We start from the raw sequence: 72089 nt of genomic DNA, 5'->3' as shown, positions 1-72089 counted from the left end.
TGGGTGCCGCTTTTGCTGCCAATCTCCATTGTTGGACTTTTGCGGTTTGAAAGAAAGTTCTACTGATCGCCGGGTGATCGCCGGAAACGGGGAGTGCCTCGGCTACGGGCCAACGTAGAATCCAATTTATTTTAATGACCCGACACCGAGTCGAGTCAAGCCGAGTGATCCGATCGCCATCGCTTTACAAGACGGACACCGGTCGACACGGGCAACTTTGCGTTTCCTTTTCGTTCCAATCGAACACCTCGGGACGGGTTACGTTGTCAAATATGGAAATCTTTCCAACTTTTCGACACCCGAACCATAAGTCGACGCCGTCGCCGCATAATCAATCCCCGAATGGGGAAAGAAAACTTTTAAACCCCCCAATCGGTGGCACGGAGAGCGATGGACGCATCGTAAAGTTTTTCGCCGCAGTGAAGATTAAAACTTCCCAGTGAACAATTTTGAGTGACCGAGGTACCCCTCCGCCTGAGGAGGGGACGAGGAAGGCTGAAACGAGTGAGCTCGAACGCCCCTCTGCCTGCGGCAAAGACGAGAGGGGGTGGGCGCGACGCTCGCTGCAGTGAGCAGGCCGGCTCATGAGGGTCCGCTCGTAGGCAGCGGCGGAAAAGAGCGGAGGAAGCCACGAGAGGAGGGAGTTTCACGCGCGAGCTTGTGGGTTTGAATTACCTGGGGAGGGAAGGGCGGAAGGGCCGAGACCCGAAGCGACCGCGAGCATGTGGAAGACGAACGGACGAGGGAAAGGGAAAGGAATAGAAAAAAAGAGACAGCGAGGTCGAGCAAGCCGGCCGAAGCTGCAAGCAGTCTAAAACTGTCTGAGTCCAGGAAAGCATGCTGCCGGGACTTAGACCAATTTTGCTCTGCAAATTTACCTTGCTCTAAGTGCCATTTTCTCAATTTGTTACTCCTAAGTGTAATGTTCCAAGTGCAAGTGCATCTCGTACCATCATGTTTGATCCTGATAAAATAATACAGGTAAGTTTATTGGACAGTGTTCAGTGACAGCGAAATAATGTTCAAAAGTTTTCAGTTTGCTCGTTTCAGTGTCAACTGTGTCACAACTGTGTCTCGTCAGTTGTCTCGTCAGTTTGTGGAAAAGGTAAGAAAAAATGACAGGATTGCAATGCAAACAATCTAACAACAATTTAATTTCTTCTCTTCCTTAGAGAAATGCATCGAAGACCACGCGTGAAATAATCTACGCACAAACATAAACCCGGCTGGACCACCGACAATGTGTGTACGCGGAACAATGTGTTCGACGGATGCCACTACCGCCACCAACGCAGACCTCACACACAGCCAACGCTGCATAGCGCCAGGAATGCACGAATAGGTAGGGAAGTGAAACCGTGAAATAGACGAGTGAGCGAAAGAGACACAAAAAAAACCGAAAATAAACCGAAAACCGAAAACCGAAACCAAACCCTGCATTTTTACTTCGGGAACCGACAGGGGATACGAGAGAAAGAAAGAGGGAGAGGGCACATATGAGAGAGGGAGACGACAAGGGGCACGCTCGAGAAAAAAATCGGGTTACCAATTTCTGCCATCGGGGTTTTCGGGCCATCTCACAAGGGAGTTCTAATGGAGAAATTACATTGGTAACCCGATGGTAACCCGTCGGTAACCCGATGGTAACCGGATGGTACCTCGATTTTCCATAGTGAGAAGAGCCCCAGTGAACAATTTTGAGTGACCGAGGTACCCCTCCGCCTGAGGAGGGGACGAGGAAGGCTGAAACGAGTGAGCTCGAACGCCCCTCTGCCTGCGGCGAAGACGAGAGGGGGTGGGCGCGACGCTCGCTGCAGTGAGCAGGCCGGCTCATGAGGGTCCGCTCGTAGGCAGCGGCGGAAAAGAGTGGAGGAAACCACGAGAGGAGGGAGTTTCACGCGCGAGCTTGTGGGTTTGAATTACCTGGGGAGGGAAGGGCGGAAGGGCCGAGACCCGAAGCGACCGCGAGCATGTGGAAGACGAACGGACGAGGGAAAGGGAAAGGAATAGAAAAAAAGAGACAGCGAGGTCGAGCAAGCCGGCCGAAGCTGCAAGCAGTCTAAAACTGTCTGAGTCCAGGAAAGCATGCTGCCGGGACTTAGACCAATTTTGCTCTGCAAATTTACCTTGCTCTAAGTGCCATTTTCTCAATTTGTTATTCCTAAGTGTAATGTTCCAAGTGCAAGTGCATCTCGTACCATCATGTTTGATCCTGATAAAATTATACAGGTAAGTTTATTGGACAGTGTTCAGTGACAGCGAAATAATGTTCAAAAGTTTTCACTTTGCTCGTTTCAGTGTCAACTGTGTCACAACTGTGTCTCGTCAGTTGTCTCGTCAGTTTGTGGAAAAGGTAAGAAAAAATGACAGGATTGCAATGCAAACAATCTAACAACAATTTAATTTCTTCTCTTCCTTAGAGAAATGCATCGAAGACCACGCGTGAAATAATCTACGCACAAACATAAACCCGGCTGGACCCACCGACAATGTGTGTACGCGGAACAATGTGTTCGACGGATGCCACTACCGCCACCAACGCATACCTCACACACAGCCAACGCTGCATAGCGCCAGGAATGCACGAATAGGTAGGGAAGTGAAACCGTGAAATAGACGAGTGAGCGAAAGAGACACAAAAAAAAACGAAAATAAACCGAAAACCGAAACCGAACCCCTGTATTTTTACTTCGGGAACCGACAGGGGATACGAGAGAAAGAAAGAGGGAGAGGGCACATATGAGAGAGGGAGACGACAAGGGGCACGCTCGAGAAAAAAATCGAAAGATTAATTTCTGCCATCGAAAGATTGGGCCATCTCACAAGGGATTTAGATAGGCGATTTACATTAGTCTTTCGATAATCTTTCGATTTTCTTTCGATCATCTTTCGATAATCTTTCGATGCTCCATAGTGAGAAGAGCGTCGGTCACTCAAAATTGTTCACTGGGGCGTCGGTCACTCAAAATTGTTCACTGGGTTGCTCAGCAACTCAGCAAGACCCGGATGAAGTGCTTGTACGGATGAAGCCACGATTTGCTGACGACTTTAGCTTGAAGATTGGCTTGAGGTTTTATGTTGCAAGATAATAAGCGGAATGACGCTATGCTATGCAAAACTTATGCTCGGTTAAATATTGACTCGTTTTTGGAGTTGGTTGTGGGGTTTGAACGTTGATTTAGACATTCAGCAGCTGGTGTCGACGTATCAGGTATACTAGTATTTCTCTTTTATAGTGTTAAGTAGCGTTTGTGCCATCCGGACAGAGAGATTCAATATTTGGTTATAAAGAAGCTTCCTATAAAATTAGAACAGCGTTTGTTCTGTTACATGACAAAACTGAACGCGTTAAAATACATTATAATTTGTGTTCAAATATTGCACAAATAGTAGAAACAGTAAAGAAGTTGGCCACACAAAAGATGATGATTTGTGGCCATCAAATGTTAGTTAATAATATTCCACTTTGCTACTTCTCGGTTGACTCATTAGTACTACGTCGCACATGTAGCAGATCCGTTTCCGGGCGAAGATTTTCATTATTCAACGCCGTCGTACCGCAGCATAATGCACACTTAAAACCGGCACCAAGCTTCACGTGTAAGATTAATGGAAACCCGTTTCTCGGAACGATATGCTCCGGGAGGTGGCGTGCGAAACGTTTTGCAGTCGGATTGAGTCGAGCCGTTGCTGCAGCCGTAAGATAACGCGACGCTCGGTGGAAGAAGTACCTTTTTGGGGTGAATTATTGGACGGCACGCGATGCTCTGACGACCGAGCCGCACACGTCTCAGCCCTGCTCAGACGTAACACGGGCACGTGACTGCGAATATTTGGCGGCACCATTGCGACGCACATAATGATGCCCGATGGTGGCCATGATGGTGGCCATACCATCACGCACTACAGTTCCCAGGTCCCCGTTGGTTGGTGATAAAATAAAATAATTTAGCCTTGCTCGGCACTACGTGTCACGTCGGCGGTGGATTAAAAGCTTTAAAGTGCGGACAGTCGGCACGAAATTCAACCCTCACGAAACTACTCCCATTTGGTGCGTTCGCCTATGAGCGATTCAATTACGATCTCTCGAGGGTACCTCGAAAGTCCTCATATGTGTCTTTCGAAGTTCCAATCATTACTTCTTTCCGTCTCGCTTGTTGACAGTAAAATTAATGGGCTTCCTTTGTAATCAGCCCAGCACGAAGGGCACGATGACATTAACGAACGCCATCGGGGTTGGGTTCGATCGGCTCACACAGCCCGCCGGCATGCCCGCCGGTTCGGGATCGCTTTTCCATATCAGATTCCCTCCGTGCGGAACTCTCGCGGGATCGCTGGCGTCAATATTGGTCGCCTTTTCTGGAGTTTGAAAGTCAAAATGGCCCACCAAGCCTAGTGTGTCCAATAAGGGCGCATAATTCCACCACAAGCAAAGCCCGTATCCGTATCCGGGATCCCGAGGATTTCTGTGCCAAATCCCACCGGGAATTAATCCTTGTTTCGTCCGCCCCAAAATGGGCATCGGAAATCAGTAAGCGAAGCGAAGCGCTACAACACACGGCTCACTGTCACCCGACCGATTGCCCTGGCTGTTCCGGGAACGGGGCTTTGTTTATGTCCACACAACGCTGACACATCCCCGCAGAGAGTGGGTTGTAAAATATCTGATAAGAAAGGCTTCGCTTTTGGGGGAAAAAGTGTTCAGCGGTTAGATCCGGTTGCGCGAAATGGTTGTTTGCGCTTTTTGTGCGTGTGTTTTGATGGCTGGCGAAACGTCCCTGGAGTAATTCGGGGTCGGTTCTTCGAGAGGCTGTTAAGTAGCCGTCAGCTGCGGCGGCCGAAAAGAAGGTCGACAGGCTAATTCACAAGATTTTTTTCCTAGCGCAAGATTTATGCTTGGTGCGCCGTTGTTGTTGTTGTCGGTTCTTGCATCCCTTTTTTGTTTGAGAAATCCTTCCGATGGCTGAGTGAAGATAATGACCATTTTTGCGTGGTCGGCTCCAAAAAAAAAGATTTTCCCCTATCATCAACGATGCACCCGTAACGAAACATTTTCGAAACATTTTTTTTCGTTCCTAGCTGTTCCGTGGGTTCAGCAAAGTTTCTTTCATGTTGTTTCCTTCCTCGCACTTTTTTTGTGCTTTGCTTCCCCGGTTGATCAGTTAAGTTATGAGTTTTTGACAGCGCATGAGCTCCGAAATTTATATTGCCCCCTGGAGTGGCGCCCTCGCTTCGTTCACGGGGCGATAAAAAAGGCCAAGTGGCCACCGAGATAGATGTGTTCGAACATGCTTTATTTACTGCTTCGGTTGACCATCGAAAGTGCGGCCTTTCTTTCGTTCCAAAAAATCCCCTTTGTACATTTAATACTATATTTGTTTACTTTAGCGAAAACCCTCGGGGAAATCTGTTGTTCGATGTTGTGCCTACTTTCTCAAACCTTTTCTCCGATTGTACCATAAAAAAGGCAACTAATGACATGCTTTTTCCAATCTGTTCTCTATTGCAGAATTCGTTAGTCGGTTGAAAAAGGTAAGCAACGTTTCACCAGAGTCCCGGGAGCAGAGGGCTGCTCTGAATAATTGATCACATAAAACACATGAAAATTTATAATCAGGCCACTGTGACCATATTTCGTACCTTTAGTGACCGTCAACAGCTTCCAAAGCAAACAACTTCCTACAACATCATGGTCGTGTCGTGCTTTATGGTAGCATGAAAACATTGTCCCCTGTTCCCATTATGCGCATTCAATTTTCTTACGATCGCAACCAATATCATTAGGACCCAGCAAAGCCGTGCGTCGGTGAAGTGAATGTGTGCCAGAATGTATGCACTGTATGATGGCGAAAGCAACACAAAAACCCAAACCCATTGTTCTGCCCAGCAACATTGTTTCACACACTCGTCGGGCGAAAAGCTCTCGCGTGGGCAACAACGCCACATGATGAATCTAGACACCTCTAGGCGAGCTCGACCGAGGGTGTGAACGAAAGCATAAATTTGATAGCCAGAGCAGTCATAAAACATCATTACGACCACCTAGCGGCGTGGCCCGGTGTCGGTGGTGTCGATGGAAAATGGTGATGGTGCGTGAACGGCGTGCCAATTTTAAACTTTGAGCATAAGACGTGCGTATAAAAACTGTGACTGTGGTCCTCCGATAAACAATAGGGGCACGTCGTCGACGGAACGGCGCCACGGTCTAGAACCTCGCGTATCATATTACTTTCGGTACGGAACGGTCGCAACGTACAGTGAGCTACAAGATTGTGTCATGTTATTCTTTTTTCTATCAGAAGGTCGACAACAATCTTTTTAAAACAATGCAGCGAACAGTAACCTTGATTGTGATGCTTTTTGTTTCATTAATAAGGCCTTCTTTGAAGAGCTACCCGAAAATGTTGGTGAAGCTTAGCAGCACTACCCTTCGCAACGACTTTTTATGTAAAAACCCTTAGTCCTTAGTAGTGCTTCGCCATACGAAGGCCATCACTGGCGAATGGACCAACATGGTGGAAAGAAATCAAGATTACAATTAATGTTCCCAGACACGTATCGTGGACCGAGTATGGCGCACTTGCCGACGACAGTCGGGAGACACAGCTTTCAGCGAAGATGCTTGGTTGCTGGCCAGTTTTGTCGGTCAGTCTGGCACCGTGTGGTCTGGTGTTTGCCTTCGCGCGCCATGTTGCCAATTTAGCAAACAAAGAACCGTTTTCGCCTCCCCACGAACCAGCTGCCAGCGAATGGTTTCGCAAAAACTGTCGCTGGGGCTGCGACACGATCAGGGACAGCGTTCCCAGCAACGTGAATCAATTTTTGACATCCCGTGTGTGTATCTTTGCCGAATGTGAGAAAACACATGCCCAACAACTCCCAGTTACAGGAGCTGCATTCCAATGTGGCTTGGAGAACAGTCTTTCGTGTCTTTTTGCACTAGCTGTTCCGTTCGGTTTCCTAAATATTAATATATGGATGGAGACATGGAGAGCATCTTATGATAATGTAACAATTAGCCACGATAGCAATGATTCAAAGATTAAAAAAACAGATAAATGTGATTGTTAACCGCAGAGGATGATAATACACGCAAGGAACATACAAAAATTGATTATTAATAGAAATGAAACAAAAATTGATCAAAAGTGATTAGCGTATTGACAAAACTTCCATTAAATTTTACAGAAACTGTTTCAACGGCGAATAATTGGCAGAAATGTAATGAAGAAAGGAAAAGGACATTTTAACTGCGAGACACAAGTTCTAAGCTTGCAGACTGTAAATTCAATTCCAATTCATTTGATCACCTTTTTGCTCCGCTCAGTACCCGGTCAAAGTAATGTAATTGGCGCGACAGGGACGAAACTGGGACCCATCTCATTGGCACTCTTGGCCACTCGGGCGCTTCATTTCATTCGGCAACGAACCCTTCCGTACTGCAGTCCACTGCCAACACTCTGCCGTCTCTTCCGGATCTCCGACTTCCCGGTGTCGATGCAGTCCAAGTGATAACAATTACAATTTCACTGCCCATTAGCCTTGAAAGTTGGCCACTTTGAAGGCCAATTCGCTCCCAAGCAGCGAGCCAGTCCTGGAGAGTGGCCATGGCGTTGAATGGGCTAATAAATTACGATAACAGGAACCGGACGGGGAAGATGTACTTCGCAGCACGTCTGGGCTACGGCTTAATCGAGCCGAAGCCGGATCGGGTCGTAAAACGCAAACCACAAAACCAGATGCGGATGGATCCGGGTGTCCCGTTCCCCGCCAAGGGAATTGCTTGGGTGAAAGATGAGATGGGCCAGGATAGGGAGGATAATAAGTAATATTAAAAGGACGATACAATCATACACTTGTGCAACGCTGGGCAGCGGTGGAACTGCGTCGCCTAGCGGAGCCGGCGAGATAAATGGCCGATTTCGATTTCTAGACATAAACCATCGTCACCGTCGGGGGTAGCAAAGTTCAGGCCCGGGCCGTCATTTTGTTTTCTCCGCCCATCGGCACGGGACGCGCCAGCGAAAGACGCCAGCCGGACCGGCGACAAGCTCCCGGAGCCGGAGCTGGAGCCGGAGCTCGAGCCCATCCGGATACGGGTGACATCTTACCGAGTCGACTTCCGCCGGGGCGCAATGGGCCGGAAAGCTGAGCCACGGCAAGGCTGGGTCGGCGTGACGTGGAATCGTCGGGAAACGGATGCCTTCCCGCGCCTACTTCGCTTTCGCTGCTGCTGTCCAGCTCCAGCCCGTCGAAGCCTAGAAGCTGAGCAGAAAAGTTGTTCACCCGGTGTCCCCGGAGCCGGAAACTACAGGCGATACGGTTCGGACGTGATTTCCGCGCATAAATATGCTCCCGAACTCCTTGAACGCTTATGCTCCCTCGTGCTGTTCCTGCGCTCGGTGTATGATTTGCGGCACCAAATGGGACGGCCATTCTTTCGGACGGACCCTGTTTATCGCTCTCCTTGCACTGGCCGGCGCTTACATCCGATACTTAAGAAAATGAGTTTTGCCACCCTGGCCAGCTGGCGTCCGATGGACACTCGGCCACTGGGGATAGTGGCCGCCAGCGATCGAACCGTAGTACCCATTAACATAATCGAATGTGGATTGGCGGTTATGCTACGACGCACGTGACATGCCACTAACCTCGGTAGTTGTGGCCACTATGAGGTGTCAATGAAGTTGACGTAATTATGGGAGCGCCCCCGGAGAGGTCAAACGGCTTCCAAATGGCCATAAAGTGAGCCTAATGTCGGCCGGACACATCATAAAAAAGACCCCGTTTTGGAAGAAAAACGGTTCCGCTGCCAGGCGATAGTTTGTAGCAACGCACCGCACCCAAATATGAGGTTAATCTTCCAGATGTTTTAAAGTTTGATGAGCTTCAATGCTTGTTTTGACCTCAAAGCTTCACATAAATGGTCTGGACTGGATTGTTAATTATAATGTTTTTCTAAGGGTAAAATGCATGTTCGCTCAAGTAACGAAAGATAACGCTTGATTCATTAAACCCAGTGGAGGATACACTGAACTAAATAGACAACATTGGAGCGCCTGGTGTTGGAGTAGCTTGCGTTAGTCTTCGTGTCGTTACTTTAGATGTTGGTACTTCCATTTGTATCATCTCGAAACGTTCGTGCCATTAATTAGCTTCCATTTCGAGCAGGTTAATTTATAGTCACACTTTCACCTGGCTCGAAGGTTCTCGTAAATATTCCACGGGCTAGATTCAGAAGCGTAGACCGGGCCCATACCTTAATCTACATTTGCTGTGTGATGGTGAGCCACAGCTGGAGCTTTGTAAGTTGGCGCGAATAATAATTATTTCATACTCGTCCAACGAAAACGCACCAACCAGCACCAGCACAGCAACAGCGGCGTGAGTTTTCGCCATCAATCATCTCGTCTTGCTGCGAGTGATCCATTCTACAGAATTTGTTCAACGCAAACAAAACACACGTCTATGCTTCGAAGCATGACGGTGGCCGTGCGTCGGGCCGTGTGGCGGGTGACGTGACGTGCAGAGGCAACATAAACCCAACCATCGCCGGCTCGCACAATGCTATCGGCCAATTTCTTTCGGTGCGTAAGCCAAACCTTCGGGTGCTAATGACTCTCGGGTGCTCTCGTGAGCCAGATTCGCACGGCTTTCAAATCACTCCGGGATCCGGGTCCGCACTGCGCCACTGGTGGTGACCGAACGTCGCAGGACACTCGGGCTACCGGGGATGGAAAATGCTGGAAAATGGTAATAAATAAAGCGTGATAAGATTGATTAAAGCTGTACCGTGATTCCGTGACTCTCGCGTGCCTGGTTTCGCCCCCGGTGAGCTTCCCATTTTGATCGGAAGCGAAAACGATTCGGAAACTGTTGGAGCCAATGTGATAAAAAAGCGTTTAAGGTTTCGTTCACAAAAACGCTGAAGCATAATGACTTTCGTCCCTCGAGTGCGGAGTTACTTTCGGAGTCATGGAGAGTATATTTGATTCCGTGTTGTTTTTTTTTTCGAAGCAACACAACAACATTAGCGTCGGTAGTGTTCGGCTTTTTTCCACTTTAATCTTTGCCACACTCCACGGGTTCAAACTTTTAATCCAATTCGGTGGCTGACAAAGCCTCTCGTGGGGCGACTCGAGATTGCTTGGGACTGTTTTCCCAAGCAGTGCATATCTTATTCAAATCAGAGCCTTTCTTTGGAGGCTCGCGGAGGGCGAAATTTATGTGTGTTTGGTAGCGTTTTATATACTTTTAATTTTTCATAGTGCCGTGTTAACTCTGTCATCCCACGGTACTGTCGTGGGAATCGCCAGCAGGTCGTTTCCGGTTGCCGACAATATTTATTGCCTTTATATGTGTTTTTTATGCTTAGTTATTTTTCTTTTCAAAACTACACATGTTACCACAAAACTCAACCCATGTTGGGTGTACCCGTATTTGGGAAGACGTCGTTATAAGATAAAAACATGTGTGGTAGAAAAGTATATAAATATGAATATCAATAACATTTCACGAACATTGTACACTTTGGACTTAATAGATTATTGAAAAATATAATAACTGTTTGTGGTAGTAAATTAATAAAAACCCAAACCTTATGCCCTAGGCTTTTTTGAGCAACGATAATATGATGCTTGTTTCTTCGATACTCTGTAGAGTAATTATGATATCTTGCACGTACGATTAAGGAAGGTCGTTTCCGCACACATAACAATCCCCCGCCATATCTTATAATTCTTTCTTTAACGAGAATAGGATCAAATAGACGCCCTGCCTGATAGCCAGCATCGCGCAGCACAATCTATCGGGATGGCCCATTTCGCACTTTATCGCGATCGCCCAATATCTATAATCAGCACGTAAACATTAATGCTTCGCATCCTTCACTCCAAAATGGGCCGCTTGTGGCTGCAGTGTTGTGGGCCGAAAGAAAAAAAATGGATCAGCGAGCCCCGCAACAAGTAATTCCCATCGCGATGCCGGAGAACGTCTTCATTGTTTGTCCCAAACCGTCGGTAGCCATTTTTTCTACACCCTTTCTGCCGATCCGCTTACATAAGTAGTTTCTGGCAGCGCCTTTTTAGCCCATTAACCCGCACCGGAGTGTGCCACCCCGAGCAGGGAACATCGTTAGTTTCCTGTTCAATTTGCGGTTCTTGGGAAAATGTTTTCAACGATTCGGAAAATTTTCCCGGAAATTACTCCAACAGGACTTTCCGAAGGGAACCGTCCAGATCCTTAACATCCTTACGGTGGATTCGGTAGATTAATTATGAAAGGGAGCTAAATTCATGGCACACATTTCAAGCACGTCGAGGCCGGCCTGTCCACGGTAAAAGTCGGACTCAAGTTGGTGCGAACGATAGCATATCTGGCGTATATGTAGCTGTCGGGGTGCCATCTGTTTTCTAGCGGCCTGTCAAAAGCAGCACTGGCCTTGGCCGCGGGTAAAATCCGAACACCGAACAGGATACCGGGGAAAAAACCCGGGCTACACACGGACTGCATATCGTGTCGAGTTGCAGTTGCACATTTGTTGCAGCCACGCATCGAACGGCGGTTGCGTAGCGCATAATTTAACAACATATTCCACTGGGGACGACGGCTGTGCGACAAACAGAACCCTGGACAGTAGCTCTACGGGTGGCCAGTACTGTCCGTTTCCGCGGTGGCCGAGTTTAGTTTAAGTTTTGAGACACTTTAGTTCCTTATGAAAATGCTATATTACTGGAGCAAGACACTTCAACAAACGCTATGAACCCCTTCGGTAATAACGGCATTCTGTAATAACGCTCACCTGCATAACTAAACTCCTTGCCACTTTGATCGGTCACTTCAACGCTAAATTGTTAACCCGAACGGAAATATCTTCACCTAACACATTCTATACCCATTCCAAGCGAACATCCGTGAACCTGGCATGGCATTTATGCATTTTAGAATGTGCGCCAGCCGCTGTCCGGGGTTTGCTGATTTGTAATGTTCACAAGGAGTTAACAAACATCAAACGCGCGCGCACACACACACACACACACACACGCAGCGTGGTTGCTGGTCCGGGAAAATGTCTGTTCCATCGTGCGCACATTTCATCTAACGGCGATGCTCGAGAAATTGATTCAGCCGACGACAATGCGAGCACCGCTCGGCAGAAACTACTAACGATCGTGACGGCGAATGTGCTCTGCGAGTGGTCTAACCATACGCCCGGGGAAGGTTAACCTTAAAACCAACTTTGCGTCGCTCATCGAGGCAAGCAAGAAGCCAGCCAGTCGGCGGTGGTGAAGCAGCGCGCTCTTAATTCAAATTCTCCATTTGTCAATCCACCGGTCCGTTGCTTTGTGGAAGTTTCGTAAACCAACGAAAGCCGGCCGGCAGCATTTTCTAGTGATTCCTCGCCCGCTATTCAGCATAATTTGTTCACCGTGCGCCCTGAATGCATCATACACACACATACCGGAGGTCCGACTGGCAGCGAAACAGCTTCTGCTTTCCTAATTATGGGCATGCTTTGCTTGGGCACAACTGGCGGTTGCAGCACTGAGTGAGATATTTCGAATCATGATAAATTCTTCCGACAGCGGAACAGTGTCCCAACCCTCGGGGGCACGTTCACGCAGATATGCTGCGCTCTTATGTTCTGACTGAAAGGCAGCAGGTTTCAGAGCAGCCCAAAGAGAGCCGCATAATGATAAAGATGTTTGCAAGAATTAATTAAAAGCTAAACATGTTTACGTTCACCATGCCGAATAGGTCTGATTTTACATTTCAGTTGTACATCGTTTGTTTAATCGACTTAAATTGGTAGAACAAATTGAGTCAGGTTGTTTTCGGTTTTGGAATTACGCATGAAAGTCTAGGAGGGCCAATACGAAATGCATTCTGTTGTCACAATATTGCACTTTAGAATTGATCTAATAACAGAGTTTTCTGGTGATACATCGGAGCTCCACCGCGCCCCATTTTTTCAACCAATTCAATTTTATTTTAACTGTTTACGCACTTGGGTTGTTTTGACCCTATTTGTGTTAAATATTGCACGTACATTTGACGACCACAGCACAGATTTCTACGTGAAAATATTTTTCTTGCAAATACAATATTGAAGTAACGCCAGAAAATGAGCATTTAATGGTTTGTAAAAGCCAACAACGATCATTATTCACAAATCTGCGGCCAACGGATCTGCGTAGGAAAAGCCCGCTTTTCCACGCTAACAAACCCAATTCCATTTGGAAGCGATACACGATATCCTCCGCTTGATGATGTGTACATTTCCTTCTCCGGGCCCGCGGCGCGATGAAAAATGGCTGGCGAACCTTTGTTGACCTCGATCGTGCATGAAAGTAACAACGTGCGCCGCCGCCCCAGGGTGGTCCTTCACCACCGGAAGTGGCAACGGAAAGCGGCTTTCCACGGGGCGCCGTACAGTGGTTGTGATTTTTCCCATCGCTTATCATCGGTTCGCCTGAAGGTTGGTCGCCGTTTTCCTTTCACTTTCCTGCGCAGCCAATAGAAACCGCTCGGTGAAATGAGTCAATTCGAAAGAGCGAAAAAGTGGCAGAATTTACTCCGATTTTCCCAGACAAAGCGTGGCCGACGGACGGCATCATTCGAAGCGAAATCGGTTCAATCGGGTTGGCATCCGGCGGGGCCGACGGCACATTACGACGATGATAAAAACCTGACGTCGCCGTAGGGACGTTGCATTTTGAGCGTTGTCGTAGTGTGTGTGTGGCCTGGCCACCGGTTGCTTTAAGGCCTTTACGAACGGCCACCGCATCAGTGGCATGAAAACTTGACAAAAAAAAAGAAAACCATCATCAGAGCATCAAAGAAAGTGCCACTTCCCTGTCCGGAGCGCCGCGATTGTCAACGAACGGTTTTTCCCGCCCCCAAAGGCCAGGAAAACAGATATATTCACGAGGAAATTCGTCCACCAATGGGCCGCAGCCGGCTCGAGATGAAAGCATTAAGAATTGTACGATTTTACGGAACGACTTTGCGACGACTCTTTGCGCGCCTCGTTTCCTCGCTGACTGTGGCCCGAAGGTTGCGGTCAATTTACGGTTGTGTGCGGCCCGTCGACTCCATTTCACTTCCGGGCTGCTCGTGCTTTCACGAAAATTCACGATTTTTCGCTTTGATCTATGGCCCTGCATTTCCCATTTGGTAGCATTTCGTTTTTTTTTCTTTACCAAAGCCACGGCGGTCTGCTTCGCATGAAAGGATCCAAAGATTTTCACAGAAAAGCGCCACCCCCCAGAAAGGATGCGTTGGAAGGTGAACAGAAAATGAACAACGTCGGTGGTTTTTGGGGCTTGGGCCTTGATTGGAAAATATGAATTCCGGCTCCAGACCCGTTCAACGTTAAATATATCCAGCTAAGTCGGGTGGCGTCGAATTTTCTTTCCATCACCACGCGCCCACCACCACCACCGTGTGGGTTCTAATTCAATTCTTCCGAGAAAATTCGTGTTTAGTTCGTGCCGTTCCGCTGTTGGTTGGCGCGACCGTAGCGCGGCCGGGGCCACCTTTCCGGCGTATGTTAATTTGATGCCAACACCTTTTTCGCTGTGGGTGAAAAAGGTGGAAAACGGCACGCAAGGTTTTTATGGGCCTCCATTATTGGCCAGCTAAGGGTGCGGGTATCTGGGCCCGTGGTGGAAGAAAGGATACGGGCGCTTGGGTGCGTGAACGTGGTTGGACGTTGCATTATTGAAAGGAAAATGAAAAGCTCTAAAAAAAAGTCGCGTTTGGTGGGTGATACGTGATGTGCCGGCCATTCGGCAGAGCGGCGGCATCAATCTGCAGTAGCATTTCATTTCCCGTGGGTAGTGAATGCTGGGATGTGATTCACGTTTGAGCAAGTGGAAAGGTTCGAGAAGTGCTGAATGTGATCCTCATAATATTGGCACCCATATTTTCAATTTGAGCGTTTCATGCGGGCTGCTTGTAATAAGGTGGAAAAATGCCACATCAATATGTCAAACTTTAAATAGACTTTATTCTCACTCATAGGCTACATATAGGCTCAAAAACCAACAAAGATGTCTTGTAAAAATAGTTTTAATGCAACCTCAATTTTTACAGTTGCTTTCATACTACGGTTGGTCACAACTTGCTTAATGAAACAACATGAAAGATTCTTTGATGTCCGCGTAGCGTGAATTTGCTTGTAAGATAGTTTAATCGCTGGAATTATATACCTTTTCGCTGACACCTTTATGGCCGGATACGTTTGATTTTGGGGCCGATTTAAGCGTCTGTTTATTGATTTACTCTAGGATTTAATACAAGAAGAGGACGCGTCTTAACGAACCGTGCGTCTAGCTTGAAGCGAAGAAAAGCTTTTGTTCTTATTATAATTTGAGAGATTTTGAGCATGGGGTTTCTTTCATCTCTTTGCGCACACTGCGCAAAGCTGACTCGAACTCGAACCAGCCCTTTTATAACCATGTCATGGTCGATGTTATACAGACATCAAAAGGGCCACTCATTTTCGGTATTCGGAGCTGAAGCTTTTCCTAATACGGATTGACGCTTGACACATTCCTACGAACGCACACTTGATCAAACCACAAGCTCACCTAATCACACTAAATACACTGCGTAGCAATTGGTCGATTAACGTCGTTGACTAGCGCCTTCCTCAATTTTCTAGACTCGAGTTTTAGATATGTTTATATACGACAAGCAAACATTCAATTTAAACAAGCAACAGAATTTGAGAAAACTTCAAAAATATTTTTTATTTTTTAGGTCACCGAACGTTGCCTAATTCGGAGCAGTGTGCAGATTCTTATCCATTTTTTATTGGCTAATTTGCATGGCAATCCTGTGCCATGCTCCCTTTAATACGCCCCTTGCGGTAGCGCCAAGCTCAGCCCTCTCTTCGGTTCGGAGACTCTCAGTGTTAGTACATAAATTATGCCATTCTTATGCTTCGGTACCTTCGTTTCCGAAAGCCCACACACACACACCACGGTATGCGCGTGTGTATGTTTCGATTAAACACGTGTGCTATGTGTGTAACGCATTCTTGATTCCCCACCATCCGAGGGTCTTGCCGGCGAAATGCCGGCTCCTTGAGCTCCATCGGCACACGCTGGCATCCGCAAGGATCGATAATCCATATTCATGGAGCCAATCCGGAATTTTCCGGAACACCCGGTCCAGCTTCATAATTCTGTAATCCGACTCCTTGGGTACGTTGGACATTAAGGAAACGATAAATCATCGATGGGGTCCCAACAGAAACCACCAGTGACCGAGACCGTTTGAGGAATACAAGTGACAAATTACCACTTTCCGGGAACAGCACGCCGATGGTACGGCTGCAGATTTGCATTAGTGTGGTTTCGGTCCGGTTCGAACTCACAGCATACGGCTTGTGAGCGTCTCCCAGCAGAGACCTGCAGGATCTGAACCGAGCAGAAGGAATGGTATGTTTGTTGAAATAAGGTACGCCGTCAGGATGTCCGCTGCCACTTGGCCGACGCCGCAAGCCCGTGGCCGGGCCGGTCGTTTGCTCGACGCAAGACACGCACCCTGCCAGCCTGAATCGGACTTTCAATGAATGGGCTCCGAATTTCATAAACAAGCATAAAGTCCATCGAAGCGCTTGGCAGCTGTTGCGCCGCGAGTCGATGCTATCGAACTGACTCGACACGAACTGGTCTACTCCCTTCCCGAGCGGTGAGCTTGCCGGTCCTGCGAAACGACGGCAGGACGAGTGGTCCGGCGCCCCTCGACGTCCTTTGCCGTCCCTATTGATGGCATCTCGGGGCAAATATTTACCATCTATGAACTAAATTAAATTTCATTTCGTCGGTCCACCGGCTGGCCGGTCGACAGGTTGGATGAGCAAACCCGCTCTCTGGACCGAGAGGGTCCTGCTGTTGTCCGCTTTGCCGTTCGCCATTCTATATTCTATTTGCACGGTCGCCACGACCATCAGCCATCGATTGGTTTCGCCAGTGTTTATGTACGTCCGCGTCGTCTGCATATTGGTTCGGTTCAGAAGTACGAAACCCGGACCGCGGCACCTTGCCGGAATGCCTAGGATTGATTGTTGTGCCTTTTGCCGTCTTGCCGGACCAATGTCCCGTTTCAAGGCGCCAAACACGCCGACGATGCATGGATTGAAAAGTGCTTATCAACATTCCTCCTCATCTGCATATCTGCTGGCCTAGAGTTCACTTACATGTTGGGAAAGTACAATAAAAATGGGCGATAACACATTCTTTGAACAACTCAACCATGATAAGAATTACGCTAAATTTGTATATTCATATTTACGTATATTTTATTCAAATGGACGCTACGACTTACATTGTATTCTATTAATTATTGTATTTTCTTTAAAGTATTACTACATTACATACATATTATTCCACAAAAACGCATGGAATATTAAATATGGATCGTTTTGTGAGATATGGTGTTCGTAGCTTTTATTTTTGAGGGATCCCTCGTGCTTATTAGCATAGGAAAATCTGAGATTGTCGATTTTGACAAACATAGTTGGATGCAAAATTTTTACTTTTTATAAGGCGTACTGGATTCTGTTACTCAAAACTGAACCCTTATGGACGATTGCGCCCTTTAATTATTATTACTGAAAACAAACCGTTCCGACCATTGTTTCTAGCTTGGTATGGTCGACAAATGCATTGATTTTTTATGCTGCTTCTTAGCGTCGCATTTCGTTGCAGAAAGTAATGTAAACACCCGATTGTTGACGTTTTTCTTAAAACACATTCTTAAATGCATCAGACATTCTTAAATGCATCAGAAAACAAATATTCGGAAGTACTTGTAAAAACAGATTCAATTTCGCAATCGATGTGTCAGCGTCTTTTCGAAACACAATCAATGCTGCTGGAGCGTGAAGCAAGGCCAAAGGAAATCTTCGTCCAAACGTTCGAACCCGAAAGCCGAACAAAATCGATACGTTGCTTCTAACGAGCATTTGTTGGGGCTATGCGTATTCAGGTACTGTGGCCATTCCTTGCAGTCCGTCCATTTTGCGGATGTAATAGAACGTAATTTGATTGGGTTTGTTTTGTTAAAACTATCTACGTACAGCTCGACGGGCTCGTTGCCAAGAATCCCATACAGCGAAAGACTAGAAAAGGCTATCGGATCTCGGAAGGACCCGAGGGTAGTATACGCTCCATTTACGCTAGGTGCGCCTCTGTTAAATATCTCATCGCCACCGAAAGATTCTCACGTTGCAAGGCGGTTCAAAGACCTACCAAGCGAAAAGGACCTCCCTGCCAAGTAGCAACAGGAGGAAGCCTAAGACACTAACCTGCGGCGTTGGCACGTTTCCTGCTCCGCGACGCTGGGCTGAGCTGTGAATTAATAATGCTGATTAGGGAAAACGTGCAATAATTACGACATGACACCGACCTCTACCGCTTCGAACTCTACACTCCCCCTCGGAATCTCGCATCGCAAGGTACATGGAAACGGAACCCGAAGCCAAACATTGGGTGAAAGCCGAGAAGGATCCGTTCGCCACCCATTTGTCCAACCCCAGGATTCCCGTTGAGCTTCCGATCCTTTCGGCACTAATTACGACAAGCACGGCGTGTTTCGGGGAGCTCTCAAGAAGCAGAATGTTACTTTTTCCCCGCTCCCCACTGCCGTATGACGGGCCTCATGACCCGTGCTAGTGTGCCCTCGGGACAGATTCGCAGCACAGATCATCGGGCAGATGTGGCGAACCGAGGCCGCAGTGCAGTAGAACCTGGGAACCCCATTCCGACGGCCCGGTGCTGCTATCTGGGAGTCCTGTCAGTCCGTCAGCAAGCACATGCACTGCAACGTGCAACCCTCGGCAACGAACGCTCACAATGTGGCCCCGGGCACAATGTGGAAAGAAAGAATCTCGAAAAAGGACGAATGAAGAACAAATTGCGGAACGTGGTGTTTGCCTAGGGTAGGGCCATCAATCTCGTACGCCCCTGCACCGGGAATAAGGAGTTACTGCACAACTTGTGTTCGACATTGTGTTCACTTAATGAGAAAAACCCACGAAGGGTGTTTGATGGGCTGGCTCGTCGAGTGTGTAACAGTTTGATTGCAAACAAACAAAAATTAAACCAAGCCGAGAGGCCGCCATCTTCGAATCCCGTTACCCGCCAATTTTAACAAACGTAAAGATGTGGGACTGATGAGAAGATTCTTCGCTCGTTGGGACGACACCGCTTTTGAACTAATACAGAATATTGTCAATCTACAAGCTGCTGATGCATCAAAATTATTGCTTCAGGTTAGAATGGTCCATAGACCAAGCGCAGCGATAGTGAAGCTACTTCAAAGTGAACCGAATTAATCAACAAGCCTTCAGGCGATGCAACACTAAATCAGGAGCATAGCACGTTCGAGGCAACGTTTGCTCATCAACCCGTTTGTGGTCTGTTGTTCTCTATCCTCGGTTACCAGGATCGGCACCTGCTCGGTGTGGACACAATTTCCAAACAACCTTTAATATTAATAGCCAAAGTTAAATTTGATTTACGGTATACAGGACTGTCGTTGGGAATTAAACACTGAGAGACCCTTATCGGATCCTGCAGGCTGCACGGACCCGAAAAACGTATCTAACCACGAGGCAACAAACTAAACTAGAAGGGCAAAATGGGAAACCTGCTTTGTCGATTGGCAGTTAAGTAAGTAAGTGTCTACACACCCGTTTTAATGGCCGTGGCCAACGAAACCGTCGTTCTCGAGCAGGAATCGGTGTGTGTTGTACGAGAAAAGAACATAAATTTTCCCAAAACACTGCGCTTTCTGTTTCTTTGTTTCTGTTTTGTGCAATATTTATTCGTTCACTTAACGTTGATTAAAACACGAATCCGGGCCAGCTTTCTCACCAGTGAGCTGGGTTTCCACATTAAAGATAATTTTCAGGAAAAAAACCCATCCTGGTCTTCGGTGTCCAACAGGACCGGTTTCAAGTTTCGCCCTATAGGACGATGTCACTCCTGCCGTAATCCTGGTGAAGTCTTGCGGTCGGTCGGGCAAGTTGACGATAACATCGCGTCTGATTCGCTACAGTCTCGACGGGCTCGGTGTAGCTAAGCTGCACTTGCCGGGATTTACGCGCACTTCCCGGACAACATCGGGACGATCGGAACCGATTAAGACCACCGCGTTGGCGTGTGTGTGTGTGTTTGATGGTTAAACATTCGTTATCGTCAGGCGCTTATCAAATAGAAGATCCGCCTGAGAAATCCTGCACCAAGCCTTGCATATTTGATGAATATGTTTGCCGTTCGTTTAAGCTCGGCCAAACCGGAAGTACGTGCCCAATGTAAGCTTAAAGTCAAGAGCTTCAACCGTTCAAACGGAAGGCTGTCGAGAGAATTTGAGGGTTGCATTTCACAGGCGTCCATGAATGATTCATGGGCGGTACTCTCGAGGTTAGGGCTTTCGAGTCCTACCGTTGCCGGATAATACGCAGCACGCAGAGCGAAAAAAAAACGGTAAAAGCACCATCAGCAATCATGCCCCCCGAACGCTGGTTTACGCAAGCCAGTTCGACAGGCTAATTCGATTTATGTCCTTTCCAGGGCGCTCCTGAATTTGCCCGATGAGCCCGACGCACGGACTAAAGGAAATTGATTATTTTCTCTGAACACCAACCTTTTGGAGGGGGGCCATAAAAGTGGAAGAATTATTTTCTTCGGTCGCTGCCGAGTTTGCAACGAAATGGTTATTATGGAAAATGGTAAGACAACAACTGACCACGGTTCGAAACGGTTCCAGATCGGATTCGGCGCATACTTTACGTGAACGAGAATAATAAATTCATCAACTTTTGAACTTTGGGCGTGCAAGTTACTCGTTAATTTCTCACCCGCCAGGCCGCACTCTGTCCTGTCCATTTTAAAATCGCTAACCATTCAAAGTGCTGCCAAGTGCCGGGTGCCCGGGACGCCCGTGCTCTTGATTTGGTTAGCGAAATTATACATTGTTCTCCCCGACGGCCGGCCGTTTATCTTTCCAATCCAGCCACGCTCGCGGGCGTTTTTTGGCGAGGCGAAGAAAAGTTCTTGACGCCTGTTTGGCACTTTTTTTTATTTAAACTTGTTTGTAAATAATTTTCTTACGCAAACGATACTCTAACGCGAACGCGATGGTGACCACACCGGAGCCGAGCCCTTCGAGGATCGATCGTCGTCGGAGTGTTTGATTTAAAAACAAATGCTCTTTGTCGGGCTTTCGTTAGGCAATCATGTTAATTGAATTGCTTGGCGTTACGGGGAACTTCGTACGAAGAAGCAACGGTACCGGCACGTAAGCCAACGATAAATTAGTTGAACTCAAGCTAGTGGCAGTTGGAAGTTTGATAATCTTCAAATGAGGTCACCGGAAAAACGGAGTGGCCAAAACAACAACAAAATGTTCCGTTTGGGACACTCACAAAACGAGACGCTTCGCACACTCGTTCGTTCGTAAGGTTCTCGAGCATAATAAAACATGACCATTATCAATTCCAGAAGTAATCATGTTCGCCATTACCTATATTGCAACATCCACTTTACTTTTCTTGGTTCGCATACGCGGAAATCAACTTAAAAGCACCTCGCCGAAACGTTTCGGAAACATTAAGCGGCGCGCCTTGGCTTGCTTTCCGGTCTAGGACGATGCTCTGAGTGTGTGTGTGTGTGTGTGTGTGTTAACCTAGTCTCTATCTTATTACGCCGTTCGTATTTATGCGCCACCATAGTCCGCTTCGCATCCCGAAGTCGTTTGTTGTCTGAAATAAGGAAATATATGAGCGAAGCGAAAGATAATGCCAAATTTATGATTCTTCCAACAATTTTTCGCGCCAGCTGGAAATTCGTAACCGTAAGCATAATCATCATTACAAGCGAGCGGTTCTTCCTTCTTCCAGGGTTTGGCGATTGATTCGATCGTTTCCTCGCCCCACCGAAAAGAAACCGCCCCAAATGGAAGTCAACAAACGGTGGGCCCTTTTTTTGCACCACGGTGCATAGGTTTTCGGGGCAACAATCGTGAAAGAAGGCGTTGCGAGCGAGAGGAAAAAACCGGTAAAAAGTTTAAATTTATGGTGCACTCTGTCACTGGCTGGTTTCGCACTGTAACTGGTTGCCGGTACCACCCGGGCGCTGCGCAACCGTTTCGATAATCTAATCGTCATTAAGGGCTGACTTCTTTCTCGTTGTTCGTGCACTCAACGAATCGAATTTGGCCATTTTCTCATCGCTCGAGCGAGTGTCCTTTTTCGATTGCTGCGCGTTGCACTATCGAGCACTGCAACAATCGAGCACTCTCACTGTGCTGTGCACTACTTCGTGGACTTTATGCTTACTAAAAAGTCATTACGAACTGAGGCGAATGGAAACCAGCAACCCGTCGGTGGATGTTAGTGGTCGTGGCCAAAAGTTTTACCATCAGCATCCTAGGCCCGATTGACCGCAATAGCCACTCAAGTCCGCTGACCTCGCGGCTCTGCCCAGCAGACTAATGGACATTCGATATCGTGTAGAAGGATAAGTGAATAATTGCCCGGGTACCGGTAATGCGTTCACTCGATCCGATGGGACTCTCTCCGCGAGGTCCGTGATGTATTACGTGACCGGAATCGGAACGTTATCGTGACGGAAAGAGAGACCTTCGCAAAAGAAGATGTCATAACTAATCGTGGGTTTCAGCAGAAAGAATTTGTGCCCCTGGAAGTTGAAATTGTTGAACCGTTTTTTTTAAATTGTTTAGAAAGTAGTAGACTTCGTTGCTTTAAAATGCGATTGAAATTGGATTTTATAATGTGGTACAAACAGGATTCCACGCAAAAAGATGGTTAATTGCATTTAATCACTTATAGTTAGGTTTTTCAAACGTTTTTTTTAAATTAATTTGTATTTAATAAGCACTACTTCTCGAATACAATTAAAACAGCGAAAGTTAGGTATTCTTAATTCCGCTCCAGTTGTGCACCAGAAAGAAGGATACAAAAATTGTTTTCAATTTGCAACCGGATGTCTCTCGAAAACGTCTCAAAGTCGGTTAAAAAACAGCTCCCGCTAGCAGCCAGAACCCAGGAAGACACGAATCACAAGGAACAGAAAAAACGCCCCAGCTGAACTACAACTTCAAACTCCGCTCCCTGGAATATTTACGGCGTGAAACTTTTGCACCGGTTTGAAAAATTTGAATTGTTAAGCAGCAGCAAAATGAGACAGCAAATTTCTTTCGGGCGCAAAAGTTTCCATTTCCGACCGTGTTTTCTTTCTTTTATTTTGCACTTTCCACTCCCAATTCAACGGTATCGTCCGTCGCGACTATTATGTCTTAATTTGGCCATTTTGGTTCGGAAAGCGGCGGATCGGATCGCTTTTGACAGCGATAGGCCACCGACCGCCTTCCACTGGCAGGCGCACCCGCAAGCGACGACCCAATAAAGCAAATTGTTGTCATAGACTTTCGCCTCGACGCGACAAAATCATAATGAAATAAACTCGACACTTCGGCCCCGGGCTCTTCGTATCCGAAACCGGTTCATGAGAACGTGGCGCTCCGCTTCAGTTCTGCGAAGAAAATCTCGGAAAGGTTCAGTGATTCCGACGGGCGTGGACTTGTGTACTGACGTTTGGCAAACTGCTCCGAGCCCTAAGGATCTTGCATTAACCAGGGAAGAAAATACGCCCCATGCCAGCAGATGGCAAGCGCTCCCCTAATTCTTGTCACAACACGCGCCGATGGGGTGATAAATAAAACATTAGCATCGAGTACACACAGCCAGCTGCTTCAGCTGTATCGCTCCGGTCTCGATGTTGACATCCTGGCTGCCAGGAGTGGCACGATGGCAACATCATCGATACGCTTTCTGATTGAGCTCTCCGCCGTGAAACATTCATTGAGCTTTGAATATTTAAATCGAAAGCGCAAGACATTTGCAAGATGTCTGCTGCTATTCGCGTTCGATTTCTCCACGTGTAGTCAGCAAACCTCAGTGAGCCTTTGCAGTAGAACAGTATTAAAACGTGACAGTACTTTTGACATCGTCGTCACCTTTCTGAAACATGAGATCCCTTTGCTTGCGCACAGACACATTCACTGATCAAATGCCAATTGCGGTGGCAGCAAGTAAACGATGGCGTGAAGAAAGTGAAACTTGAACCGACGTAGCTGATTAATCATTACGCAGCGGTAATAGTATCCTCCGGTCGGAATCGGTCCGTTGAACTCGCGGCCAAACATCATTAGAACGCAAACGGAAATGGCTGTACTGCGATAGCCTGCCCGGATCGGTAACAACCACCACCTCGAACCACCAGGGATCCCATAATTTATCTAATGCAATTTGATAGTGCCACGGCGGTAATTAAATAACGTCAACACATATTTGGCCTTTGCACTTTACCAGCAGCGTGCGTGTCCTGAACAGCCCCGTTCCAAAATGCATTCGCTTCCAGTTGACTTCATTTTCGGGTCGGCCGGACGCGCGCCAAATTGGTCATCCATCGCGCATATGAATATTTATGGATTTGCGTGCATTGGGTTGGGTGCACTCCTTGCCGCTTTACGTGTGGGTTTTGAAATTAAACTGCCCAACGCATTGGGGTGGCACAAGGTGAGCGCGATGCTGCGGCGCCTCTCTACAGCCACAAATTTAACTGCAAAGTTTAACAATTTAAACCGAATTCTTACTGAATAATGTTGGGTTAATGATTTTCGGGCGAAATCCTTTGGAATATAATTTGATTTTGATTATTTGTCAAGAAAAGCTATCATTGTGTTAATTTGTTTAATGCCCAATATTCTGTGCATCCTTTCAAAGCCTCAATGTTCTAATTATTTTGCTGAACTTTATTAATAAAAATGTTATACCACAACCATACGCTATCTCTTAAGTTGGTTTAAATTTTAGTACTTGATATTTTTGTACTAAAACGAAAATCTTTAGCAACAAAACATTGATTGCTATAAGAGCTGAATGGGAACAAATCTTTGAAATAAAATTTTTTCAAAAGAAAGGCCCTTTTTATCCTTTCAGTAGCGTGGATAAAAATTACAACAAAAACGGTCATCCTGTAAAACTCAATAATTTAATTTGTACTAAAGTGGAAAACACACTGATTCCTTTAAGATATATGCTCCAACATGGTTGATATTAATTTAAATGATAAAACCGTTTCGGAAAACTTGCCTTACTAGCGTTGCTCACTTTATATACATTACCGTACCGATTCCATCCGCCATTTGGGCGCCAAAAGCCCATCAATAAGGCCAAAGTACGCCCGTAAATCGTACAACACTTTTCATTAATACACCAACGTAGCTCTAATCATATTTCCATTTCACTAAAATGCTCAAGTAGTGTCCACCGTGCCCTATCCGGTGCTGCACTGGCCATCTCCGGTGTGGTGCAGTGATAATTAATTATCCAACTAATTTCATTACAGCATACCCAAAGCTCGCCCTGCAGCTGGGCGCTATTCCCCACAGAGAGAGCTCCCTCTTCGGATGTGTTGAGTGGGGCGTCGGGCTCCTCCGGGGTTTTTCAAATTAATCGTTTGATTAATGTGCCTCACTAGGATTGGGCACTGTGTGCAATGTCATGTCCCCGGCCACCGTGGGACGATGTCGTCCATCGCTGTGTAGCGCTATTGACAAATTTATGGAATTTTCATCCCAAACATCGAGCGATTCAAAGTCACGGCGGCTTTAGATAGATTGGGATCCGGGCCGCTAATGGGTCAGGGCATTAGAGTGCGTCGGGCGATCCCTTGCCGAAGGCTCCGGTCTGGGACAGCATAAAAACCGTAATGCTCATCGCGAGTCCTCGCCCCGACCGACCTCAGGGCACGTCCAGTGGTTGTGGAGTGCAATCGGTTTAATACTGAAAATGAGTTGCGTTTAGGCTTTTGCTCTTTCCACAATTTCTTCATCGAATCGTCCCACAGGACATTCTGCGTACAATTAAATGCACCATTGTTCGGGAAGCAATGGGAACACCAAAACTCACAATCACTGTCTCTGAATCATCCCAAGCGCATCGTATTGTTTGCGTGGACGTGGACAATACGACGGAACTGCGCTCAGCCAAACAGCTAGAGCTCTAGAGCCATCGCTGGAGGTTATACATTCCATCGATTTTGCAATTACGAAGCAAATTTGAAGATTTTATCAGAGTGTGACTTGTGGCAGCTCCAAACGCTGTGCTGTTCCAAGTGTCCCTCATCCGAACGAATGTTACACTTCGGATTTACAATCGAAAATTGCGACGAAATAAGGACGAAATGAGTAGGCCCGAAACATGGGCGTACATTGACCAGGAAGCCAATCTCTTGTGTGGCTGCAACAAAACTGCACAACGCTTCGATCAAACAGTGGCAAAGATGCTCCTCCACAGAGCCAGCAACAAAATTGGTAGAACAGGTTGCCCAACGAGCCCCACGACTTCCATCCAATTAAACCACATGGTTTAGCACTTGCAAACTTTAACCCATCGCCAGCCGGTGCCGTTAAACGTGAAAGGGTAGATGAGAAGGTGCCCTGGGAAGACAGTCGTTTTCCATTAGACACACACACACACACCCGAACACCGAGCTACTAGTAGATCGATCGTAAAGATCGAAGTGCTGGTTCATAAACGACTAAAGACTGCGAGCGAGAGAAGCACATAAAGTTGGAATCGATTTCCCGTGCGAATACCTTGCGAAGTCCTGTTTTCCACGTCCTGCCCGCTCCAGGCGCGAGGGCTACGCCTTTGGTAGGCTGCAAATAAAAATATAAAAGCCCTCGGGCAACCGGCGGGCTACCGGCGGGCGGCCAAATGGGCGAACAATGTCGTTGTTTGAAATACCAATTGGGATTAATGCGGGCTCGAGGTTCGGGCCCCGACGGGATCTCACAAGATGTTTAATGCATTTTCAAACCACGGCTCTTGAATGGGTAAAGAAAAAACTTTCTCTCTCTCTCCATCTCTCAGGACTCACAGGACTCTCCCTTACTAGCGTTGGGTTTTTGTTTTTTTTTGTTTGCGTAATTATTCGTCGCAAATAATCAGACCGCCGCACAATACTGCGCAATGCTCAGGATATTCGACCACATTTTATGGTGCCCTTTTCGTGGCCCCGTTTTGTACAGCTGATGTTGGTGGCCTCAGCATTTGATCTCGCTCGCTCATTTAATGAAGGCCCTCGAGGAAACGTTCCGTTTACCGTTCCAGCAGCGGCAAAGATTATTTTCATCTCGATTACTTTTATTTCACTGTCGGCCGAAGAAACACCATAATCGTTCGTAATCATCTTGTTGAAAAAGCGCGAGCGCCACCGGAAGTGGGATTAAGAATTGAACGCCAAGTCATGGCTGGTAATCGAATCGGTATTAATTTGAAATTAATGGGTCAATGGTCGCGGCATAAGCTCGCGTTGCTGCGCGTCACGATGATTTATGGCGCTAAGCATAATTTTCGAAATCCCATTTTTGTGGATTTGTTTCGCGCCTCGCTCATCATTAATGCTTCATATTCTGCATCCTACGAAGAATAATCGAAAAGAAGGCATCTTTTAAGGAAATTTAATACCAACCGCAAGACTATGATCTGATCCGTTTCTCCAACTCTTTGCAGATGTCCAAATATGGGTTTCTCGTGTGAAACTGCGCTCCGCCCTCAGGATCGAGTGCCGCGATCGGACCGATCGGATTTTGCGAGCCTCGCACCCTACCAGCACTATGGCCACGCCGAGCAACGAACGGCACTCAGAGCGGCAACCGTAAACCTCAAGGTGCGACGTCGCCACCCAACGCCGAACCACGCTAATGCGCCACCTGCGCCGACGAACCCGGAACCGCAGTTGAAAGTGTCGTCACCAGCACCACATGGAGGAAGCTGGCCCGCCAGCTGCGCCCCGTTTTTCACCGTGTCTTGCTCACCGGCGGCCGTACTCGACGAGTACTCGACAATCGTGCTGGACAAGCTCACGCAATTCCTCAGCCGCCATCTGGTAGCGTCGGACGCACGGCCGCTCCAGGATGGTCCGATGGCCGGCGGGGCCGAGCCGGACCGTCCGGCCGTGGCGAACGTACCTACCTTCACTGTCACACCGTCCAACCAAGGGCCGCCGAGTGCCGCCTGGTGCAGCCGGACCAACGACCTGAGCCAGCCGAACGTCCAGAGCAGGGCCGGCCGCCACCGGGACGAGGCCATCCTGCCGGTAGCGAAGGCAACCAGTAGTCACCATCTTGTAAGACATTCACTTTGTTTATACGCAGCCTCTAGTGTACTACTAGCGTTATGTTATCTAACGATACCAACAGTTGCCTCAGACACAGCACACCCAATGTAAGTACCCGCGGGGATGGCCTATCGAAATCTCGCATCCACATACCGCCATCATCTGGACCTGGTTGTCACGCCTATGGCTTTGGTTCCGCATCCGGGTCGTTTGGTTTACTTCGTGCTTTGGTCATATTGTTTCCTCCGTTTTTCTGTTCTATCTTTCTTCACTTGCGGCTTGCGTTTTCATCTCTCACTTGACGCATTTCTCTTCTCAACTTCACTTACATTACATGAGTTGTATTTTGTTTGTGTTGAGTCATGCTTTATTCCTACTTACGTTACGTTTGTGGTTCACTCTATCAAACCTTCCGAGGTAAATTTATTTAAAGCATTTCGTTGACTATCATGCCAGCTTTCATGGAAGTAGCCAAATAGCCAACAAGCTAGCCTATTCTAAAGCGGCACACTTCAAACAATTTAAGGCAATCTGCCTCAAATTACCACTTAGAGAATGCGCTTCCTCATTTTGCTCAACATACTAGTGCCCACTGTTTGCCGCATGTACTGCAAGCGAAACAACTTGTAGAAATCACATAAACGAAAAAAAACTTTAATCCTAACCGCTGCATTGTTTGTTTCTCTACCATAATGTCTAACTTTGCCAAACAGAAGAGGAAGAGTTCGGTAAATAATAAACACAATATGTTATAAATCACAAGAGCAAGTCAGAGGATCGAAAAGATCGCACAAAAAAACCTAGCTCGCGAGAAACTGAGTAAACCGAAAGTTTCCAAAATGAAAGTTGGTTGCGAAAGCAATATTTGACTATTTATGTTTGGGTCATTTAAGTTAGTTTTAACTGCATGCCTGATTACGTGCGTGGTTACGTTTCGTTAGGTTTTATTGTTTTCTGTACATTCGATTAGCGCTGCGCTCAAATTCACCATTCAACTCGCTCACTCGTATCGTGTTCTTGTCTCTGCTTCGACCATCTCCGCAGATTCGCCGAAGGAAAGTCGGATAAGGAAATTTTAGATCATCTGTTAAAAAATTCCCGCTACGATAAACGGCTGCTGCCACCAGTGGACGGTAAGTAAGCCGGCGTACAGCCGGGAACGGGACGCTGGGCACTAGTAGAAACCTCCCGGCTCCTGGCTCAAGTGCAGTGCAACAAACACACCTTTTGACCGATGCAAGCGATTACGGGAGCTATTGAGAGGTTGCGATTTTTCGTTTCATTTTGTCTTTCGTTAGTTCTTAGCAAAACACCGTACGATTGAAGCCATTACGATACCATTTACTTTGCATAAGTTAGCAAGCTGCGAACCCTGTTTGCCGCGATACGCGAAAACCTGCTTTTCTAGGTTTATCTAGAGTAGTCCATCGTTTTTGGAATGTGATCTCAACAGTGATTTTCATTTTTCGCTCATCCCACAAACGAATGGCAGACGCCAATTTGTCCCATATAAGTTACTTGACAGTAAAGCTTCTGAAGCACTTTAAAAAACATTGACTCAAGACATCGTGCAGCCCTTCTCGTGGGGCACAGAATATTAAAGAATGAAAGTCTAATTTAACAAAACCAGTGCCGAACTGTGCTGACGTGACCCGGTTTCAGCTGCCCCTTGTAGACTGTGCTAGCATACGCTCATGTTGTGGAATTTGTTTCATGTGTTGTGTTTGGCCAAAATCATTTTCTTGTTGTACATTCGCTCATGTTTTTCAGTGTCGTTCGTCCGTTTGCGGCCTTCTTTAGCTGAGTGGTTTTGTTGCAATAACTTATTTCTTTGTTTACTCCGTAGCAGTTTGGTTTTACATTCACATTCACGTTCCTCATTTCGCTTCACTGCAGTGTGGTTAGCATTTCTCTTTTTTGTTTCCTATTTGTGTATGTGTTCTATATAATTGTAAATATTTCATTGTTCCGGTACGGTTGTGTTGCTGTGTTGGTTTTTTTCTCCTTTCTTTGCGATGCCATCGTTCGCCATAGAACTCGAACTCACCAAGGCCATCATCGGCCAATGTCTAGTCCCTTAAAGTTGTATGGTTTCTCATTAAAGCAAAAGTCTTCTAACAAAACAAAGACAGCCAAACCTTCATAAACCTTTCCCACTACTAAGCGGCCGAGCGCCACGCCAAACTTTCACCAAACTGTCAGGGGGAAAGGAAACACTAGAACCATGCACGAACTTCTCTCGGCCGGCGTACGCCCGCCCTCCCCAGCCGATGGGGAACGGCCGACAGCCCACAGCCGCCAGAACCGAACCGAACCGATTGCCATGCCATGTCTTCTTGTTTTGCTTCTTCTTCTTATCTCTTCCTCTTTGCAGATGCCGATTTTTGCTGTGGCATGCACACGCCGGAAATGGCTAAACACATACCGGATATGCGTGTTCCAGGACGACCCCAGAATCGTGGTCCGTTTGCTTTCCCTTGTGCCCTAGTGTTTTTCTCTGCTACAATATTTCGTCCGCTACACCTTCTTTGTTCGTCCGTTCCTCCGTATTGCTTTGTTTTCATGCTCCTTGTACTGATTCTATGTTGTGTTGCATTTCCTCGGACTAGTCGTACTTCGTGTCGCGCGTAATTAGCATATCCTAACCCTGGATGCGAATGGATTCCGTTTTTATGTGTTCTCACTGCCGGCTGTATGTGTACCAGTGTTTATATTGCATTCGTCTACAACGCGTTGCAACATAAGTAGCAACATTTGATAGATTGTAGATGTTCATCGTTTTCATACGACGCCACTGCTGCTCGCTGACAGATCAATGTGCTTGCTAGTGGTGATCTTGCTTTCCCTTTAGTTCGTTTTTTTGTTTTCCGCCCACTAGTCTGTTGATCACTGTATTTTAAAGTGCACAGCATTATTACCAACATTCGATGACTTATGTAAGATATTTCCATTACTCTACGGCCTACGGGAAGCAAATAACAGTATCACGGCTTTATGTTTTACAATCAGCTGGGGATCATACTTTTACTAGTAGAACGTAAAAAGCGAAGCAAATTTTACTTTCAGTTCTTCAGTTTCTTTCCACTCTGAATCACGCTTAAATCACACTCCTTTCGATTGTACAATTCTGCACCGACTATATCCTGTTGTTGTGCCGCCGTTCTAGCGAAACCTACTTTACCAAGACGATGCGCGCCAACTCGCGGCTCGGTGATTGACTTCGTTAGGCATTTCGGTTGTTTTGTTTCATCACTTCGTTTTTAATCAAACCAGTAGAGTACCAGTTTGTATGCAGATTGCACGAGCCCGATTACCGTAAACCCGATTGCGAAAGTTAGTTCGTAAACTAATGACGAAAGTTCGGAATCACCATTTCCGCAAACCGCAATCCGCGAACCATGGCTAGTTCGGTGGCTACAGTTTTGCTCTCCGTGTTTGGAATCTTTCCAGGAACATTGACTGTGAACGTTAGCGTTTTACTATTAAGCTTAGCATCGCCAGACGAGTCTAGTTTGGTGAGTAGCTGGTTGGTGGTCAACCAACGGCCACGGAATAGAGAAACGCGTTGTTGTTTCTAAAATTCATAAACGCTGCACATTATTTATTCGCAACCTGAACGCCCGACGGGCGGGTGCTTAACAAACATATGCTCTTTATCCTTCCTTTTGTTTTATATCCACAACCCGGGCAACAACAACACACGCTCAACAACACCATCCGGTAGAAATACGAGGTCGAGTTTTTGCTGCAGCAACAGTGGTTCGATCCGCGGCTACGGTACGCAAACCAGTCGCAGTATGAATATTTAAACGCAATACATCACCACGAGGATATTTGGCTACCGGATACATACTTCATCATGCACGGCGACTTCAAGGATCCGATCATACCGATGCACTTCGCGCTCCGGATATACCGTAACGGTACAATTAATTATCTGATGAGGTATGCAGCTGTAAAAACACTCTCAGACCGATAAATCGGGAACCACTAATTAATATGCATGTCTTCCGGATGCGCCCGCTACAACCGGATGTCCGGCTGCCGGGTTCCGTCTCCGATTGCGTCGTTTTTTTACATTTCAGACGCCATCTCATCCTATCGTGCCAGGGTCGGCTGAACATATTTCCTTTCGACGATCCCCTGTGTTCGTTCGCGTTAGAGAGCAGTAAGTATGTTTTTGCTAACAATGAACCATTAATTATTACAACAAATCGTTTGGCATGCTAATTCGGTGATTGCAATAAAGCTAATCAAATTAATCAGCCTCTTGATTGTGCCAACTAATCGGATACTCTCGTACTCTTGGAAATTTAATCAAATCATCTTCGTTTCACTACATAGATAAAGATTTCCCTACATTTTCCGGCACTGTTCTCGTGTTTTGCCGGCAAAAGGAAGGCAATATTCACTTACAATTTATTACGATATACCGACCTGCCCAAGTCAAATTGAACATAAACATAATGGAGCAGGTTCTTCTGCGTACCAGCCATTCACCAGTGGCCTCCAAAAAGTGGTCCTTACTGATGGCAAACCATAACAAGTACAGTCGCCCTTGCTCATCGGCTTGCTCCCTAACGTCTTGGTTTTCTCTCTCTCTCTCTTCCGCACAGTATCGTATGAACAATCGGCAATAACGTACGTCTGGAAGAACGACGAGGACACTCTGCGGAAGAGCCCTTCACTGACGACCCTAAATGCGTACTTGATTCAAAACCAAACGATCGCCTGTCCCATCAAGGCGAGCTGGAGAGGTAAGGAACCGTGTCCTATTCCGGGCGGCGCAAACGTTGTGTTTGCAAACCGGAAATTCGGTGCCGTCCACTCCAGTGGGAAATCTGTTTCCCAGCTGTGGAGTTGGAGTTTAAAAACTTATCGTTGTCCACCTTTATTCCCCGATTTCGGATCCGTTTTAAAAAATGAGACCTTTTCTTACTAGACTTGTTTACTTTTACTCCCGTACTTTGTCTTGTGTGATTGATTTGTAGTGTTTTCAGTTGTGTTTTCTAATATCATCCTGCTGATCTAGTGATTGCCCTTGCCACACTGGTAATTAATAATCTTTTTATATCATCAATCAAACAACCATGGGCATTGGCATGATTCAACCAATGCCCGTTACCAAGCCAATTAATTATCCAAAAGTCCTCTCGATTCGGAACGGATTTGCTGAGTTCTGTGCCCTATTCGTGTCGCCTGTAGTCTCGCTATTGTGTAAACTAATGCCAGCCCCCAATTAGACCGATTGAACAATTTGTGAATGCAACAAACGTGTTTGTTTTGATGAAATGATAACGCTTTTTTGCTACCCATTAAATATTTGCCCAACTCCAGTTAAATAGAAGAAAAAAAACGTCTTATCGTTTTCATTATCTTTTGTTTTTTTTTCTAAATTCAACAAAACAACAGATAAACATTCCAAAGCCGGGGCGACTTCCGGGTTGGTGCCTGCCGTTCGGAGCTCGTTAGCGCCGCGAACGGAAGGCGCCATTCCGGTCCGTTTGAGTAATCGCGCAGAAAAAATTGCAAATTCTTCTTTGCAAGGCACCAGCGCCACGTTGACGTAATCATAATTACGGCGTGCGCTAAGCGGTGTCGGCCGTGCCTGTCTGGAGCGCAATGGAGCATCGCCGACTGGGCGCGTTGAGGAAAATTGGAAATTTATGAAGCAACAAAAAAAACAAATAACGGAAAAATCACGCTCGGTTGGCAAAGCGCGCCCATTCGTTTAATTGTGTGCACTTTATGTTTTTTCGCTCTCCCTTGACCATGTTTACACCCACTATGGGGTGGCCCACTATGGGTGTTAATGGTTAAATTATGCGCACCACTTTCGCCGATCGTCTTTTTTATGGTTTTGTTTCATTTATTGTGACCGACGCAGGCGATAGCAAAGGTTTAGTTGAAGCATTGTCGCAAACTTTCTGCGTGGTTTTAGTGGAATTCATAGTTTGCGTGGCTCTTTGAAGTTTGTTTCCCTCACCCTTCGTGTTTCAACTCAGTTTGCACTTCGGTTTTTAGTTTAAATTTTTTTACCTTCCATGATTCTTTGCTTATTTCTTTCCCATTACTGATATCGAGCCCTTTTACCTGAGGATCTTTTGCCAACTGATTTAATTACATTCCATTGAAGTAGTGATTTCATTAACGAAATTTGATTCAATTTCGAGTTATGTGCCAAAAAACATTAGCATCGTACGAGTTTCTAGGATACTTCAATCGAATTTTGCATTTAAATATCTATTCCTTCATTCGCATTATTTTTGCTACAGCTGACTAATTCACCCGATTATTATACTTTATACTCAATTTAAAAGTCTTACACAGCACCTCTTTGCTCACTTTTCACACGTTTATTTCACGCTTTTAAACTTATCGTTTTTACTTAACTACCAGCCCCGTTTTGGACTCTTGCGCTCAAGGCGCATGAGGCGGTAATGAGTTCGTCTTGTAGTTCCTTCAAACCAACATCGAATTCCCCGCGCGACATTTTGATTTCTTTTTCGTTTCGATTCCAAACATTGCCAAATCGAAAACCGACGAATACTGATCCTCCACCAAACTCCCGTTATCCTGTGACCTACGTGAAACTGTGCGTTATGATACCCTGAACTGAATTGACATTCTGCATGTGTCTGCAAACATTTTCTTCATCAGCCGAAGGACAAACACTGTCGGTAGAAGACGAAGAGTTTCTTTGTAATTTATGTCAGAGACGCTTTGAGGAGCAAGGTACATACCATCATTAAACACTATTTCAATCTTTTCCATACGCTCGAAGAAGCAAAATGTCCTCTTAGCCCCCTAGTCCCGTTGTTTTTCTGTTTCGCTAACCGTAGGACTTCCGTTTTATTGTGTTGGTTTTACGTTGGTTTTTATTGTTTCCGTGCTGACGCTTATGCCGACTCGTTTAAAGTAACACCACCTTCATTTGCTCTATTCTGGACAGGGCTTTTCTTAAATTATGGCTTTGCACAGCAAAAGTGAAGCATGGTCCACGGTGACCACGATCTTCATGCACGAAAGCTTTCACCATATTTTGTTCTACATTTATTTGCTCTTATGTTGATTCATAACCGGAAAGGATTTTGCTGTAAATATCAATTGGTTTTTTCTTTGAATATTTCTTTTTTTTTCCGTTCTCCACACACCGATTTGTTTGACGTGCTTTACAACAAAATTTAGGTGCTATCCCAAAATTGAGCGGAATGTGCTTGCATTGCTCTCCCCACATGTGCCTCTTCCCCCGTGTTGGCTCTGTTATTCCAAAATTATGCTCGCCCCGACAATGTCCCTGTTATGATGCTCCCTGCCTGTCGTGCTATCCCCGGTAGAGCAGTACCTATCAACATCAGCAAACTGTGAAAACGTTTAACATACATTTTAAATAAGCAAACAAACCAACAAACAGACCAATGTTTGACTGTATGAAACTGTATCTTTTCGTCAAACGATTGTTCGGTGCGTGTGTGCGTGCGCAGGAAATTACAGTTGTCTGAAAGTGGATTTAATATTTACAAGAGACCGAGCGTTCTACTTCACAACCGTCTTTATACCGGGCATCATCTTGGTGACGTCGTCCTTCATCACCTTCTGGCTGGAGTGGAACGCGGTCCCGGCCCGTTCGATGATAGGTAAATGGCTAAATCGCATCGCGACGGACGACGGACCCCAGCTACTACCTAGTGCACTAGTGCCATACATACTCACAAACACACACACACCTCTCACACAACCACGTGGACGACGCCACCGATCCTAGACACACAGAAACCGACCACACTCGCGCAGAACTCTATGACACGCCCCAGTCCAGCCACGCGGTCTGGACACATGCAAGGCTGGATCGATCGCTAGCGGGACAAACACGCTAACTATCTCACGAACAAACAACAGTCATTTGTGTCGGGCGGCTGACCCAACCGACCGTGTGCAGTCCGATCAAACGCTGCTGTCATCGTGCCCACTCGATGGGTTGTATAAGTTTCCACTTTGTCATTTACGTTATCGTGCTTCTTTTTTTCTCCATCTGCCGGAAGCATGTTTCAGCAAACGATTCACCTCATCATCACCCAATCTCCGGGGAGCATAAACACTGGTGTCCTACGGGCCGTTTCGGGAAGAGCCATCAAACTGTCACACCAAACACATGTCACACTCTCACTCTTCTCGGGCTAATGGCCAAATCGACAAACGCTTTTTTGCAACCAAACATGCCGAAGCCCGCGCTAGCAAAGCAAATGAACCAAAAGACCTGCAACAGAACGTTCAACTCAATTCAACTAGCTCGCAAGACTGTTAATGCCGATCGTGGAATGTTTTCGCATGCCGATTGGCGCCGCCAATTTTTGTCATTCTTACCAAGCACCAGCCGCCTCCATCAGTAATACTTATCAGTGTGTGCGTGTGTGTGGATAGCATTTAGTTTGTTTTTTACTAGCTGCATTCCGTCCGTTTTCTTCGTCTATGGCAGGCTTGAGGCCCGACTCATAAACCCGGTCGCATTCATTTAGTACTCATTACAGACATTTGCATTCGCATTATGCTATGATCGGCACTCGAATTGAAACAAAACTAATCCTTTCTCTATACGATTGTTTTAGTTTTAGGTTTATATTAGTTAATTTGCCCGCCGAGTGCGGGATACAGTGTTATTTTTCAGCAAATTGTAAACCATTAGTTTCCAGCAGCAAAAATAACTTCAAAATTGACTGACAGCAGTGCTTTACCACATTTTATTTTTATCATCATTTTTTCTTTCTTCTCTTCTTCTCTTTCTCTCTCTCTCTCTCTACCTCTAATCTCTTCTTCTACTTCTTAATCTGTACATTATTCACTGTAAATTCAAAAACCAACCCTAAAACGTTAACGGTTACTGAAATGATAACTCCTCCCTTTTTCGCTATCGACGTCCCGTTTGAACCCCGGTTTGACTCAAATTTACCACACGTTTCTGGATGTTGTGGAAAATAACATTTTGACCACCTGTGAAATGCCGAACGTTTGCCTCGAAAACTGCCTCTCAAACACACACACACATTTATCTGTTTTTCTGTTGAAAATTAAACCCCCAAAATTCCCGAATTTGCGGCGACCGTTGGCGTCGGCGATGGCGGCGATGGCGGCGACACCCATAGGTAATTACAGTTGCCTGAAGGTAGATCTCATGTTTACGAGGGATCGAGCCTTCTATTTCACGACGGTCTTTATACCGGGCATCATACTGGTGACCTCATCGTTTATCACGTTCTGGCTCGAGTGGAATGCGGTCCCGGCACGGGTCATGATAGGTAAGCGCAACCCAACTTCACACCACTAACTTCACGCCAACCTTCACTCACTTCTCCGACGTCGTCGTCGTCGTCTGTATGTTTCCTTCTGTGTTTCCGAGCGAAGTGGTTGACATTTCGTTGCAATCGAACAGGTGCTGGAAGCAACGCGCTCGATTCAATCAACTAACCAACTAAACACCGTACTTGTCGCTCCGATTTTCTGTCACGCGGTGTGTGTGTGTCTGTCAGTGTCTGTACCCTCACTTCATTGTCCGTGGTCTGTGTGACGTGCTTTACCGTGTTTGTTCCGTCCGTGCGTTCTGCCCTCGTGTGGTCTATGCTGCTAGTCGTTGTTACCTAGTCGAGTCACTGCCGACGGACTTCTCCGTTGTATAATACTGCTTAATTGTGTAAAAAATGTGGACGTTTACTGAAACCTGTCAAATGGTACGAATGATGCATTCATTCCTTCGTTCCGTTTCTAATCATTACAAATGCTTCCTACCGTGAGACTTGTATTTTTATCATCATCTGTCCTACGCTGCTTGTCTTGTCGTGTTCGAGACCTATCTACGGCATTTTTTTTTTTCCTGCAGCTCTGTACAGATGTAAATATGTATGTATGTAACCTGATGATGGAGCGCAGCGAGCGTTGACAGACACATGTGGTCGATTGTTCTGCGTGACAGCGCGCAGCGGTCCCACCCAAGGATGTGGACGAAAAACCAACAGCACAATGTTCCATTTGCTAGCACGTCATGGACAGTCAGCCGACAGTTATTCTTGACTTTTTGTCCTTTCTGTGGCCAAATTGAGCTTCTATAAACAGTGCCCAAATAAACAGGACCCGCTCCGTGCTGGAGGACCCCGCACCCCAGTAGTGCCACTTCCGGTCGATAGCTTCTGTGGCGAACAAGTGTGTCAAGGATCGGTCGATTGCCGGTCGGTTGATTCTACGAAGCCGCCGGTGGTCGAATGTGGCTATCGAAGGGCAATGTACGACCCAGCCACGAGCGTTGCTATGTTGCCACTCCAATGTTTACTGTGGCGGTTGTGTGGCTAGGCGATCGACGTTTTCCTTACTCAAACGGTATCGTGGACTCGAAATAAAACCCATGGTAGAGTAGATTGTCGGTCGAATAGAGCAACGTCAAACTAGTTATGGTACTGTCCTAAAAATATTTGCTCGATTCGATGTTTATGTTCCAAAATGATGTTCATTTGTTGTTCAAAAATAATCTTTTTAGATCTGGCTGGCCAGTTTTGTCTGGTCCATTCACAAGAAGTTTTCTAAGATTTACGTCAATTATCGCTTGTTTCTCTCCTTATTCTATTATGTTAAAAAAATGCCGTAATACCATTTCGCTGTCGCACCCCTAAACCGAGAGGATTTCAATTGAAATCCATTCGTCGTAAGCAAGCCATTTAACAAAAATAAGAAGTGGCAGTAGCACCACGGACAAGTACCCTATAAAAGTAATGCAGTTCATACGGCGCCATACTTTCTATTGAAAATTGGAAAATACAATGATTGACTTTCAACTGGACAGAACTTGCCGGCTTTTCCGAGTCCTACTCTATCGCTTTCTTCGTTTCATACCAATCGACATATCAATCGCAGTTTTTTGCGTACCACCAAAAGGCCATTGAGTGGCATATTATAGAAGTTTAATTATTTTTCTCTACAAATCATCCATTCACTGGCGGAATGCCAATCCGCCATCCAATCATTTTGCGTGAAAAACGAGGAAGAGGGAGTAGAGGGAGTGGAAATAAGCGCAAAACTGTTCCGGCATGCTGGTGGCCGGTAGAAAATTATTTGAATAATAATAATAGAAGCGTTTATCATTACATTTCATGCTTAATTGACTGGATCGTTGATTCGCTGCTCCGCTGCGCCGTGACCGATTTCCGTTCGCTGCGCTGTTTCGTGTGCTTTGTCCCCGTTGCCCGTCCCATTCACGCTTTCCATTCGTTCTATAGCCATTAAAATCAGCGTGGCTCATAAGCCCTCATTGCCACGCAAACGAGCCCCACAGTCGTAGACTAACTTCCATCTCACCGATAAGCACAAATCATCTGTATGTACTCGCGCGCACACGTACGGCAACACCACAAGCACATAAACACACCGACACACACGCGCACACACACACCCACACAGGTTGACTGTCGCTGCTTGGACGCCTCACGCAACATCCGGACTACGCACGAAAATGCAACAGCTCTCCTGTTCTGGACTGAAATTCATTAAAATACGATGCGCTCATTAAAAATGCAGCCTCCGAGTGACCGTTAGCCGCCGTGACTCATTCTTTCTCTCTTTCTTCTCTCCGTCACTGTTGCTGCTCGTCGTCGTTGACGTCGGCGTCATCCGACCACGTGGTTCTACGGGCAACCGGGCGCCTCCATCGTGCAGGTGTAACAACCATGTTGAATTTTTTCACCACCTCAAACGGTTTCCGCAGTACACTTCCGGTCGTGTCCAACCTGACGGCGATGAACGTGTGGGACGGGGTGTGCATGTGCTTCATCTACGCCTCGCTGCTGGAGTTCGTGTGCGTCAACTACGTCGGCCGGAAGCGACCGTTGCACAATGTTGTATATAGGCCAGGAGAGAATCCAGTCACTCAGGTAACGTACCACTGTGACCAACTATCCCGGAGCCAATCCACTCCGTCGAATAGCTCGAACCCCTGCCTCGTGGCACGCGTGGCGTCCGACCTCGTGCCGTCCCAAATGAACGAAAAACAATTGCACGCACAGACCAAAGTAATTAACACAACAGATGCGTTCGTCCTAAGGGCCGGTGCGCTCCTTGGTGCGCTCTGCTTCACGTGCTGAAAATACGCCCATTAGCATCCCCGTCAATAGCAACCATCCCCACACAAACTCACTTCACCACCATCACCTCATCGGCCACCGTTGCCGGTCCCCGAACCTGTCCGTCAGAACCTGCCCTATCTGCTGAAGATCACCGCAGTGCACACTTTTCTATATTTTCCACTCTTTTAGCGTTCTATTTTATCTCTTTTCTTGCTCCACAACCTTCTGTGGTCTGTCTCTCTGTGTCTCTCTCTCCCGCTCTCTCTCTCTCTCAGGCTCTCCTTCTTTGTGTCACTCTGATTTCGTTGTCCCCTGTGTTTGCTTCTGTTGATCCGTGCAACGTGGCACCATTTCTTAAAGCGTATCCTTCTTTGGTTTTCTCGCTTTCGAGTCAATGTTTCAATCTTTTGTTCAGGTTTCTCGTTTCGTTTTTTCCATTCCTTTTATTTTCACATTCATTTTCAGCTTTTCACCTTTTCGGTTATGGTCGTCTTGTTTTGTTACTTTTTCTTCTGTCCTTATTTGTCTTCAACTATTAGTTTTCTTATTACTTGTTTCGTGGTACCCTGATGAATACGACTTTTAACGGCCAACAAATCGATTTGTTTCTAAAAATGCATAAATCGATATTTGAATAATGGGTGTCAGTTTTTCCCATTTTCCGCTTGCTCATCGTGAGGATAGCGCCCGTGAATGTGCATCAATAATAAACTCACAGTTTGCTGAATGCTCTAATTGTCAAGACGCATTTATAAAATGAGAATACTTTCAACGGCACAAATAGACTCCTGTGGCAAACACAATCGAACTAAACTTGGCTGCGTCTTTCCCGTGTTCAAACTGTACGCGCTGTGGGCTGTGGAGCATATGTTGCAATGTTCAACGTTTTGTCTTCTTTCTATACATCCCTTTAAGGTGCTTTCATTTAGTTTCATTTCGAATGCTGTTTACCGTTTTCTAAAAACTCTATTCTATATTCACGAGTACTTTTTATTGCTACCGCTTTATCATTGCACGCGCTCTTTCTCTATTCTACTCTTTTTGGCTCTTTTTCCATAGATAACCTTTTTTTCTGAATTATTCGCTCGAAATCGATTGGTGGCTATGTCCAACTATCGTTTTTTTCCGATCCGAGAGTTTTGTACTTTATCAGACAACTAGTTCGTGGCCGTGTCGTGTTTCAATTTTTTTACACAATCTTTCACGAAACGCTCTGTACTATATTTCGTGTGTCAAGTTTTCCAACTCAAAAGCATTGTTTTTTCTATATCGTTACAAAACGAGTTTGCTCTGTAGATATGTACGTGTGTCGTGAGTTTCGATGTTACTTTTTTCTATGTACTTTGTTCTCAATAAATCTAGACTCGATGTATTGTTAACTGCTAGCGATTGAAAGTGAGGGGATAAAACAAGTTTTCATATCGAATCTCATTGAATCGACTTCAATAGTGTGCATTTTTCCTAAATGGTAATATTAAGTGCTAGTTCTAAGAAACGATTTTTTTTAATTTACTACTGTGTGGAACATATCGAGAACCATTTCACATCAATCACTCTTTGTCGTAGCCTCGCATTGCACTGACTAATAATTTCTATTTATCGTAAAACTTCCACTATGTCCCTGCTGCAAAAGCATAATATTGATGGCTTCCATTGGCTACCACAACCTCGGTGTTGCGCGGGTAATTCAATCGATCGGAGCTGAGCGAACTCTGCACGAGTTCGCTGAACTTTACCGCCCATTTTGGTTACCGATAGCATAATTACAAAAATCGTTACCTACGTTAATTAATAATGAGACCAGCCCAGCCCAGCCAACATGGTGCACCACTTCAATCGTACCGCGATGCACATGCTTTAGTTCACACACATATGATACCGACCATAGGCGACATGGTTTGCAGCATTTTTCCACATTGTTTTCCTGTGATAAAATTATGCTTGTTCCAAGACCGAATCTGCACAACCACATCATCACACTGCACTCCCAGAGCAGCACTACGGATACCGATTACACTGATATCGCTTACGGCCACACCGCATTTTTAATTTCGAAAAAGCTTTAAGGATATCAAACCATTCGTAATGGAAGGCCAAGTCGTGTGTTCAAGTCCCTTCCCGGACGGTGCGGTTGGCACTACATTCATTATTCAAGGCTTTCCGTGACAACATTACGGCGACTTTGTGATGATCTGCATAATCTGCAGCGGTTCGTGCATACATCGTGGGTCTGATTCATGGCCCCGGGGTCTGATTCATGTCGCCCCGGTTGCGTGTCGCAGCGTCAGGCTGAATATGAAACATGCAAGGTTGCCTGTTTTCCCGTTTGTGACACCGATTAATGCTTGCCGCATAATAGTCGCAACTCGCAGGTTTGAATTTTAAAACACTACTCTGTCATTAGCCAGCGTCCTTGTGGCACCAGTGGAGTCGAGTATGAGTCGAGGAAAATCCAATAATCACTTCTTTCTTCCCGAAAACCTTATAATTACCTGCCAAATGACCTTTTCGCGAGAGGCAAGCATCGTTTCGTATCGTGCAATGGTCGCTCAGGGGACCTTCAGAGCATGATGTTTGTGGAGCAAAACATGCTGAGCTCGTGATGGTCGAAGTTGCGCACTTTTGCTTCATATTACTGCTCCCGAGGGCAGAGCGAATAAAGTTTTCAATCATCGCGTGGTAATCAATCATGCCAGTATGGGGTGACTCATTAATAGGACTTTTTCTGCCGCAAACCGTGAGAAATGTTGAGCTTTCTTATCGTCCTCGATAAACAAGCTACGATTTTAAGGGCCAAAGATAGTTCAAAATAAGGAGACGATTGGAAAGTGCAAAAATTCGTCCCCAACCGGAACAGTTGGGTTGGGGTTTTTGGCATTATTTATTTATTTGTTTGTATAAGTCAACGGGCGACTTAGCCTAATTGACAATAGAACTTAACCATAAACTAGAACTAAAGCTAATCGATCTGACACAACGCAACGACCAAGCTGGTAACCAATGGTTTGTGGGAGACATTGACGATAATGACACGGACGAAACATTTACCAAGAAGAAGACATGAAAGCAAAAACATCACGACACTGATCGAGGGATTAACGGAAGGTTTTGAATTGAATGTTGGATACTAGTTTGAATTCAGCAAATTGTGATCAAACATTTTTGGGAAAATGTCCTTAAAAATATATAACAAAAGTAGTTTTAGTAAATAGTCACAGAAAAATAGTAATCACAAATACAGATTATGCGGTAAAATTATTCAAGCACTTGTTTGTACCACACTACAAAACCCATTTTCAATAATCACCTATATTTGAGTAACGTTAACGTTGTGAAACGAAGACACGAATCGAAACCTTGATAAATGTTTTCATTCAATCAATACCGTACAGAAATATTATCCTGTTTTCTGCCCAAAACGATTGCCGCTGGTGATTCCTGAGTTCGTTTAATACGCGCCTTATGTGCCTCTGGTTGAAGAAAATTTCACCCTCTGTTCGCGTTCTCTCACCACTTTTTCCTACGGGCAGCCATTGCATCCGGCGGAAAAATCCATCACCGTCGTAATGTTTCCGCTGCGCTGAACCGCCCCAGGGCCCAGCTACACCGACCGGCGGTATCCGGACTCATCGTTGCAAATATGACGGAAATATCTACCTCTGCAGATGGATGCTCCAGCCCGGACTCATCCGGGGGTTTGCGATTTCCCGTTGCCATTTCCGGTTCCACGATCCATGGCCCTAGGGCGGCTGTTGGATTTTCACCCCGAGATGTCGCCCGGCCAGACTGCAAGTCACTGCGGGTCGTTGTTCCAACGCAGCTTCCAAGACATTCTTCCGGGCCGGTCACGACGGAGCAGCAGATTGCAGTCGCTGGATTGCTGGAGAGAGACTCTCTGTGCACAATTCCCCGCGGGGTGATTGGTCAGTGGCACAGAGTGAGAAAAGTTTTATGCTGCAGATAACCATTCGAACTGATGACGAATGGTGCAACGTGACGAACCATTCGATTTCAGGTCAGCTCGTTCTCAATCGATAGAGAAAAGCTCCTTTTTGTAAAAAAGGAAACGGACGCAATGCCGGAATGTTAGCTGCTGAGCGAGTTGAGCCAAAACTCGAGCGTCATGTAGATCGATCGAGTGGGGTTGGAGTTCTTTCTGCTCCTTGGCATGCGGGCCAAGAAGCACAACTGTTTACTGCAACAACAATATTCCTGCCTCGCTGCGACCCGACTTGGCACCATTCCCATGGTTGTTACGACAACGACCCAGCTGAATCGATTTTTATTATGTTTTATTGATGTCAGAACTTCTCACACACCGCCGGCGGTGTCGGTGTCCTGTTTCCTTCATCATCCGTCCGCCAAGCTAATAAACTGCCACCGACCGATGGCCAAAGTGCTGCTTCGCAAGTCAACTGGAATTGTGGGAAAAGCCCCGAGCGTAGGGCACGAACTTTGACCGCCGCATCTTCGTCCGGGCCAAATCCGGGCGAAAGGACGACGACAGAAGACGTCCCGTGGAGTTTTCTTTTAGTATCGGCCCATAAGTCACGGCACAGGGAAACTGTCGTCACCTGTCACGAGTTCACCTCCCAGTGTACCCATTCTTTGCGCAGGTAGCTACCTCCCAACACGCTGCAGCCAGGCGCCGGGTGTAATCAAGGATTCTAGCTTCTGGCGAGTGTACCACGTTTTCTACTCGGAACATGCCAAGTCACATCGTTCACCCTTTGGAGCGCGTTCGCTAGGAGCGAAAAGCGAAGTGAAACTATCTCTGGCAGTTTGGTGTCGTGGCGAGTTTTTCTTCGCCTCGGGACGAAGCGCGAACGTATTGACACGTCCGGTCGACGGTGTAACGCTCCCCTCGACACGACACGGTCTGGCAGGAAGTTGCGGGGACATTTTATTGCCGTTTTTGCCGAAGATACCCGTACTTAGTGGGGCGCCAGGTGCTCGGTACGGGCCCTGACACAATGCCGAAAATTCCAATCGTTTCGAGCTGAGTGCGTTTTAAAAATTTGTTTGGGCAAGCTGCCCAACTTGCTGGTGAACTTGTGAGGGTCCTTTGGAATACGGCATCTTTTTTCGACAATTTTAACGGCCAAAAGCTTCAATTGCTGTGATTGACAACGGCACTGCGCCGAAAACCTCAAAGATCTTTTTACCACAGCAGGGTTTGAATATCCTTAATCCAGCTTTAATCGAGTGCCTTGCTCGGCGGCAGCTCGTGGGCGAAAGGTTCACACGCCACCGCCGGCTGTTGTAAGGATTCGCTTAAAGGCGATCGAAAGTGTCTAAGTATACCCCAAGTACCGTGGAAGCTTTCTTCGAGCTGATTCGTTACTCTTTTTCGACTTCAGTTCCCTCGTTCTCTCCACCCTTTTGTTGTGTTGTATTCCATTCTGTTTTTATCCGTCTCGTATTTTAATTAAACCTATGTCCTGTCGTTTAGTTCGGTTCGTAACACCTCTTCCGCTCACACCCAACCAGAGTAGCGTGTTTCAGCTTCATCTTTTCGCTCTTTTCCTCTTTACATTTTTCGAATTCTTCACACTCTCTAACAGCCGCTTGTTCCTAGTGCTTTCCCCTAGCCAAGGAAGACTTTTACAGTACACTGCCAAACACGCACCACAGACACACACACACACCTGCTAGTTTCTATTGGTTGATATCCCGATTTCATCCACATTGCTCCGAACATTGCTACAACACAACCAACCACCAAACACACACACACAACATACCAACACATGCGCATTTATGGTTTCCGTTGTTCCGTTCTCGAACTTTTCCTACACCACGATGCTGCTCTCTGTTGTAATGTATGTGTATGTTTTTTAGTATCAACCAATTTGTGTAATGTCATTTTCCAGCGTCTTCCAGCTGTCCTAAGCAGGATCGGAATAATTCTCGCTAGCCCCCTGGTAAGCTATCTTATTTATTCTACCATCATCTACTACAACTCAAAGCTCCCCTCAAAACTCAAACCCGAACCCCCGCCCCCAGCCGATGGAAAGTAGAACTAAAATCGAATCAGAAGCCCTACAGCCATCCCGACACCCATCAAAAGCTGCTGACAATGCCAGGCATTGCGCCTCTCATGCAAGCCCCGTCAACCTATATTTTTGTTTCACCCGCGATCTGAAGCGTGCCTCCTTAGCACCGCGCGACCCCGCTCTGTCAAACCTCGCCCTGTCGACCCTGTCGGTCCCGCCGGGGGATGGGCGGGTGCCTGTTGCTAGTGATATGCTGGAGGGCTGCTAGTAGAGCAACCTGCCAAACCTGCCATGTACAGCAATAGTGGCCAAACCAAGCCCCGTTCGGTTTTGTGCTCTATCGCCGTTTCTGTTCGCTTACAACCGCGCTGCTGAAGTAACCCGCCGTACCTAAAGCCTCCGAAAGCAGTTTGAGACAGCAAACCTCTTGCTTTGTTCAACAATAGAGTCTTAAGATATGCTACAGGATGGGTCGTTGGAAGTGGAATCATTTGTTTCTTTAGAAAAATAAATTAACAGATTTTTAGTTGTTGTTCATTTGAATTTTTTTGCCGGACCGTGCCGTATTTATGTTATTTTTTGTCCAAGAAGATTTGTAATGATCTCTTTTTAGAAACGCTTTTGATCAAATGTACCCTACTTTTGGCGTTTTTCGTCACTCTGGCTAGTGTTTCGACTCTGGTGCCGTGCTGTTGGAACCAGTAATTGTCTATGTCATTTTCACAAACAATATAGTGTTGAATGTACTGCTGAACACGAATTACGATGTTCGAAGGTTGTGCTGACATTACGCTTCCAACTTAGTCGATCTGACAGCTAACGTCAGAGATATAGGCGTTGTCCGATGCTTCCACTTCCGATGGCCCAACCTGTATTAGAAAAAAAAATATCAGCCAAACATATTGCGAGTGAGCATGGTTAGCATAACTCTTGTAATCACACCGAACGAAAGCATAAAACTCGCGATCCCACTCGGTGATCCCGTGTTTCGTGTGTCGCGTACGATCCCTCCGATTTTTGAAACCTACTTTTGTTTCTTCTCATGCTATCTTCTCTTCTATTTTTCTCTTCTCTCTTTCTCTCTCTCTCTCTCTCTCTGCCTCCTATCGCGCCACACACGCCATCCGTGCCGAACCTGTTTTGGCTTCCTGTTTTACTTGCTTCACTGTGATCCTGCTTTTTTGTTTTTTTTTTTCTGATTGGCCCAAACGGTGTTTGGTTTTCTAATGGGCTCGCTTACTGTTTGCTTCAAAATTCGCTCCAATGTTTCGTTAACGTACCTTATTTTTGTACCCGTCACTTGGCTGGAGTTTTCCGTTCCGTTACATGAATCCGATCCGAAACGCATGGCTTCTCGACTTTTGGTTCCAACCGAAAAACCGAACCCAAACTCCTCAACAAACAAAACCCATAACATTCCGCAACATCTGATCGACAACCCACCACGCGGGGGGTCGGGCCGGGCGGGCACAACCACCACCCCTCCACCCGTCATCAGTCGTCGAGGCTTTTGTCGGTAACGTTTGACGGTTTGACGCTTGCTTCCCACACACTAGTTGCCAGTCGGCCCCGTTGGGTTGTGCTCGGTTTGCTTGTTTTTGTCAAGTTCACGGGCGCGGGCGAACGAACGATTAGAGGGCGAACATTCTAGCACACACGTGCGTGTGTGTTCACGAGGATTAGAATCTGGTGTTGAGGAGTAGCGCCCGTTGGCCACATCGCTTTACGCTTTTCCGGGTCCCCGGTTCCCGGTTCACCCGTTTCTTGCTTACTTTTTTCGTGATCGCTGCTCCCGAGTAGACCGGTAGCCCTCGCATTGCGTAGAGATCGTACATGATCGTGCCTGTTGATGCTTGTAATCGATGTCATAAAGCTGCACCCACCATTTACGCAACCAATTCCAGTTCTTCCCCGTCGATTCGGACCGATTCTGTTTTTATTGTTCCTGTTACCTTTTATTCCGGTTGTTTGTTATTATTTTTATTTTATTGACCAAAATGTGAAAAGTACTTCGACTTTGCAATATCGGTTCACATCGATTTCATTGCGTCACAATACTTGCGGCGCCGTTGATGATTGTTGAATGAACTTATAGCGTTTCAGCACGAAACTAGTGATGTGTGTTTAGTGTTGTAGCGCGCCTAGAAACTGTACATATGAAGCATACAACTGACGCCTGGATCGATTTCGGCCGACTCAGGCCAACCCATTCACCCATCATGGAAATGGTACTCCGGCAGCCGAAAGGCACATACATTGCTGGCCTTCAACGCTTCAAGGCCCTCGCTACCGCAGGGATCTCGCCGACCGCCATAGTCATAGTCAACACTTAGCTTTGTTCCCTCGATTGATGCCCTACCTGCTCGAATTTCACGTCACATTAGCAAATTGGCGCTAGTCACCGAACTTACTACTACTTTCGGAATCTTTCGAAGGACAAAGTAAAGTGGACACTAGAAGAATAGTTGTTTGGATACCGCAAACTACCTTCACTAGTTGTAGCTGAATGTTGCTTGATGTTAAAACCATCGTTAGCTTAATGTTCCAACCAGCCTTCATCCCAAGCGAACATTCTATTAATAACCATAAACAGACCCATCCATTGCATGACCGTTCTGGTTCTGGAAAGCCATAATTATTTTATAAAAAATGTTGCAAAACTAAATCGAAAATTCAAACGCCTCAAACGAACGTCGCCCCTGGCTTCACTTGTTACACGCAAACACCAATCTACAGCCTGTGTGTGTTTGTGTGTGTGTGCGCTCGGACACAATGAAGCCCTAGACAAACAACAACAGATATTCGCGGGGGGTGGAAACTTGTTGCCCGTTAATTTTAAAACCAGTCGAACCATTATTTGAACGAGCAGGAAACGATTGAGCGCGAGTTTCACACGGCCATCGCCGCGGAGAAGACGACCGGCGCCACCGCCGCCGCCGCCGCAGCTTCAGCTACAGCCACCGCCGCTGGCTCCACTACCGCCGCTTCCGGTTCCGTTGCTTCCGTCGGCCGGGCCACGCATCCCGGCAACCAACCGGCAGCCAATCAGCGAACTTCAGCCGACGTTGGCGCCGGCGGCGGAAGTTCCGGCGCTTCCCAACCACCGACCGCGGCCAGTGTGCAGCGGTGCGAGGAAGGGTTCGCTTCCGGCCCTTCCGGCAGCCTGACGCACCGCCGAACGCCAACGGTCGAAACGAAGCTTAACGAGATCGGGCTTATGGAGACGAGCTTTGTAAGTTGTGCCGCGGGCCGCGGGCCTAACCCGTTTCCGGTTGACCACTCCCGGATTTGACGCCCCGGGAAGTGCCGGGACCGGGAGGCGATGAAGGGCGAGACTGCAACCTAACAGCATTCCCACAGTTACTAACCCGAGTGGGGGCCATTTTGTGATTGCATTTATGCTGCCACACACTGAGTGTTTTCCGACGTTTGTTTCCCGCCCATTTTTTTGTGCTTGCTCGGGTTATGCTCAACCGCTTTGTCGACGTATGTTCGACCTTAATGTTTGTCTGTCGCTGTGTGTGTGTTCGATTGAGTGTATTCGTGTGGCATGGCCAACTAACCATCCCGACCACGGAGCGCACCGAAACGAGAACAGGACCGATGCACCGCAAGTTCTTTGACCATGATATACGGAGTGTCCTTTTTCCTTCTTTTTTCTGAACGTTTTGATGAGATTTTAATTACTTTTTGGGAAAAGGTTTTGTGGAAAATACATTGAAATGTTTTCACGCAACCATTACGGAACGTCTTTATTGGATACCGAGCATTACGATCGATTTGCTGATGCTGCATTTTGTGGATTTGGTTTTATGTAGCACAATTTTATTGCGCATTCCACAAACCATATCCTTTACCGGTGCTTCGGGAAATCGATGTGCGTTTCAATGTTTTTTGAGATTTTTTCATGTTTGCATTTTTCAAGTGTCGCGCCAAATGGTGTAACTATGATTGAGAAAGAAAACATTTAAAATGATGAACGGAAAGTGAAAAATGTATTGATTTTTGAAAAGTATATCAAATATTTAAAAAAACTGAAATAATATTTTATTGATTGTTCTCCAAGAAGTTGGAAAAGCGCGTGAAATAGGCCATACCTTATCCAAACTTCAGGGAACTTGAAACAAGTTAGAAAAAGTAATTCATCTTAGGCACACTCATCTGTTTTTTTGAGTGACGAGTAGAACAAAAGCCAAGCGTATACTAGCCAACCAGTAGTGTTTGACAAAACTGGTCAAACCCCTAATACCAAAAATTAATGTGAATTAAATTATCTCATTAGCATAATAAGATATAATCGATAATGATAGGCATCAAACACAGGGTGGCACAAACCAGGTCGGTGAAGCCTTCAAACCACAAAACTCGATTGGGATCAATTTTGTATATTTTTATCTGAAAATAATTATTCCCATGGATTCCGTCTTTGTAGGTAACTCGCTCACAGCAACCTACAACAACTATAAAGTAAATGTTTTTCAGCATTCACAGAATGCGAGAAAATAGTTTAGATAAGAGCTAGTCCAGCGCTGCCAGCGATCAGCGAATCACGTTTGCGGTCGTTACACACATTTTTTCCACTTCAAAAAGCAAACAATTTGTGGAACATTTCCACCTAGCCCGAGTTGTGCAGCGTATCGCGCCAGTCATCGCTGGCCACGCACCGTCAGCAACCGCCCACAAAAGCGACGGCAGCTCACCATACCCCTGCCTCGACTAATCAACTTATGCACTCGGCAACAGATGCCTCAACAACCGAACCGGCTGAACCGGTTGCAGCTTCCGCAACGTACGCAGCGAACGCCGGGCACCCGGAGCATAACGGTCCACCTCCAACGTTGGCGCCGGTGTGGTTCCAATCAACGCTCGTAAAAGGGGAATTATCGGTTGGCTGGAAAATGTGCTTGGCATAATCGAGATATGCAGCCAGCCCACCTTCGTGGGCCGGCCTGGGCGGATGCCAATGGATATCCTTCCGCCGGTTGGCTGTCGGCCATAATGGCACACAGGCACATCGCGAGGTTGGAGTTGATTATGGAATTTTGCATCCCATTGTTTCCCCGTCCCGTTGACCCACGGACGCAGGGGCATGGGGCGGGAACTGGAAATTACGATGCTCAAAATATGATACAGTGCCAGAGACCGGGCCGTCGACAAAGTGCCACCAGGAGACAGCTTTCAGCGCCAAGCCAACCGTCCATCATCCGTTTCCAGCCCTTTTCGTTGACCGAGAGTCTCTCTCCGGTCCTAGGGTTATGCTTCGGCGTCTCGCATACGAACGATGAATCATACGATCCTACGCAATCCCGATCTTGCTCGGTGCAATTATTGCCCGTTGTGAAATAGTAATGGCCGCTGGTGATGAAAGGTCAAGCGGAGGGACCCATAACTCACTCGCTCACTTCGTTTCTATTGGTCAACAACTTTTGCAATATTTCACAATGGTTCTGGCGTTTTGTTCTTTATCGTATAACATAAGAAACTATTCGGTTAGCGACGCCCCGGAACCTGGTTCGCATTTTAAAACAATTGTTTTGTGCATCTCTGTTTAAGGCTCTTTCTTGTGAGTATTCTGCCTGCCTGTGCCTGTGCTATGTGGATAATGCGCTTGCCACCGAGACTAATCTTTTATCTGCTTGTTGAGTCCGCTTGATTGTTAATCATATTAAATTTGTAGCATCGCTATCCATAATTTCGTTCACTTTTTCGGATCACGTTCGTTCGTAATTTCGTTTTTTTTCGCATTGAGGATGCGTTTTTTTCTTGTTTCAATCGATTTCTTAAAGGATGACCTGTTTAAATAAAAAATGTATATTTTTGAAGTAGAAGTTATTGATTATGAATTCAATTCGGTCAAAAACCCACATCGAAGGTGTGTTTATCGAGTTGTTTCTATTTTCCAAAGCATCTACCAGTTCTGGGTGCCCAAAACAACCGCCGAACAAACTTTCTTCTTGCATATCCTTTTTGAAAGGCGTTGAACTACTGTTTGACGAGTTTTGTTTGTAAAATATTCTATCGACAGTCACAAATTTGCACAACACACCATTTTGGTATTTTGGGTAAAATACCAATCCCAAAATAATGTGCCTATTTGTCTGATGATTTAAAAGTGAAACAACATCGCATAAAAAAAACATAAAACGCACTTCACCCCACAAATGTTGATCTTTGTCGATGGCAGCTTCGGAGACGCAATTACTAAATTCAATTAGACAACAGCAAACTCTGCATGAGTTCCAACCAGAGTTCAATGTTCACAGGTATGCACTTCCACCGGTCAATGTGTGTGTGTGTTTGCATTGTTTGCCAACACAATTATCGCCCACTCAACGCCCCCAGCACCAGTGCGCAAGTTGAACCGTTAGTTGCTTAGAGAGCGAAAGTGTGGAGAAAAACCGTCAACTCGGGCACGGAACAGCCTTTAGCATGTAGATAGTTTAGCTGTTGGTTGCGATTGTTGATTGATAGTTAGCGAATTACGTTCCGGTCGCATCGCCATGGCTTTTTGGCTGTCTACTGAGGGTGGCCCGAACGCCAGCTCTCGCCAGGATGGCTTTCTTGGGCGTTTCTCTCATCTCCAGTACTCCAGGCTGAAGTGCTGGAGTCGTCGCACTCTAGTGTGTGTGTCCCTGCACCACGCCACTAATCCAGTTGACCAGATGCAGCGAGTTTCCGGTGCCTTGGCCATGTCGGGCTTCGTGTTGTGCTCCGAATTTTCAAAAGAATCCTTAAACATTAAGACCCGCATTAGTTTTTATGGAACGATCTTCGTATATTGAAAAAAAGTCGCACGAAACCACTGCTTGCCGGGCCGAGAAACTCGTTGCAAGAAGCGCCGTTCTCTAACTGGCCATACTAAAACATAATTGCATTGATTGCCTGTAGCTCCCGTTTTCTGTCCTACTCGCTCACTCTGCCTGGCGGCCATTTTGCCAGGGCAGCGCCGTGTTTAGGTGAATGTGTGCAATAATTAGTTTCATGTTTTATTATTCTCTCTTCCCGCTCCCGCGCTCTGTCTCACCCCTGCTGTCTTGCCACCCCTGCGCCCACCGCAACCCTCGACACACGACACACATTTCGAAACTAACGTGGAAAAACCAACCGCCAACGAAACGAAACGAAAAAAAATCCATCCTCCATTTCTAACATTTGCATTCATCTGCCCGAACCTCGCCCGTCCGGAACACCTCACACGCACACCTCCACTCATCCACATGAATGTTACTACTACTACTACTACTACTACGGCGACCACCTTCGGTCCGGAACGGCGAATGCCCATCCCATCAGCCGGTAAGTGTGTCCCGCGTTATGCTCCTCGTACAGATTCTGTGACTATTTGACCGCGCACCCTCTCTCTGCTCTCTCCCCTCGCGAATTGGACATCACTTCCGGAAATCACTTTCCCGCACCGAGGCCGCCGGTACCGTGCCGTGGCACACATGCTACACCGGTGTATGATAAGATTGCCACGAAGGAAGCCATTATCCTTTTTTTTGGTTGGTGAACAAATGAAAGCGATGGTCGCCGTGGGCTGGGCTTCTCCTTCCTTCGATTGCTTCCCCTCTCTCTGGGCCACGTGGTGTTCTGCATGTCGTAATTGGAATACCTGAGGATACCCCGGCTGATGACTGATTATCCGGTGCAACCGGGTTGGCAACCACCCGCCCGAAGGTGGCAATTTTGCTAAAACCAGTTCCGTGCCGGTGGCGCTGGTCTCCACGGCCTCTTCCTTAATTATCCTGCAGGACACACGGACGGCACAGCACGTGGTTCTGTGGGAGAGAAGGCAGATTTCCCGTGCGCCATCGGAATATGTAATTTATGGCCACTAATGGTCGCGGACGTGTTGTACGTTGATTGAAACTGCTCGGCCACTGTCCTACTACTGAGGGCACCCAATACCACAACACAACACAACCGTCAACATCATTTTGAAATACTAAGCCCGTTTTAAATGATCGCCGATGATTTAAGTTGCAAAAAATAATAATTGCCTTTCCAAACGATCGATTAGGTTCAGTTATGCTAAATATTGCTCATAAAACTAAAATGGAACAATAACAGTGACGATAAGCAATTGACGACCTATTAATATAACCCTTGTGTGCGCAACCGCCCATACCATTCCATTACTGTGATTTCAATAAACATTTCTTAAGTGTTCTAGAAATTTTCGCCATTTTTGCGAGTTATCTTGCACCTTTTAATAGTTAACTATTTTCGTCCAGAACTATCAGGATTTTGAGGTTCTCCAATGGCAGAAGTAGAAACAGAGTTTGAGCAGTAGAAACAGAAAATTTATAACAAAATTATTCCCAAATGTAACTTAGCCTCTTTTCACATATGTTTATCCCTCTTAGTGAATCGAACTTTAATAATTTTGCACACATTTGAACACAAAAAGTGTTTACAATATGAAATGGGTTCTGCGTTGGCAATTCGACGAACCTCAAAGTTTGACTGCGCACATAAGGGTTGATCCTAAGACCAGTTTAAGTGAAGAAAATCTATTACATTGATTATTTAAAACCACTTCAGTTCAATTAAACAAAATAGTAACGATGCCCCATGTGGTACTTTGTATGATAAAGTAAATACAACGTAAAAAGTAAATACAAAAATATAATACAACGAACAAGATCACTCACCAAGTAGCACCCTAATCCGTCCTGTCCTCGTCTAGCGACCACCTAGTGCACCTTGTACCTTGTACTGTTATACGTGCCTTGGGAAGGTAGCTCCCAGTAACTGTGCTTCACCTAGCGTTCGAACGAGCGAAATAGGATTAGTTTTAGAATAGGAGTCCTCCTTTTCCGGAGAGGCCTTGCTGGCGAAACCGGAAGCTCCCGCCGAGGGCACTTAGTGCCGCGGAACCAGCCATAGTGATCGCTGGTAACCGAGGATGCATGCTGGCTTTAGATGTACGTGTGTGTGTGTGTCTGTGTGCGCTAGTGAATGTAGTGTAGCCTCAAGGAGCCTAGAATCCCCGTCAAGGATCAATGAGGTCCGACCGGGGTGCGCGACAAGTGCGTCGCTTTCATTCAACAATCAAACCGTGGTGTGTGGTTTGGTGTGATTGCCCCAGACCTTGGTACCATTTATTTTCCATTTATTCACTTTTTCTTTGTCACTTCACTGTTGCGTTGTGCCTTTCCGTCGCTTTTCGTGGATTAACCGGCCGCAAACGAACCACCTACCACCTGCAACTGTAACTGTCTCCCTGAACCCCTGAAAGAGATGGTTTCTTCTGCGTGTGACAATATGTGTGTGTGCTTTCGTGTGACCCCGAACTGCCAAAAACTTTTCCCAACGCCACTTCCAAACACCCAAAACGCCGCTAGCTCGAAGCGCATTCTAACCTCCAGTTCGCGTAACTTGCGTAGAAACGAACCAACCAAAAACCAACCGCCCCACTTTACACGAGAGAGTTGTTTTGCCGATTTGCTGCGTTCCGAGTGTTTTACTGTTTTTCTTAGTTTTGGCCCTGGTTTTATTTGCACGTACGGTGCCCACTTTGCCGCGGCCACTAACGTTGCTCCCTTTGGCAGGGTGTCAAGAAGCGGGAATCCGGCGGACCGAACGAGATCGTCGCGTGTACGAGTTGCGCCGGCGGCACGAGTCCCTGCACTCACTCGGCAAACAATGGCTGTGCCACGGAGGTAAGTCTGTGTTTATTTATTTTTCCACATTAAATATTAAAGAGCAATGTCGATTTGGGATGATCGACACCATCATGTTTTGCAGATTAGGCCATTACCAGCTAAAGTGTCGAATAAACAGAAATCTTTCACCTGAAAAAAGGGTTTCAAAAACAAGAATTTCAATATTATTTCACCTTTCGGGCACGTGTAAGTCCTCCGATAGGTTTGGGCAAATCTTCTACATTATTATGGGATAGAACGGATTGTACCCTACCAATTGTTTGCACGACGAACTGTGGCGGATATTGAGCAACGTACTAACACTTATCTCACCGCACTTTTCCCCAAACAGACGTGCTTCGTGCAGGTGCGGAAAAAGGAGCCACCGCATCCGATCCGCGTGGCGAAAACGATCGACGTGATCGCGCGCATCACCTTCCCGTCGGCTTACTCCGTGTTTTTGATATTCTTCTTCATCCACTACAAGGGATTCTCCTAGAACACGATCCAGAAATCACTCATCCACAAGATCTACACCAACAACCTGCTGTAACGGACGGTTCCGCGCGGTGTACTCTGGCTGCTCGGCCTACCCGGGCCGGGCGGTGCGAGTGAAAGTGGAGAGTGATTTGGGGTCCCTAGTGACCCGCGCGACAACGCGACAACTGCTTCGACAAACCATGTCCTGCTATCGTGCTATCCTGCCCCGCTATCAATTATTCACACCCGGATCCTGATGCGGTAGAGAACCAGAGGCAGTCCGCAAACTTAGAACACTAAGAAACCGCAAACACTAGCGCTTGGTTGAAGGTTTGATGCGAAACCAAACCAAAAATACTGCCTTTTGCGTACACCGGGCAGCGACCGATTTCCGAGCATCCCCCTTTTCGGAAACAGGATCAATTACTTGCGGCAGCGAAAACGAGGAGTCTTTCAACTGCAAGACACGAAAGCGAACGGTGCGAAGGTGATCGGGAGTAGTGTTACTGGAAGTAACCACTTGGCCGACGAGAGGTGCTCCATGAACAAGTTCACCTCGTTTCGATTGCTAGCTAATTGAATGGAAGACTCATTTTCTAAACCATTTCACGTTCGACGATAATTGATGCGCAATGAAAAGTAAGGCTAATGTGCGAACAGAGGCAGCGCAATCTAGAGGTACATATATATTCACAAACAGACATAAAAAACCACAAACACACACATACACACACACTGTCGAACATCTACTACTGGGCACAGGTACTAATTAGCATGCTGGAAGGGATGCTTCTAGTGGCCATAGGATAGAATCAAAACCCGTAACCGCCATAGTAACTTAAAGTTTCAGCTAAGCCTCCGTAGCGTGGCATCGGCAGTTAAATTTAAAGAAAACCAATAGCAAGCAATACCAATAGAGTTCATAGGGAATACGCGTAACGGGCCGGATAGTAGAGGTGTTTATAAATCTAGCGAAACCGATAGCTATGCAGTAAAACAAGGTAAGAAAAACAAACTTCAAAGTTCGTAAAAGTGAATAAAATAGTAGATTAGCCCAATGCGGGGTAGCGAGCCAGCGAGCTAGCGCGCGTAGCAGCAGCAGCTAAGGCTGTAAAGGTAGATAAGCAAAATAAAATATTTTAATAGTGCAGTGTATTGAAACACTACTAGGAAAATAAGTGGCGCGGTTCCTTCAGTAGCTCTCACTCTAGTCACACACTCTAGGGGCCGTGCAGCTTGCAATCACTACGGAAATCAAAATCGCGGCTCCACTGTGGTCCTTTGAACCCTTTTGCTCGAGTGCCACCCCGGGCTGGGGACAGCAACCGAAACTCACGCCGTTTCGGAACATTTCTGTGATTGTAACAAAAAAAACACAAACACCCTTCTGTAGTTGTTTGCAAAGTAGATAGCCGAAGCCTACTTACTCTCTACGACTGTGTTGGTTCGTCGAAGGAAATCCTATTTTTATAATTAGAGAAAACTTTTAGCAAAATATCTACCATCGCTCACGGGCCAGGCGCGAACGGTCGTGGCCACGTTGCTTTCATCATGCTTTGCGAACGTGTTGAAAGGTCGAACACTAACTTTAGTGCAAGAATTTAGTGCAGTGCAAGTTTCGATACGCTCACGCTTCATCCCCGGAATTTCTAAATTAATTAGACGACAAGCCTGATCAGCAATAAGCACGCTTAGTAGCAGCCGTTTGCCTTTACCGACTAACGTTTGGACCAACCTACTACTTTTAGCACACCAAAGCAGGCCAAGGTGTCCTACAACTCTCCGACGACTGTTATACGCAGCGCAGCGCCCGGTGAAAATACTATGCTAAGTTGAGTTCAAAAACTATCCGTTAAACGGACTTTCGGAGCTGACGAGATGGAGCCCATTTTTGATGAATTTATTTGCCGCAAAAGCACAGCAACTTTACCAGACAGTAGCAGGAAGCTTTGATACATTTTTTGAGGAAGTTTTATTTTTGCTTCATAAACAGACTTTCTTTCGCTTATCTAAAACTATGAAATACTGCAATACTGCGATACTGCTAGGGCTGATGCCTCCTGATACATGATATAAGGTCGCACCTACTACGCAGCTAAGCCGAAATTAAAAAGTATAAATCACCGCACGTGATCGACAGCATGGACAAAAGTGGAAATCTCGAAACGAAAGGTTAGAAAGACAAACAAAAGAATGGAGAACGTGGGAAACATACACACAGTGCAACCAAAACCTAAAACGCTGAAACCAAGTGCTTATTTTGCATCATTTGACATATCAATCGTAGTAAAACAGAGTAAAACGAACAAAGTATGGTAGCTGAGAGAAAGAGAGAAAGAAAAAGTATAACTACGAAGAAGTGAGAAACGAAAGAAACAGAAGAACCAATAGGAGGCACAAACGGTGTTGGACAAAGTCCGAATCCGAGGGAAGTAATGAGTAATGAAATGAAAAAAAAACCCAACAAAAAACTAAAAACAATGGATTCTTATTCTCGAACGTTCCGCTACCACTGTGCGCTAAAGCCTTTAACACTGTAGAGACAACAAAAAATCGCGACCAGAGGAACTTTGTTTCGAATAGAAAACGCGTTCATTTACGACGGGCGCGTTCTAGCCGCGTTTCTCGACGCATAATTCCGCCGCTATGCTGACTCAGTTCCTTCCTTATACCGTTATCGATTAACACTGTAAGCTGGCACGAGAGGACTTCTATATTCTAAACTTAAGCCGGAAGGCGCAGCGCGCCTTTGCTCTCCTATGCTCGTGCCCATTCGGCTCACACCGCATCAGCCATCAGCCAGCCACATCGATCGTTTTCGTTCGGGAACGCAGACCAACCGTGCTAGAACCGCCACCCAGTGGATCTGTTGGCGCGAATCAGGGCTCAAACTTTCCACAAAAACCAAGAAAAAGACATTAACAATTAATGACGCTCCAGGGTGGCACACGGAAAACACGGAACACGGGCCCCTGTCGTAAGGCCCACAAACCTTCGCAACTGTGTATCTATGTATAAAAAAGGGCATTCGTAGGTACTAGAGAAAACTATATTTTGTAAAGTTGATCGTAGGTTAAGCTATACGAACCGTAAGAGAAGGTAGTACACGTTGCATCTGCACATATGACGCGCGCACTCATCACGTCACATCATACAGCTCTTGTCATGCCAGCAGGACCCTTGCAGGACGTTATGTAGCTTACGTGTAGGCCAAAGGGAGAAAAGAGAGAATCTAATGAAACTTGTCCACATTTATTGTTGTCTACTGTATAGTTGCCATCGGCGGGATTTTAAATCCATTTCATTGCGTTGGTCTTGAGTTCCATCTACTACTTCCAAGTGTCTCATCATGCCCATCGCGCACCATCTCGTTCACCACGGCCAGCCACCAATTGCATCACACACAAACACACACACAGTACTAGTTAATGTTGAACATATATTATTACGATGAAAAATAAAACAAAACAACAGCTCAGCTAAGATTGTGATTTACCAAAGACGATAATACCCGCGAAGACGTAGCGCGAACACCCGGAGTGCGGCGTAATCTACCCCGGGAACATGAACCAATACGCGGGGCGACGACGAAGCGCTAACCAGTCAGTCATTCAGTCACGCGTCGCTTTCCCCAACGAATTGGACTTACGGTAGTTTCAACTCCCACAACAAACCCGCAAACTTGATTTTGATAGATCGAAACTCCAATAACTACAAATTGCCTGCACATCACCCCCGAAAAGGCTTCGTTTCGGTACCGATTGCCCAAGCAAAGCACAACCTTTCCATACTTTTGGGCGAACGGATTTCGGCCTCACGGCCGCAGACGGCCCCAGACCGGGATCGACGGTATGGTCACAGCAGCATACTAACCACTAGCAGACACAAACCGGATGCAAATAGATTGTAAAACGGATCGTATCGTACTAGCATTAATAAGGGAGTAATTGAGCTATTATGGTAAGCGCGGCTGAAAGCGTCAATCGCCAGACCGTAGAAGAAATCAACCTTTTTATACACATCCCGGGATATCAAAACTTTGCGCCGGCCCCGGTACCGGTTCCGGCTCGAAACTCCGTATTGATGCACCAGAAAAATCCAACTCACAATCACCAGCAAAACCGCGCCGTGAAGCCCGCGGTGGGCAAAGAATTAAAGTAGTGCTTACGTAAAAGAAAAAAAAACACAATTAAACATTAACTAAAATAAAACAATTAAAACAAAAGTTAAAGAAAAACACTCACACACTCAAACTCACAAAAACCACAACAAAATGAAACTGTACTAACTATTGATAACGTTCGAACAATATGGGTAATAAGTAAGGTGCGTGCGCTGTCCGAAGGCTGCCCCCCGGGGTGGGTGGGGGGCAGACACGGGGCACACGGCACGGCGGAGTATGCGACAAAGCGGTAGGAGGAGCGTATAAAAACTATACACAAACACAAATACACACAAAAAATGCAAACAAATGTTAGAAGCAAACAAAACTAAACAAAACCCTGCCACAATGGCTAACTAGGCGCCGCAACACACGTACGCTAACGTAGGCAGCCGCAGCAAACGGAAACAAACAAACACAACCAAAAACAACTCGTTACAAAGGCAATGAAACAAAAAGCAAATACTACAAAACGAAGCAAAAAACAGCTAAAGCATAATGTACGAAGCAAAACCAAATGACTACAGCAAACGCTAGAAAACATTTTACACAGAATCCACAGGAACGAAAGAAGCGAAATGGTAAACGCAGAAACGAAGACGCCCAACACACAACTTGCCCTTTGGAACACTGGTTTTGTATCAACTAGCGATAGCTGCTAACGACATTCAAACGCGACGACGGGCCACAAAGGGTCAGAATTGCGATCCGGATACAAGAAAATTACAAATTACACAAGAAAATTAAGAGAAAACAAAATCACATACAGCGTCCCCAAGCACGCGATCGCGACATTGCTCTCGACACAAACCAACTAACACGTACTGGCTAATGCAGCGTTACCGGACCGGGCAGACCGGGCAGAAGAGGTAGCGGACCGGATTGGACACAGTAACGGCCACACGTGTACACCACACTAGGGATACACCTCTAGCGCTGCGCTATCGTGCTCTGTTTTTTATACATATAAATATATACACACCTTACCTTAATATCGTGTAACGTCGTGTTGTGTCGTCGTGCGACTCTAGTGGCCGCTTCTTGGCTGCGCGCGCGTGTGTGAGTGTCTGTGTGCATGTGTGTGAGGAGTGCGAATGTGAGGGCTACGCAAGAGTGAACTCTTGGGGCGACACCACTAACCACGTGGTCGCGCCAAGGACCGAGAACCTTACACACAAATCTTTACAATTTACTTACTACACACAGAGAAAGCGCGAAACAGAAGCTGGTACATTTTCTTCATTTCTTTCCTCTGGGGGGAAGCAAAAGAAAACATGGAGGGGACAAACATAAGTACTTATCTGTTAAGTAATCGTGTTAAAAGAAGTGCTTTGATCGATTATTTTACGATATAAGGCTCCACAAGTTTCACACGAATTCAAACACTTTGTAAACACTTTTTCAATCTTTTTCCACTTTTTTCTGTAACACTCATCCGAGTCCTAACAACCACACCGGTTTTGCGATCAGAATCCCCAGACACGCAGCCACGGCAAATGTTGATTATTCGATAAGTTTTAGTCGCTTAACTGTGTGCTCCTACATTTTTGCAAACTTCATTCAACAACCGATTGGCCCGGGTGGCCGCGAAGCCCGTGATAAAACATCGAACCAATCCCGACCGGGGGTAAAAGTGTGTGTAATTCACTGGATAACGATAATGTACAGTGCGGTAGGGCGATGGAAGTGGAACCGAATTCGAAGCGAAGTAAAACGTAAAGTAAATTACTAAATGTAAAAAACAATGGCATGGATCAAGCGTGAAGTTTGAGCGAGAAGCGGAATAACACAGAAACTGTGAGTAAATTAAAGGACAAACGAACAGGCATACAAACCGTCAGAGAAGGAAGGGCGGAACGAGGGGTAATCGAGGGGTAAGCATAAGCCGTCGCGCACCGACAAGCACACGATAAGCTTTATGCAAACTGTAGTCCGCGGGAAGCAACCGCAACCGCAACCGCCGGCGAGTGGAAGAGGACAAAAATTATATTATATATACAACAAAACAGAAGAACAAACACAACCTATACATATACATAAAAGTATAGAAAAGAAAAGCAAAAGCGAGCAAACTGAGGTCAAACCAAAAAATACCGAAATGTTGTACCGTCACGCGTTATGTTTTTGATTTTATGATCCTAAATAAACGATTTTTTGATTGAAATAATAAACCCTGGCGGGTGAAGTTATTCACGTGAGTTAATCACGGTAAGTCGTTTGAAATATAAATCACATTTAGAACTCATTTTCCAACAATTACTAAGCTATTTGCACCGCAAAGTACCGTGTAAAATGTAACAGGAGCACATTAGCCGCTGCTATAAAAAGTTCTTTTCCTGTCTATTCGTTCGTAACTAAAAAAGCTCTAGCGGCAGCTTTTGCCATAAAAAGTTCAAACGACAAGCATTTGCCACCGGCGTGCAGTCGACGAAAGGATAGAAAACGCGGTAGTGGCAACTTCGTTAAAAAAGCAATTAACGACCAATATAACACAGCAACAACCTCCCTGCAACTCATTTAGATAAAGACCTACTACTTACCTCGGCGTAATGAAGAGCTCAGATCAGATAGAAGGCTTCAGACTAAAACGACTAATCGAAAGCAGCCGTCGGAGTTGTATTTCTTAACGCTACGCAACTAACTAACATTCACCGACAGCTTGAGGTGGGTCACACGAAAGTAAACTACTCTACTTCATCTACTAAGGTCCATTGGCGGGCTCCTAGGCTTGAACCCCGGCCGATACCGTTGCCACTTCCGGCACCTGCTTGGCGGTCCGTCGACCGCGCCGGAACTGCTCTTCGATCTCCGCCAGCGTGCGGTTCTTGGTTTCGGGCAAAATGACGTACAGCAGGAGCGTGCCGAGCAGCGAGATGACACCGTACACCAGGAACGCCCCGTTGATGCCGACGGCGGCGAACAGTGTCGGTCCGGTCTTGATGACGGCGAAGAAGCACACAAAGTTGAACGAAGACGTCAGGCCCGAGCCGAGCCCGCGCGTGGCCAGCGGAAAGATCTCGCCCGTCATGCACCAGGGCAGCGGGAAGAGCCCGATGCCCACGAACACGATGTAGCCGATGAGGAAGACGAGCGACAGCCACGAATAGTTGCGGTACAGCGGGATGCTGGTCTGGAAGTAGAGGAAGATCGACAGCCCGATCAAGCTGACGGTCGTACCGACCCCGCTGGCCATGGCCAGCGGGCGACGGCCCACCGAGCGCAGCAGAACGCAAGCCACCAGCGACGTGACGACGCGCACCAGGTCCACGATCAGCATCGCCAGGTACTCGTTCAGCCCGTCGCGCCCGATCGTCGTCTGCATCAGCTGGATCGAGTAGAACGCCACAATGTTGACGCCGGAGAACTGCATGGTGGCGAAGAACACGAGCAGTGTCACCAGCGGCATCAGGAACTCTCGCCGCCGGTACGGACCGATCGTCCTGCGGTTCTCGTCATCCTGCCCTGGCTTCTTACTGGCGGATTCTGTACTGCGAGCGACCATTGTGTCGAACTCGTTGCGACTGTCCGCGTCATAACCTCGCAGCCACCGGAAGGCGGTTTCCGCTTCGGCGCGGGAGCCCCGTCCCAGCAGCCACGCGGGACTTTCGGGCGACAGTAGCATCAGCAGGTAGGCAAGGATCATGAACAGCGAACAAAGTAGGGCCGCCGTCTGCCAGCTGAAAAACGTTCCGAAAAGGTGCGCCAGCAGGATGCCACCGGATACGGCGAACGTCACCCCGGCCAGCAGGATGCCCCGGTAGCGCGGGTCACTCGTTTCTGCGATGTAGACGGAGGCGGGCGGCCCGACCAACCCGCAGCTGAAGCCGGTGATGAAGCGGCCGGCCAGAATCTGCGGGTAGCTGTGGGCCATCGACAGCACGCACCAGCCGATGGCAAACGTTACGTTGAGCAGCAGGTGAGCCGTCTTCCGGCCGGCCCGCTCCATCAGTAGGCCACCGATGATACAGCCGAGCGCCATCGGAAGCGGGGCCATCGATGCGATCCAGGATGATTGCTCCTCGGTGATGGTGATCCGGCTGCCCGGTTGCTGCAGCTGAGGCAGCAGGATGGCCGAAAAGCCATTGGTCATGCCGGCCGCGGCGCTGCTCACGATCGGACCGGATGCGGCCAATACCTACGGGGCGAATCATCGATGAGAATCATGATAGTACTTCCGCCCCAAACTCATCTATCGATGAATTCTACTGTGGCTATTCGAGATACGATTTAATCGAGGGACGATTTGACACCCAATTGACGTTCAATGGAAATCTAGGACACTACAAGTATTTGTGTATTTGTCTTGTCTTGTTTGTTTGTTTGTTTGTTTTGTTTGTGTCTTACTAAATATCCTACAAAAAAACAGTATGGCTCAAACAAACAAACTCAAATGACAAGTGAAGTTCTTTTAATTTAAAGATTTCAATTCTTGCTTTAATCGTTTGCAGTTTGGAAGGTGATCCTATTATTCCAGACATTTCAATGCAGCACATTTACCATGAACATTCTCGTGAGGAATTTAAACCAAATATTCTTTAGTTTCATAAAATCTTTGCATGCCATCCTAGATGAAGTTCTGAGCTGAACCTTTAGGCGCATTTCGATCAAATGAAGGACGTTGTTGACAACGTTTCGAGCTTAATAACAGCTATTTCTGCCACAGCGTTGTTAGCTTTCAGTTCTTCAATGGTCTTCGGTTGGCTGGCATAAACCTTACTCTTTAAATAGCCCCACAGGAAGAAGTCAGAAGAAATTCGGCAACAATAAGCACGCACAGTTTTCACAGTTTTCGCAGTTGAACGATTATTTTCAATGCACGGCGCTATACTGAAGTTTCTAAATCTTGTTCATTTGTTAAAACCGACTGACAAACAACGGAGTTCTTTAACATTTAAATAGTATGGATCATGAGGGAACACCCTGTACATTTGTTGCGATTGTGACACATCATAACACCGCCAGGCTACCGGAACAAAAACCGGACATTAGCCAGAGAGATGAATTGGGCAGCGATGAGCGTTGAGGCACCCAACTTTCCTTCGCAAAGCAAACCCTGGCGGATCGCGTATATCAATTACGAGATAGCGCACCGATATTTGCACTCACCTGCCGTGCCAGCGGCGAAAATCGTTTGGCCACAATGCTCTCGATGAACGCCTGGTCAGCTGGCGGTTTTTTGACAATCATTTTGCCGACGCGGATCGTGATGCGGGAAACGATGCCAGAGCCTGCAACGATAAGACTGGTGTTGAGGGAGATTAGTTGCGCCGTGTGACTGACCCACATTTGATAAGATTCGCCCCCGAGCAGAATGGTCATTCACCATGCGCTGCTTAGCTGATAGCGTTCCCTGGCCGTGTGTTGATGCGGTTACAGCGCATCCCATCGATTGCAGCACTCACGCAATTAAATTTAGCACTCCGTTGAGTTTATGGGAATTTCATGGTAACAACGTCTTCTAAATATAATAATAATCGAATATTTAGATTTCAACAACACCATCAAATGCCATCCATCCAAGCGATCGGATCCCAACGTGTCGGAGCGATGGATGCAACAGAAGCAGTGTGCTGTCTTAATTGGCCTGCCACAAATTGGCTTGAGGCCAGAAAAACGATTCTTAAGCGTGGCTCGTTTGACTAAACGGACATTCAGTCTCGGGCCCCATCAGCCCCCGCAGTAATGTGCAGTTGCAACGCAAATGACGATAATTTTCGGTGGCTGGCCGGTCCCATTAGAGAGCTTTTGCCAAACGGAACGCTAAGAACACCGATTTCTGACACTAATTGCCGGAGCGGTAAACATTTTGCATCTCTCAACTCCATTGTTGTCTCTCCCATTGGGTGGCCAACGCACACAACGCCACAGAGAGAACCTTGTGAATCTTGAGAATGCTTTCGCTTTTTATTCGCACCACCTTGGCCATTACAACATTGGACCTTCCCCTTCGATGATTGCACGCCCGATTTAGCACTCAATTCAAGTGCAACTCGATCAATTCGATGCTCCCTCTCTCTCGATCTCTTTGGGCGATCTTTGAGTCGAATTTTTCACGAACTTAACATATCCGGTTCGTACGTAACGCACCCGTTGAAACCGTTGACCGAAATGTGGGTCAGCGAAAAGGGGGAACAAAACAACCCCAAAGTGGCACCAACGTGATGGTGGCCCGAGCCACCCGAAATGTCTTCCCAATTTTTTTTTTGTATTTTTTATTGTGTTCGTCGTGCTGCTCACCGGTGTTTGGCAGGATCGATTGCGGAGCATAAAAGCGGACCCCGCGTTCGGCACTTGTGCGTCAATTTAAGTCTTTCGTGGGTGACCAAACATTCGCGCATCTAAGGCCTGACACTTGCCACAGTTTTTCGGCCACCGTGTTAAACCTCGTTGACCCTTAAAACCGTTGCTTCAGCATTCAGCTCCGTGTGGGTCAGTTACGCGTCGTCGCTCGGGCACTGTTTGCCAACAATGGCGGATGTTTGTTAAGTAATCACTTTGGCCGGCTGGTCACCGTGCGTGCGTGCCCGCGCTTCGTTTGCTCACTTCAAGAGTTGCACTCTCGAGGAGGGCCCTTCGTAGGGTGGTCACTACTTAGCACCGCAACCGCACACCCAGTTGCTCGGCGCTGTCAGGGCTTTACGCACATATTTACGTGTCACACGTGGCGAAGTCTCGCGGACCACGAACCGACCACGAGTAGCGATCGGCACCGACTGAACCCACCGATCGGTTCCGTCATATACGGTCCCACGGTTCGTGAGTGTTCGTTTGTTATCATTGCACACACGCGCTGGCACTGCCATCAGCTGTTCATCCCCGTGTCTCTCTCTCTTCTTCTCCCGTTTTTTATTGTTTCTGCCCCAACCCGATCGATCACTTTCTCGGCCCAAAACACACCCCAATGTGACGGAACGTTCGCGGGAGAGACTTTAATGCGTCGATCGACGGACGGGCGCGAACCTTTCGAACCGAGAGCGGCGATCGAGCGAAGAAAGATGATGGCGCCAGTCGCACCAAGTAATTGATTATTCAATCGGCTTCACCACAGCGATGCGGTCTTTCCAGAGGCGACCCGCCGTGTTCGTTGACCATTGATGGGATATTAATTGTGCTCTACGGTGGATTACGGAGGACGTAATGTGAATATTAATTGCATGTCAAATTGAGAGGTACTAAGTGCACAAAAAGATTGCGATATTCAATATAATTTGATTTAAACCCAGTTCGGTATCGAAAATTATGAGAAAACCACACAGTTACACCTCGAGCAGCGTTCATTCCTATCGCTCATTGTAACGTTACCGATAATTGAAGTGTCAACTACACCATTATTAGTTAAGCTAACAATCTCCCGGAAAGCTATTAATATCAATGCTGTTTATGCTCGTACCATGCTCACCAACCATAGAAGAGCATGTTGCGGACCCTTAGCGTTAGCGTGCAGAAGGAATCCTAGATCCGGAATGCTGGTAAACTTGCTTGGTCACTTTCGCAAATCGCGATTATATTTATTCTGCAGATAAACTCCGTGGGCCGCCCTCCTTCCTAACGAGAGATTTACTGCTAATCGATTTCACGCCGAACGGAACCGGTTGCCGTCCAGCGTCAAGGCAACAACAATTAGCAAAATCCGCGTTTACCGTAATGCTGCGATCGCGATAAAACATATTTCAATCCACGAAACATTGGTTCGTTTCTTGCTCGGAGCTTTACCAACGGTCACGGTGCTTCATTCAAAGCATGATGAAATATTTCACATGCCGATTCAAAGCTTTTTGCGAAATATGTCGGCGTGTGAAATAATCCATGAAATGTTTCGTGAAAATTCAAATCAGACTCCTTTGTGGCACGTGGCCGAACGCTTGACGGCGCAATCAAGTTGGGTCGGCGGTCGACTGAAAATGTCACCCAAATTATCATCACCGTGGAGGTCGTTTAAAAATTCATCACCTCGTCCAGTGCGGTCAAACAAATCCGTTCGGGCGTTCCCGTCGGTTAATCACCGTGTATTCCTAGGCAGCTGTTTGTTGCCAGCAAGCGAATCAGTCCAGTCCTGCCTTCGTGACCACTCGTTTATGCCTGCGAAGCTCTGGCCATCGTTACTTCAATGAACAACTCACTTCGTTCCATTCATCAGCCCACTTCCATCATAATGTAGCTCGATTCACCGAACGCGAACTCTATTAGAACGCAAGGAGACGCCGTGCATAGCTCTACTTTCTCGCCTGACGGTGATGTCCCTTTTTTCTGTGGTCGCACGAGTCCGTGCCATTGCAGTAAAAGTATGATTATTTTATTAAATCAATACCATTATGCGGCTATGGCGCGCCCCGGCCGAGGCTCTGCTCGGCCACACTCGCTAATCATCGTAATCACGCCGAACCGCGCCGATTCCGATTCCTTCCCGTGCGGGGCCCAATAATTGCCAAGTAATGTCGAGTAATGGCGTGGGTCTGGAACTAATTCGAGAAAAAAAACACCACGATCGGTTCAGTCAGCTGTCCGCAATGGGTTGTAAATAAACTAGACTTTTGCTTGTAATTCACACATAATTTATAAACGACACCAAGCGAAATGGTGAGACTTATCCGGTCGAAGAATATCGAACGGTGCGACATAACATGGTTCTGTAAAATAAATTAAATGCACGGAACCAAGCTCCTTGAATCTTGCTCATGAACTAACCATAATTTAAAAAAATCAATAGTTCCACAGGAAAATAAACATGTTAATGATAATACATTGAACTGAAGAGGTACTCATAAATCGGTCAAACGTTGTTGTTGTTCATAAACCTCCGCATAATTGGAGAGTAAGGACTTGAAGAAATCAACCATTTTCGGGATGTGGCAAGGAAAAAGTGGGCGGTGGACTGGATGGTGTTTCTTGGAATATAAAACGGCTAATGAACTCCGAATCGCTAGTTCTTGTGCGTGCGTTACACGCCCGGCAAAAGGGCCAGGAAACGACCCCTCCGCATATGGGCGCAAGGATTCGTTCGCGTCCATTCCTTTCGCGCCTGCCGTCCGATGATCGATAGCTCCCATTCGGCCACCACCTTCGGTGTAGCTCCTGCTCTTGGCTTCGGCCAACTTGGGCCACCAACCATTCCGACTGACGGCTGGCCCCGTTTTATATCAACGAGAGTTCAATTACCGAGCACTGCCATGAAATTACAATGCAGCACATGATCTGCAGAAGGCGCGAGGCAGCTCGTGGGAGTGGTTCTGAGGCTACATCGTACCACACCACAGGCCAATTACATGTTTCACTCGTTGTGATTTGTGAAACAAACAGCAACGCTGTGCTGCCACACACCGAGATCCTCACCGAAGCACCGAGGGCGTCGAAAATATTCTCGGTGGCTAGCGGACTCACGGCGACGGTAGCGACGTGTTATGTAGAGCTTTCATCGATTTCTAACCCCCGTGTGGCTCAACCCTGTACATCCGCCAACCTAAATATACAATTAGCCCGTCGTTACTTGAACCGCGAACAGTATCCCGAATAGTGTGGCGTCCACCTTACGCGAAAGACCGGGCGATTTGCGGGCACAAGGAAAAGGTTCTTTTTCTTCGACAGGAGAATGGTTCCATGAAATGGTGGTCCTGACGCCCAGTGGCTTCTGATCCTGTTCCTGTGTGCAGAAGGAAACGTGTAACGAACGGGAAAAGCCTCCTTTTTCCATTTTCCAATGATTGATAAGTTTCTATTGTGCAGGTACAAATGTTTCATATTATTCTGTCAAAATGCTGATTTTAAATCTCCTGTTATTGATTAAAAAACTCTTTTACACAATCAGCAGAGTTTTTTTACATCTTAGAAGAACGAACCAGGCCGTATTTATGATCTGCAGAGTTGTATATTGTCCACTTGAGCACTTAAACTCCGAAAAATATTTGTCAAATTATATGAGATTAACTCAGCAAGACCGAACATTGCTTGATGTGTTGCAAAATTCCTTTAGACTTCCACAAACGAAGACGAAAGAAAAAGATAAGATTTTTGTGCTAACAACAGAAATGTTTCAATGATACAAAATAAAGGAGTTGGTGCTCGAAAATCAATGCTGCTTGGAGTTTACATAGCGTTCAAAGCATGAGTACATAAGCGGACAAATTGCTAGAAATCCAATATAGTCTCTAACACTAAAGAAAGTCTAATTCAAATTATCAACCAACCGTTTCATGATCGAATATCATCCTTTTCAGACTTTGCATAGTGGAAAACTGGCGGCATAAACTCAATCACGACCATAATGAAAGTTGTATATAACGTAAACCTTTTAATGACCCACAAGTCCGATAAGACCCGGCAGAATTTCAGACCCTCTAACAGCCGGCTTTAAACATTTCGTTCAGGTGATTTGTCTTCCCGTTCACTTACTTGATCTTTCGGTATTTGTTTGCTGAACCATAATGTACGATAATGCCTCATGTACCGCGTACCGCGTACTCGGCGACGTCCATACGTTTCGTTGTAGTTGAAGGTTTCTTACATTCTCGACGTTCCTTCCGTACTCGATGTAGCGCCAATGGCCCACCCGTTCTCGAGTCCACCCTTTTTTACCATCCTTCCATCCTAAAACACTGGCTAATGTCGGGCAGGGTCCAGCACCTCCGGTCAGTCGCGTCCACTTGCGAGCCCCATTTACGAATCTCGAAGGTTCAACTTTTATGTTAATGCATAGCTCATTCCTGAGAGGAAAAAACTCAAATCGCAGCCCTACATGCCGTGTTTAGGATTCATAAAATTTTTGGTCAACCACCAGCTGGAAGGTCCTAAGCTGTGTGTGTGTGCATGATGAAAAACGCTACCGAAACCGTTTGACCAGTCCGGTTTATGCATAAATTTACGCTCGTTTATGTCCCGCCATAAATCAGTTTGGGAAAGATCGTTGTATAGAATATTTCTTACGTTATACGTTTACGTTTAGATGGCTAAGCAAACTCGCAGCAAATTCTTGGACCCACTGGAAGGAAGAATAAAGATTTCGGTAAACTTTTGTATGCCAATACTAGTATATATTTATTACTAATGCCCCTGGGTACACCTTCAAAGCATTCGTTCAGACATAATAAATGATAGAATATGTATATCTTTAGTTTTCATCGCGTACACGAGATTGATGGCGCAACCGGAAACACATTCCGAGGCTTGCTCCGTTTTCGTGGCTTGTTTGATTAATTTGTTCATCGCCCGCAACATTATGTCAACGCGCCAGGACGTCAGCGCTGACGTAGAATGTGACAATTCTGCAGCAACTAATCACGCATCAAGGCGTGACCTCGTAAGGACATCAGCACACGGGATCAGGTGCCACAAACGGACACCCGCAACACCCCATCGCCAGCTGACCGACAGCGCCCATTCGTTTGACTTCCACAATTCCCCAAAACACCACTTAATAATATTTTTCTATATTCATTTTTCTGCCTGCTCGCACCGCAGAGTAGTGGAATCGATTCTCTGTCAAC

At 46.5% G+C, this 72089-nt stretch overlaps 2 protein-coding genes and 1 long non-coding RNA gene across 3 annotated transcripts; 2 read left to right on the top strand and 1 right to left on the bottom strand.

Annotated features, from left to right (window-relative positions):
- Positions 1-864: 864 nt before the first annotated feature.
- On the top strand, positions 865-1389 carry LOC128267276 (uncharacterized). The gene is made up of 3 exons (XR_008269117.1): positions 865-981; positions 1051-1105; positions 1173-1389. It is a non-coding gene; the product is annotated as an uncharacterized LOC128267276 (long non-coding RNA).
- A 26237-nt stretch (positions 1390-27626) lies between these two features.
- Positions 27627-56469, top strand: LOC128266965 (gamma-aminobutyric acid receptor subunit alpha-4). The gene is made up of 18 exons (XM_053003755.1): positions 27627-28333; positions 28940-28954; positions 29271-29359; positions 30601-30687; positions 31677-31741; positions 31951-32171; positions 32312-32394; positions 32843-32983; positions 34887-34961; positions 35711-35863; positions 39921-40135; positions 46201-46251; positions 47822-47839; positions 49193-49313; positions 49383-49555; positions 53617-53619; positions 55878-55988; positions 56323-56469. The coding sequence occupies exons 1-18, from the start codon at positions 27630-27632 to the stop codon at positions 56467-56469; spliced, it is 2472 nt and encodes an 823-aa protein (XP_052859715.1). The 5' UTR covers positions 27627-27629.
- A 6865-nt stretch (positions 56470-63334) lies between these two features.
- Positions 63335-66982, bottom strand: LOC128266964 (facilitated trehalose transporter Tret1-2 homolog). Its single transcript, XM_053003754.1, has 3 exons — positions 66850-66982; positions 65719-65854; positions 63335-64747 (listed from the first exon to the last, which is right to left on the bottom strand). Exons 1-3 carry the CDS (start codon positions 66948-66950, stop codon positions 63335-63337), a joined length of 1650 nt encoding a protein of 549 aa, XP_052859714.1. The 5' UTR covers positions 66951-66982.
- Between the last annotated feature and the right edge of the window lie 5107 nt (positions 66983-72089).

This window comes from Anopheles cruzii, chromosome 2 (genome assembly GCF_943734635.1).
Source record: "Anopheles cruzii chromosome 2, idAnoCruzAS_RS32_06, whole genome shotgun sequence".
In the NCBI taxonomy this organism is placed as follows: domain Eukaryota; kingdom Metazoa; phylum Arthropoda; class Insecta; order Diptera; family Culicidae; genus Anopheles; species Anopheles cruzii.
The sequence above is the reverse complement of the archived record's forward strand: the minus strand, read 5'-3'. Positions and strand labels throughout refer to the sequence as shown.

Coding starts and splice junctions, on each gene's coding strand:
- LOC128266965 (XM_053003755.1), top strand. CDS start 27,630: ATGGGTTTCTCGTGTGAAACTGCGCTCCGCCCTCAGGATCGAGTGCCG. Junction 35,864..39,920: donor CCCGGCCCGTTCGATGATAG/GTAAATGGCTAA, acceptor TCCATCGTGCAG/GTGTAACAACCATGTTGAAT. Junction 49,314..49,382: donor CTCCACTACCGCCGCTTCCG/GTTCCGTTGCTT, acceptor AGCGAACTTCAG/CCGACGTTGGCGCCGGCGGC.
- LOC128266964 (XM_053003754.1), bottom strand. CDS start 66,950: ATGCGCGAATGTTTGGTCACCCACGAAAGACTTAAATTGACGCACAAG. Junction 65,855..66,849: donor ATCGATCCTGCCAAACACCG/GTGAGCAGCACG, acceptor CCTCAACACCAG/TCTTATCGTTGCAGGCTCTG. Junction 64,748..65,718: donor TTTCGCCGCTGGCACGGCAG/GTGAGTGCAAAT, acceptor TTCGCCCCGTAG/GTATTGGCCGCATCCGGTCC.